The sequence below is a fragment of the Lygodium microphyllum genome, chromosome 7 (genome assembly GCF_053477565.2).
Source record: "Lygodium microphyllum isolate KBCC chromosome 7, Lygodium_microphyllum_v1.1.10, whole genome shotgun sequence".
NCBI lineage: Eukaryota > Viridiplantae > Streptophyta > Polypodiopsida > Schizaeales > Lygodiaceae > Lygodium > Lygodium microphyllum.
This window is the reverse complement of record NC_141141.1, coordinates 84,379,128-84,451,216: the sequence shown is the minus strand read 5'-3', so window position 1 is coordinate 84,451,216 and position 72,089 is coordinate 84,379,128. Positions and strand designations below refer to the sequence as shown.

The 72,089-nt window shown below is 41.8% G+C and overlaps 1 protein-coding gene across 2 annotated transcripts; it reads right to left on the bottom strand.

The window, feature by feature from the left end:
- Nucleotides 1–29,778: 29,778 nt before the first annotated feature.
- On the bottom strand, nucleotides 29,779–60,737 carry LOC148033639 (uncharacterized). Of its 2 annotated transcripts, none has more exons than XM_087681546.1 (2): nucleotides 59,380–60,737; nucleotides 29,779–30,086 (listed from the first exon to the last, which is right to left on the bottom strand). In XM_087681546.1, coding segments are annotated over exons 1-2 (528 nt in total). In that variant the 5' UTR covers nucleotides 59,907–60,737; the 3' UTR covers nucleotides 29,779–30,085. The 2 variants fall into 2 exon arrangements, with proteins under 2 accessions (XP_087537672.1, XP_087537671.1); XM_087681545.1 differs by having other exon boundaries at nucleotides 29,779–30,106; nucleotides 59,380–60,729.
- Between the last annotated feature and the right edge of the window lie 11,352 nt (nucleotides 60,738–72,089).

Below are 72,089 nucleotides of genomic sequence, written 5' to 3'. Positions count from 1 at the left end.
TAATCATTTTCCATGATGGGATACCTCCACTCTAGTTGTCTTGGCCAAGCTTCTTGTGGCTTCATGTCAAGATAGTGGCTTTTGATTTAGATGGGTGACAAGATTCTCTAAACACATCCATATCCACCTGTGCTGCCCACTTTTTTGCTATGCTAGTGAACGGCTGCTTGAATGAGAATTCTTACAATTTGTGGTGGCAGTGGCTCCCTAAACTTGACTTATTCACTTATTTTGAAATCGAATATTACTGATTCCAGTTGGTATTTCTATAGTACCATCTCAAGATCCTCTTACTCTTCTTCTTCTGTTAGTTCAGGTGGAGGAGGTTGATCTTCCACTCTTTTGGATTGTGCTATCAATTCCTCAATCATGGCTTCATAGGATCCTCTCTACTTGAGGGTCTCATTTGTAGCTTCCTAGGGGGGATCATCTAAGTCAAAGTCCTTCAAATCTAGCAATTCTCTTGGTGGAGTCATTACTAAGAGTAGTTCTAGGGTCACCAGAGATGGAGGGGGGAGGTCCTCTTGTATGAGGCCTATGGCACATAAATCTTGTTCTTCATAGCCTTTCTGCCAGAGCTGGTGTATGAGATATTTTTGAGTGGGCCTAGTTGTTGAGATATCGAGCTCCACTCGTGATACGCCAGGGTGACCGTTGTGTATTTATGTCACCGACTTGTCAGTTGCAGACGCGGTTGGTACACCGCCCATGAATAATAGCTACATGATAGCTATCCTTATCTACTCTAGTTCGTGGCTCAGTTAGTATGCCACCTTAGTTAGTTGAGTTTGGTTTGAGACCCATATTTAGGGTTCTTCTATTTTCTTTGTAAGAGAGTTCTTTTGGCTTACACAACTAAGAAGAGGAAAACTGTTTTTCAGCCTCCACCCTTGTGTGTCTTCCCCCATTGTGCAAGCAAGAAAGCTTCAAGCGAGACTCCTTCCTTCTCTCCCACAATCTTGACATGGTATCAGAGCCTTGTTCATGGTAAGGAGCTCAAGAAAGCAAGCCAAGCTCGCGGTGGTCTGGTAAGAGGAGCAGTGTTGCTTTCATTTTCTGTTTTGGGAGCAGATCTCTGCAGGTAGCACAGCCGGAAATTGCAGGAGTGCATTGTCTCAGGTTGAGACGCCCTTCGCGGTGAAGCAAGAGGGCAGTATATGCTGCGGGAGAGGCCTTTAGCCCTCGGCGACCTTGTTTTTTTGATTTGAGGCCATTTCGGGGCCTGTTTTGCAGACGGAAGTTTTCTGCACGCACTCAGGAAAAGCCTCAGTTTTATGCTGTGCAGCCACTGTTCTACAGGTCGGTGAAAAGTTACTGTAGAAATTGCATCGTATGCTTGTGCGCAGAGACATTGGGAGTTTCAGAATCATCCGTGGTTCCTGTTTATGCAAAATCGTCACTAGGAAGTGACTGTGTGGTCAAATACCACTTTCGCCAGTTTTGCAGATTTGCCCTTGTGAGGGTGAAGCTGTGTTTTTTGCAGTGACAGAATTTCTTGCAGTATTCTGTAATGGCGTCTGATTCTCTTTCACAGATTGTCACTGAAAAGCTTGACAAGAACAACTTCCAGGCATGGAAGTTTAGAATGACGAATTTCCTTATGGGAAAAGGATATTGGGAATTTGTTGCAGGAAATGAAGAAGAACCAGTTCTTCCTGATGTTCCCAATCAACAACAAATGCAGGCATTTAAAACATGGCATGAGAGAGCCAGGAAAGTTATGTATTGGCTGTCTATCAGTATTTCAGACTCTATGATTGTGCATATTCAGGATGCAAGTACGCCAAAGGAGGCATGGGATACTTTGTCAAAAATGTATAGCACAAATACGCAAGCCAGGAAAATGCAGCTCAAGCAAGAGTTGCACAATGTGCAAAGAGAAAATATGAGCATCAACGACTACCACATGAAGGTGAAGAAGATTGCAGATGCACTTGCTTCCATTGGGTCGCCAGTGGAAGATGATGATTTAGTTTCCGTGACCTTGAATGGTCTAGGAAAGGATTATGCACAGTTTCGGACATCCATTTCAGTTCGTGAAAGATTTCCTGATTTTGAGGAGTTGATTGCTCTTCTAATTTCTGAGGAGCAGAGAAATGGTGGTGCATCTTCTTCAGGAGGAACTTCAAAAGAAGCTGTCTTCTACTCAAATGCTGGAAGAGGTAGAGGCAGAGGTAGAGGAGGCCGATTTGGAGGCCGTGGCAGAAATCAGAATATGCAGCAAACTCAAGAAAACCAGTCCTATGGAGGAGGACGTGGTAACTCTAGAGGCAGGGGGAGCCAAAGAGGTCGTGGTGGATGGCAAAGAGGTCAAAATGCAAACAGTAATGTTGAATGCTACTATTGTGGTAAAATGGGTCATATGGCTAAAGACTGCTATAAAAAGCAGAATGACATCATGAATGGAAAACTGCAACAAGGGAATTATGCATCTTCTAACAGACAGGGTGATGACAGAAATGAGCATTTGTTCATGGTGCAGCACATGAACAATTCTGTGACAAGTGCAGAAGAAAGCAATGATGTATGGTATGTTGACTCAGGTGCATCAAACCACATGACAGGTCATGCAGAATGGATGGAGGATGCAAGGAAAATGGAAAAACCAGGATTTGTGGAGACTGGTGATGATACTGCACATCCTATTGTGCAGATTGGAAAAATTCCTTTGTCTATGCAAGATGGGAAAAAGAAATACCTGTCCGATGTATTTCATGTCCCGAATATCACCAAGAATCTGGTTTCAGTTGGTCAAATGGTTGAACAGGGCTTGCAGGTCAGATTTAATCCTCATGGATGCTTTGTTGAGGATATGAAAAATAAAGGTCGCTTGATAGCAAAAGGAAAGAAGAAGGGCAGAATGTTTACGTTGGATGCAGACATGTCTGAATTGAGTGCAGCAATGTTTGCACATGGGACCGGTGTAGTTGCAGATATTGATATCTGGCATAAACGCATTGGTCATGTTAATGTACAGCGACTTAAATCAATGCAGGCCCAAAATATTGTTGCAGGTTTGCCGAAATTCAAGGTTGCAGAAATGCATAAGGTATGTGAAGCCTGTCAGTTTGGAAAGCAGGCAAGGAAACCATTTCCTAGACATGTTCAAGAGAGTGAGAAGCCATTGGAATTAATCCACTCTGATGTGTGGACTACTAAAGCTGCATCTCTTGGAGGCTGTCATTATTTTGTCACTTTTATTGATGACTATAGCAGAAAAGTTTGGGTGTATTTTATGAAAAAGAAAAGTGAAGTTTTTGGGCATTTCAAAACTCTTAAAGCTATGGCTGAAAAAGAAACAGGTCTGCAAATAAAATGCCTAAGGTCAGATGGAGGGGGAGAGTACCTCTCAAATGAGTTTGCAAGGTTCCTGCAGGAGCATGGCATAAAGCAGCAATATTCATGCAGTTATACCCCACAACAGAATGGAATTGCAGAAAGGAAAAACAGGCATATTGGAGAGGTATCTCGTGCCATGCTCAATGAAAAAGACTTGCCAGATTTTTATTGGGCTGAAGCAGTTGCTACAGCAGTCTACATAATGAACAGGACTCCCACTGCAGCAATACATGGAATGACTCCAGAGGAGAGGTATACAGGTAGGAAACCAGATATTTCTCATTTGAAAATTTTTGGTTGCATTGCCTATGTACATGTGCCAGATGAGCTGAGATCCAAGTTGGATCCAAAAGCTGATAAGTGCATCTTTATTGGTTACTCTCTGCAGCAAAAAGGGTATAGATGTTATAACCCTTCTACTCGTAAGTTTACAGTGAGCAGAGATGTTGTTTTTGATGAGATGAGTAGCTGGTATAAACCAGTAAATGTGATTGATGATGAAGATGCACAAAATGGTAATGCTGCACAAAATTCACAGCAGCAGTCACAAAATATTAGTGGACCTGGAGCGTCCTCTAGTAGTGGTTCACATTCTTCGCCATGGACAGGCAGATTGAGATCAGGAGAATCTTCTCAAAGTAATGCAGATAGTGGTATGCAGGTATCACGAAAAGGAAAAGAGAAGGTTGATCAGCCCATGTTTGATGTGAATGCAGGTCACTCTTATGTGGATGGTGAATCCAGTGGCTCAGAACAGAGCATTGATGATGAGTTGGGTATTCCTTCTATTGTTACACCTGGAGTAAGGAAGACCAGGGATGTTTTGAGAGCACCTGGGAGTGAACCTACTTTGCGCAGGTCTACGAGAGCTAGGTATCCTGTGGATAGGCTGAAATATGATGGATTTACAGCCATTCACTATGCATATATGGTCAAAGTGATACAGGAACCAGAACCCACATCTTTTGAGCAAGCCATGGGAAAAGAAAAATGGGAGAAAGCCATGGATGAAGAAATGGATGCCTTGGAAGCAAATGCTACATGGGAGTTAGTACCTTTGCCTAAAGGTAAGAATGCAATTGGCTGTAAGTGGGTTTATAAGGTGAAGCACAATGCTGATGGTTCTGTGAACAGATACAAGGCAAGATTAGTAGTCAAGGGGTATGCACAAACATATGGCATTGACTATGAAGAAACATTTAGTCCGGTTGCAAGGATGGCAACCGTAAGAGCAGTCATTGCTATGGCTGCATCAAAGGGATGGTCTTTACATCAGATGGATGTAAAGAATGCCTTCTTGCATGGTGATTTGCAAGAAGAGGTATATATGGAGCAGCCACCAGGTTATGTGCATGCTGTTCATCCTGAGTTTGTTTGCAGGTTGAAGAAAGCCTTGTATGGCTTGAAGCAGGCACCTAGAGCATGGTCTGACAAGATAGGACAGTATCTTGTCACTATTGGCTTTCAGATTTCCAAGGCAGATTTCTCACTTTATGTGAGAAAAACAGAGAAAGGTATTATGCTACTTGTCATTTATGTTGATGATTTGATTATGACAGGTGACAGTGATGAAGATATCCTTCATGTGAAAATGCTATTGAAGCAGAAGTTTGAGATGAAGGATTTGGGAGAGCTGCGTTATTTCTTGGGCATTGAGGTGATTAGATCACCAAGTGGGATACAGCTCTTGCAGAGGCAGTATGGATTGGACATGCTGTCCAAATATGGGATGACAGGCTGTAAGCCTATTTCAGTTCCTTTGGAGCAGAATGTGAAGCTGAGCACAGATGCAGGTGAGCTTCTGGAAGACCCTACTATGTACAGACGCATAGTAGGAAGCTTGATTTATATGACTATTACCAGGCCAGATTTGAGCTATGCTGTTGGATTGGTAAGTCAGTTTATGCAGGCTCCAAGGAAACCACATTTGGATGCGGCTAGACGCATACTCAGGTATGTGAAGTCCACATTGCAGTATGGACTATTTTATGAGACTGGGGTTCAGATACAGTTGCATGGATACACTGATGCTGATTGGGCTGGTAGTATTTCTGATAGACGATCTACCAGTGGATATGTGTTCTCTTTTGGGAGTGCTGCAGTCACTTGGAGCAGCAAGAAACAGCCTACAGTTGCCTTGTCGAGCACAGAGGCTGAGTACAGGGGTGCAGCAATGGCTGCATGTGAGGTAGCTTGGTTGCATAAGCTACTTTATGATATGCATCAGTCTACAGATGGGCCAGTTGTCATTTATTGTGACAACATGAGTAGTATACACTTGGCAAATAACCCAGTCTATCATGCTAGAACAAAGCACATTGAGGTGCATTATCACTATGTGCGAGAGAGGGTTTTACTAGGTCTTATTGATCTAGTTTATGTCAGCACAGAGGATCAGGTAGCTGACATATTCACGAAGGCATTGGGCGCAGAGAAGCTGCGCAAGTTCAGAGACCTGCTTGGTGTGCAGGAATTGGGATTGAGCTCGAGGGGGAGTGTTGAGATATCGAGCTCCACTCGTGATACGCCAGGGTGACCGTTGTGTATTTATGTCACCGACTTGTCAGTTGCAGACGCGGTTGGTACACCGCCCATGAATAATAGCTACATGATAGCTATCCTTATCTACTCTAGTTCGTGGCTCAGTTAGTATGCCACCTTAGTTAGTTGAGTTTGGTTTGAGACCCATATTTAGGGTTCTTCTATTTTCTTTGTAAGAGAGTTCTTTTGGCTTACACAACTAAGAAGAGGAAAATTGTTTTTCAGCCTCCACCCTTGTGTGTCTTCCCCCATTGTGCAAGCAAGAAAGCTTCAAGCGAGACTCCTTCCTTCTCTCCCACAATCTTGACACTAGTGCTTATCAGACTGACTTCCTTAGCTTTCTTCATGCCTTTTAGCATGCTCAAAGCTGCCCCGAGTTGAATATTAAGCTCAGCTGGATCATCTATTTGTGGTACTCTGATTCGGAGTGCTACTTCCTTGTATAGTTTCTACCACTTACTAAAGGTAATTTTTTAGGCATCCATCTTGAGTCGAGAGTTCAGCTTCTCGTATAATGCAATGGCTAGGTCGATGGACATTTTCATCATTCGAGGCGGACCGTTGGACTTTTTGTGCATCCTCTTGTACTGAGGCAACTGCTTGGTTCATCCTAGTAGCCATAGTCTCTTGTAGCTCTTTATAGGCAATCCTCCATCGCGCTCTCTCTCTCTCTTGCAGTAGCAGCTACAATTTTCCTTTTTCTTGAGAGAGCTCCACCTTAAGTGTTAGGACTATGCTTTCAGGTCAACCAGTTGTTGCCCTAAACTAATTATTATTTTCTCATCTCTTTAGCGGGCTTCCTTGTGCGGCTCAATTTCTTTTGCTTAGTCTTGCAAGTTGCATCCTTCTCGTGTATTTGTTGTTGCAGCTCCTCCCATAATGGTTGTCTTTCTTGCTCATCTCTTAAAGGGATTCCTCCTTCTTTTGGGATTCTTTCTTGAACTCTTCTTACCACTCCTAGAGAGCTTGCTCATTCTCTCATAGGCATCCCTGGAGGTCTAGCTTCTATTTTTTGGCTTGGAGAATGAAGCTCCGGTAGCTCTCATTAACCTCTTCGAGCTTCGCTTTTGCTTTTTTCTTTTCTTATAGTGCCCTATTTCTACTGCTCTTGAGTTCCATTGCACATCCTTTCCACAATTTCTATGCCACCCATAGAGCCTAGTTGCGTGTAGAGTGCTTATACATTCTCACATTGGCGCTCTTGTTGTTGTGGTGTGGGTCTTTGTTCTACTAGCTTGACCATATAAGCTTGTAAGCTTTGTAGTTGTTTCCCTTGTTGTTCCATCTGATTCTGCAAGTTGAGGAGGAGAGTTGACTCAGTGTTGGGGTGACTTCATCAAGCCTCTCCTTTCCTTTCCTGGAATTGCCTTATGTTATTAGCTCATCAAAATGCATGCAAAGTGAATCTTCTATGGAGTTTTGCACCGCCTATTGGTAGTCCTCCATATACTTCTTTTGTTCCTCCTCTTGCATGTCCTACTCTTTCCTTTCATATTCTTCTTGCAGGATTCTAAGAACATTTTCTATCAGTGCATCATTATCCTCACTATCTTTCGATCTTTGTTGTTTTCTCTATTCTATTTCCTTGTCTTTGTCCTACTCTTCTCTTTTAAGTTGTGGTATCCTAGAAGGTGGAATTGGCCTAACCACCCTTCCATCGTGGATCCCGATTTGATGTGCTTGTTGATAAGCCATGACAATGCATCACCCCAATCTATGGTGGTGTTTTTGACTTGCACATGATGGGTCTTCAAGGACTAGACCTTTTGAACCCTAGTGAGTGACTTCGTGATCCATTCAATCCATAATGCATTTAAGTCCTATTTGACCAAATTATTGGTCAGTATGTCCTCCATGAGCCATTTTCATATTCTACTCTGTAACATGGAAGATTTATAGTTTGAGAAGAGATTGTGGAATACTTCAGCAATGATCTTCAGTTCTTCCTCCTTAATGCTATTAAATTGTACTCCCTTTTGAGATAGGACTGGATCATTCTAGTATTTCATCACTTCCAACAATCTTGCAATTTTGATGTATCTTCCTATTTTCTCTTTGATTCCTAGCACCTTCTCGATCGCTTCAGGAGTGATTTGAACGAGGGCCTCTTTCTTCTTCCATTGGTCACTATCTTGCCAATGATACTTTAGTGTGAAAGCTTCTCTTTCTGACTGATAATTGCATATGGCTGATGCACATGCTATGTAATACACTAGGGTTGCAGTGCATCTTATGTATTTCCTTAGCCCACATTTGATTAGGAGCCAAACAACCAGGGATATTGGGCTATCGATCCTTCCACACAACTTGTTGTGTGGTAATGCAAATAGACCACCTTGTGCATCTCCACTTTGATGCCAAAGTCAGCACATTGTTGAGCGATAAAGATGGTTTTATCCTCATTAAGTACATCTTTTATCAAGATTGGTCTACAAGCTTCCATTTCTTAAAAAAGATCAAGATGGTATACATGAGTTATTTTTTCCTTATGCTTTTCTTACAATAACCAAATGTTTTGATTTGTAACTTGTACACGTGCATTTGTTGATGATTAAACCCCACAACTCACCCATATCTTACCATCTTATTACAAAAGGGATTACTTGTTTTGTAGTTCATGGTTGGTAAGTTGGTTGTCCATTAGAACTGGTCATAGTCATTGGCTTGAATTAGTCTTTGGTCATGATTTGGTCATGATCATCAGCCTCGACTTTCCCTCCCTCCTATAAAACTGAGTCAAGCTTCCCATCTTGGGAGAGAGGGTTAAGTGTGTGCTAAAATTTTGTTTTAGGAGTGTAGGGCCATTGAAACGACTAGTGATATGGAGCTCTTCTTTTGTCAGCAATTTGTAAAGGAAGGGGATGGTGCAACAGCTTTTTAGGTGGAGTTAATGCTTACGCTTCAAGGATTGGTCGGAGAGAGAAATTGATTCATAGTATGTTGGGTCATTTTGAAGAAGCTAACCATTCTTCGATGCTCCATGGTGGTGACCACTTTACTACCCGTGTAGTAGCTTTATGGTGCATTATGGTGCATTGTGAACCATTTCTATAGGAAAGTGATTGGAAGAGTTGGATAGCTATTGAAGATTATTAGTAACACAAGGATTGGTAAGAATTGTTGCATTCAAATGAGATGGAAGTATTCGAGGCTTCTTTAATTGGTCCTACGAGATCTCCTATGCAAGTTGTTCCATAATAAGAATGCTATTCTGGAAGAGATGTTCATGTTTTCCCAGATAGGACTCCATTGAGAGGCTAATGTAACCATATCAACATCACCGTTCCTAACCATATTCTGGAAGAGATGTTCATGTTTTCCCAGATAGGACTCCATTGAGAGGCTAATGTAACCATATCAACATCACCGTTCCTAAGTCCATCATGGTAAATAATTTAGCAAATGTGATGAAAGTGGTGTCTAAGAGTGTAAAACACTCCGCAATAGGTTTGTGGGTTTGGTTTGCTAAGTCCTCCACCATCTGATAGATTGAACGGCATGGGGGTGACATTTTGAGGTGGTCAGGGATAGCATGTTGATATAATAAGAGGTGATCTTATAAGGGATTGAGATATAGGTATTTGTGAGGAGAGTCCCTTTCATTAGCAACAGACTTTCATGGAGATTCGTAGGTATAGAGCTAATTGGATGGATTCAAGTAATGGGGATTTAGGAGAATCGACATGGGGGTTGAGGGTGGCTAGTGCATTACTCAAAAGGTTGGACAACTTGGGTAATCATAGCTTGCAAACTCCTTGATAGTAGCCCTGGATTCTCTTGGGGACCAACACTGTGAAGGGCATGGGTTGTGGCGATTTTGCTAATGGTAGCAAAAGGATCGTGACTTTTGGGGGACTGGAGTAGGGGAGGGGTATTTTGGTTGCCATTGTTGTTGCATTGTGGAGCTAATAGGGCACTTTTTACGAGCTTGATCACGAAGGAGTTTGACTAATAATGTTGTGGCCTTTGTTGCTTGCTTGGATGGAGCAAAGCAGTTGACAATGGTGGAATCAGGTTGTCCTTGTTTGGATGCAAAGGTGGTGATGATATGGGTGTCAGCTAGGTGTGTATAGCTAAATCCTTTTGTCAACAAAGCTGACATTGCATTGGGTAAGATATTTGAAAGTATGTCCCAGGAGGATCTCTTTCCCTACACCTTTGATGTGACTGTGAGCTTGCATCAACCCAGTAATGTTTATGGTTGTCCTCCATAAGGGTTGAGTTTGGTAGTGGTTGGTTGTAATAAAAGTTTCCCCACTTGCATCCAGTAGCAATATGGTAATATGTTATAGCTAGATCCCTCATCGATGAGACCATTGGCTAACACGAATTTGGCTTCTATAAGACAGATGCAAAGATATGTAGCTGGGATTAAAGGTTCATCATCAAGTTTCGTGTTGTTGATGGTTACAACATGTACATTCACAGATGTGGGCACGCATTGGTTCTGTTCGAATTGTTCATAGAACATTTGTTCGATATGTAGTACAAGGCTTTCTGCAGGCACCATAGGTGGATCTCTTGCAATACCACAATGTGCCTCTTGCAAATCGTCTTCAATTTCATATTCACACACACATCGTCTGAGAAGACTATCATGTCCTAATCAATATAGTTGGCTGTTGGTATGGCATGTTCTTAATTAAGAGGCGCATAATCCAAGTCTTCTCAATTGGTCAATTTTGTAGACCTTTCTTGAGTATGTGCACAATGTCATTAGCCCGATGGGGTGTGAGATCAACCAAAGAGATGGGCTTATTACTCTAATCAGAACAAATAAGCATCAAGAAGTTGATCATCAATTGCTATGGGTTTCTCTCCACTGGTTACTTGTGAAAGATGATCAGCAATGAAGTGTTGTTTCCCTTTCCTCACCACTATTAAAAAGTCAAATTCTAACAATAGAAGGAGCCATCTAGTGATGCGTCTGGTTGAGCAAGTCTTTTTACAAGATACAGCAAGGCTTGATGGTCTACAAAAAATGTGAAAGGCGTAGTCACTAAATAATGGAAAATTTTCTTAACATCGTATACCATAGCTAAGCCTTCCCTTTCCATAGTGGAATAATTCATTTCTACCTCAATGAGTTGGCAGTTAGCAAAACTCATGGGAAAATCTATTCTTGTGTTCACCATGTTGGCATAGTATTGCTTCAATCGCAATTATGGATGAATCTATATGCACATGGAAAGTGATTGACTAGTCTAAGGCTCACAGAATGGGTGCAGTGATAGAGGCTATTTTAGTGCCTCATTAGCCCACTCCCAAACCACTAATAGCTTGTACAAGGGTCGAGCGATAGTGGCATATTTAAGCACAAAATGGTGATAATACCCAGTGTGTCCAAGGAAACATTGTACACCTTTAATGTTTAAGAGTGGTGGCAAGTTCATACAACATGGCCCAAAATGATGCCATGCTTAACACAAAGTTGGGATTTAAGGGGATTTAGGGACTATTGGTATTGTCTGCATCTTTCAAAAACCTGTCAAAGTTTCTCGAGGTGTTCTTTCCAACTAGAATGAATGCATAAGTCATCAATGAACACCTCAAGTCACTTTTAAAGCATGTCCTTGAAGATTGTGTACATGAGTCTTTGAATGTAGCTGGTGTGTTGGTCAATCTGATAATGGCATAACTATGTAGGCAAAGACTCCCCAGTTTGTTGCAAAAGTAGCTTTTGGACTATCATCAAGATGAAGCTAGACCTAATTGTACCATGAAAATCCATCTAAGAAGCTATAAGTTACCTACCCTACTACCCTCTCAATCATATGCTAAGGGTATGGCAGGGGATAGTGATCTCGCATTGTTGTTGCATTTAGCTTATTATAGTTAATTCATACTTGAATCTTGTCGCTTTTCTTGAGCACAACAACAATTGGAGAGAGCTAGTCCGTATGTTCAATCTCATAAATGAATCCTGCTTTCTGGAGTTTCTCAATTTCCTCCTTTATGTGATGTGCGTAGTGAGGATTCATAGGATATGGCCTCTGTTTCATGGGTTTCGTATCTAATTTGAGTGGAATTGTGTGAGTAAGGACTGCAGTGGAACTCCCTTTACGTCCGAGTACTTCCATGCAAACACATCTTGATATTCCTTGAGCAACTCCATAAGCTATGCTTCATCCTCCTTAGTGAGGTCTTTATTAGCAATGTACACAAGCTTAGGTGTTTCTCCTACCTCAAAAATGTCTACCTCTTTTACCCTTGTTGGTCCCTCAAATAGGCTCATTGGATGTGCCATCTCGCTTGGCTCTAAGCAATATCACTACTCTATCACTTTTCTTAAACTTGGCGAAGCAAGGTGGGAGATCCTATGGTTTCTTCTAACTTTGAGTGTCTAATGCATCTTTGAGTGCATCTTTCTTTAAGTGCCTCCTCCATAGATGGATTGGAAATTTGTCTTTGGCACTTTTGGATTGGGATGGTGGAACTATTTCTGGGTCAAAATCCTTGTCATCATATTCCTCAAAGTCAAAACTGGTCATAATGTCACAGACATGATCATGGTCAGATGGTGGTCAGCTAGTAAGATCATTGAGTCCATACTTGCACCATGAGGCTGAGGCTTAGCTTGATAGAACCTTGAGGTAATCCAACCCACATCCAACCACTCCAACTCAGATGCAACCCTTACAACTCTTGCATCAGTAAGAAATGTTTTAGGCTGTGATGGCTTAGGGTCCAAGAAAATATGTTCAATGGTATGGTCATCAGTGTCATAGTCAACTGAATTAGAGTCTGAATCTTCCTCACAATCTTTGTCTAAGTCACTAGCCTCTTCAATGCCTATGTCTTGCTTCCACGTTAGCATGACAAAAAGATTGTTGTGGAAATCAAACAGGACTTGGTGTAGTTTAGTCCATTGCCAATGGATGCAAACCAAAAGCTCAGTAAATATCATTAGATTCACATCTAGATGTCCATAGAAGCATGATCTCCACTAACTCAAGATCTTCCTTGGATAGCCCTGGAAGAATTTAGGTGCAGAGTTAGGGATCATCATGTAGATAGGCGCTGAGGGAATTTCTATGGAGGGTTCAAGTGTAAGGATGGTAGCCTTAAGTGCATCTTTCTAGCTCATATATTCATGAAGTGGATTGATACTCTAATTCCTCCAAGAGCTATAGCTCTAATGTGGTGAGAATGTATATCCAGTCTTGCTCATCCTTAGGGGAGGGAATATATCTTGTCAAGGGTTGGGTGGTTGGGGAATTTATAGAGTCTTCTTTTAGCAATGCCAAAATGGCATTGAGATCAATTGGGGTTTTCTTCCAAGATCCCATTTAAATTGAGATTTCCTCTTTGCAATTTCCTAACAAGACTAGACCCTTGCCCCATTCTTCGATTAGTCATGCATTATGCATCCATAGTCAACCAAGCAAAAAGTCATAGTTTACTCCTTTCATTACAATAAAGTTAACCAAGAAACAAGTCACGAAGAACTCCTAAGGGACAAACTTTATATCCATCTACAATCATTAGCTTAAAGTGGATTGGTTCTATGGGTGGATTGCCCCAAGCTTGAAGTACACTCTAGTTAACTATACTCACACTAGTGCCGATACCCACAATTCCACGATGCATAGTATCTCCAAGGGTCTCCATGAGGAATATTGCATGCCTCTTGGCACCTTCCTAGAATGTGTTGACTCCCAGTGCACTCAAGCTTTGTTATATATCCTTGGTGAAGTTCAAAGCACGGTGTGACTGGTTAATATTCAAGCTTTCAATCCTTGCCAAATTGTTGGGCTAGCCTTGTAGATGCTAATTATTGGATTGCAAATGCCAAGGATTTATCAAAAGTCAAGCTTATTTGTGCCCACCATTGTGCAATCTCTTGCAGATTTGGAAGCTCTATCTCAGATTCAAAAACACTTGGTGAACATCATTAAGCTCATAAGAAAGCCGACTTGTAAACATATACTATGATATGAGTGCTTGTAAGCACTAATGCTACATTTAATATTAATTATCCTATTTTTAATCAATATGTGAAAGATGTTTTACACTAAATCTCAGTCTTTAGGAGATTAGTCTCTATCTTAAGCATATTTATTAAGTGCTTAACTATCATTGTGAGGCTATATGTAGGTTATAAACGCATAGACCATCGTCCTCATCCCTAATCTCATCTTGTAACACATCACATTTGAGCCTACTACGTACCAATCATCTCTTTTGCCTCTGCACTTATTGGCCATTTTGAATAGGACTACACACTGCCATTTCCTAGAGCAATCAGTAAGACCTTCCTATCATGGCCATGGCCTATGCCAATGTTAGACCTCAAATCCATAAGTTTGATGGAAAAGACTTTCATCCATGGTAGGTATTAGTGAAGTATAAAATGATGAAATCGGGCTACTAGCCCTTCATCAAAGGGACCAAGGTTATTAATCCATCAAACCCACTCGATATTGAAGATGATAAAAGAGCCCAAGCCATAATCATGCTTCATCTAGATGTGAATCCTTTATTCATCACATTGACCAACTCTCCACTACTGCCAAGGAGAAATGGGATGAGCTTGAAAGTCTTTATGGTGCTAAAGGAAATAACTCTAAAATTTTCCTTAAGATTGAAATTTTTAGCTTAGAATATAAACAAGGAGAAGACCTAGGTAAGTTCATTTCTCACATGAAGGGGCTCTGGCATAGCTATCCTTATTTCAAGCTCTAATTCATGATGAAGATGCCATTTCAATTCTCTTGAAAGCTATAAAAAGAAGGTATTCCCAACTCTTGTAACTACTCTTACAAATATCCCAAACCCAACCTTGAAAAGCACCATCCAATCTTGTTTGGATGAGGAGAAAAGAAATCAGAAAGAAGGTAGCACCAGTCAAGCATCTATTTCAATAGCCCCTAAAACTCCTAGTTCATACTATCTCCACCAAATGCTCTTTTTGCAATAAGGCAGGACATCTTGTTAGCAATGGTTGGAAAAAATATCATGACAAAATGAAGTTGCCATAAATGTAAGAAGACAGGGCATATTACTAGTAAATATCCTACCATCCCTAAAGTGCCAAAAGAATTGGAGGCCAACTCAAAGCACCTGATGATCGACTTTTCTAAATCTAAAAATCCTCTACTTATAAGCACTCTTGTAGCCTGATATATAAAGACATCCCATTTTTTTTGAGGGGGGATATTAACATGTCTTGTAGTTCAATGCCACTCTGGCATTGAGGGGATTGTTGAGAGATAGGCATGTGAACCCTATGTATGCAAGGATGGATAAGGGTAACTAGGTGTGAATGAACTAGAGGGCAGGGAAAAAACCTAACCCTAACCATCCAGAGGCTATTTGAATAGCCTAGAGGTCACTCTCAATGTAGAGGAGAGTGCACCAGTTGTACTTGTGAACAACTCATTAAGCAAGATATTCTTCTTGTACTTGAGCTCTCTCTCTCTCCCACTTGTGCACACTCTCTCTTGCTCTCACTCTAATATTGCAACAAAGGAGCCCCTTATAGCGATCACACATAATGAACATCCCAAGAATATGTGAGGCATGTCCCATGTCCTTCATCTCAAAACTCTTCTTGAGCTGATCTTTCAAGGCATCCAGCTCATCATGAGTACTCCCAACAATCAACATATTATCCACATAAAGGATCAAAATCATAATGATGCCATCACAAGCCTTCTTTGTGTATAAACACGAATCCATATCACTACGGGAATATCCCTGTGAATACATAAAAGCATCAAACTTATGGTACTATTCCATAGGTGCTTGCTTAAGGCCATAAACGCACTTTCTCAATCTACACATTAGGTGGCCCCTGCCATATTCTACAAAGCCCTAGGCTACTCCATGTAAATCTCATCATGCAAGTCCCCATGAAGAAAAACCCTCTTGACATCCATTAGATAAAGCTTCAAGTCAAGATGAGAAACCAAAGCTAGTACCAAATGTAGGGTAGTCATCTTCACCTCTGCACATGGCCTTATCATAAGTACAAGGCCATGTGCTCATCAACATCTATCACCATAACATAATACATGGAGGGCTCAAACCGTGTAGGCTATTGTCTATCTTTGTATACCACCTCAAAGAAAGTTGGAGGGACTAGATATCCTATGGAGCATTAGGGACTTGGGTCACTAGAGCATTAACTATTACAACAGGCTGTCTAGCTAGTTGTGTAGTAGTAAGAGGCTCCTCCTGAAAGATCGCCCTGCGTACCTCAATGACATGCTCATGTTGCTTATGCATTTTCTTCTCATGGAAAACAATACCATGGCTCTAAATAACCTTTCAAATAGCTTGCAAATCCCATAAGCAATAGCCCATCTCACCTACATCTCCATAACCAAGAAAGAAGCATTTCTTAGACTTGGGATCTAGCTTATTATGTTTGTCCTTGGATACATGGCAGAAAGCCTCAAAACAACCAAAGACACACAAATGAGCATATAAGAGAGGTTTTCCAAACCATACCTCCTCTGCAACCTGATAGTTAAGAGCAATACATGGGGAATGATTTGTTAAGTTTATGGTAGTAGTAACTTCCTGGATCCAAAAATGTTGTGGTGAGCCTGCCTAGCTAAGCATATTGTGAACTCGCTCTTGAATTGCCCTATTCATCCGCTTGCCTATAGCATTTTTTGGTGGGCTATATGGGATAGTCTACTGATGCTTAATACCCCTATTGTCACAAAACTACTCAAAGACTTTAGAGAGATACTCACTCCCATTATTTGACCTTTCTAGTCTATGTCCTAACTGGTTCTCAACCAAAGCAAGCCAACGCTGAAATATAGCCAAGAGTTCAAATTTTTGCTTAATAGGATATGCCCAAACCTTATGCATATAGTCATCAATGAAGATAACGAAATACTTTGCACCACCTCTAATGACTTGCAGGGCATGGGATGACATGCATCCAAGTGAACAAGAGCCAATGGCTTGCCCATATGTATCATACTAGACTTTTATGTGTATTACGTGTCTACTAGCCATATAAGCAATGATCACAAGACTTAAAGCACTTATAGTCAAGGGGCAAAAGATATTGCAAATGGGTAAGCATTTTCATTCCTTTCAAGGATATATGTCCAAGGCAACGATGCCAAAGAGATACATGTGGAATTGTATCCACTCCCAAAATATGGTCAACTAACCTAGATACAAGCAAGATATAGAGAGTATTGAACTTAGCACCAATGCAATGATAAGATTCCGATAGGTAATCTTCTATGAGGAATCACCAAAAGAAACTATATAACCTACATCACCCAAAGTGCTAGCAGAGATAAGGCTCTTTGTGAAAGCCAAAATATGACGTATATCGTGAAGAGTAAATATGCAACCTAAACAAATTGCAACTGGACATCACCAATACAAACTATCTCTAATGCAAGGTCATTACCCAAACGAACAGATCATGAACAAATCTTATGGTCTAAAATGTTAATTTATGAAGCTGATTTTATATATTCAAACATAAACGTGATAGGTAATTATTTAATTAAAGATGACCGATTGAGGAAAACACAAGAATGAGATCTTGACAGATCCATCCTAAGGCAAGGTGGTCTCAATGATCCAAGAGTTTCTTCACAATTCAACACCTTCAGTTAGAGGCAAAATGTTGACCAAGTAGTAGTTAGCTAGAACCTTGACTCTGTATTGTTTTAGGGGGCCAGAGTAAGAATATATGCTCCCCCTCATTTCTCATTCTCCTTGAACCAAGTGCGACATGAATCGACTTTGATTTAAGTGATCTAGCATAAGTAGATGCTCAATACTCAACATGTTGGGGATAAAGGTGCCTATGCCTAGCTGCCGGTGTATTAGTTACATTGATAGTACCTACACTGTGTATTAGTTAACCACACACCTATACACTGCAAGTGGTGGGTGCCCATTATTGTCACTTTATTTCTTATTCTTTCAATGACATTTGAATAAGGGAAAGGCCGGTTGCACATTGTGACTGTTGGAGTTTCCACATCATGTGTCTCTCTCTCTTACTCTTGCTCCTTTCACCATAGTTCTTATTTATACTATGTGCTTCCACTTCAGAGCTCACCCCCTTCAACTAATATTAGAGCCATCTTTCCTAAGAGCTCAAGCCCAACCCAGCAACTTGTGGAGCATACCTTCAACTCATATTTTCAATGGTAGCCATTGATTCTTCACCCCGAAGTATGCATTGAACTCCATCTTCTTCCCGGCTTCTTCCCCCCCTCTTGAGGACCAATCTAGGGCCTTGGTAGAGACCATTGAGAATTGCAACAAGGCCTTTTATGGCCAGCACTTGAGGCAACCCCTTTAGTAGTAGCCCACATGATTGTACCTTTTTGGGCAGCCCTTCTCCTTGCAATATTTAAAACCTCTCCCACCTCGTGTGTGGCATTTGGCATTTGGGGCAATCATCTCAGGTACTCCTTGCCATTTACATTGGCCTTGACATTGGCTTTAGCCCTTGGCATTGAGATTGGGTAGCTTATATTTAGTTCATTAACTATGTATTCAACATACAGTCTATAATAATAGGGCAACCCCCTATCATTGATGCCTCTTACTGAGTGTGGTGATGCATTAATGATGCCCATTCATGCTTGATTGATGTGCCCATACATTCAAGGATGCTTATCCATTGCTTGAAGATCATTTTGGAGATGATTTAAGCATTGTTCTTGCTCAGTTTGTTGGCTGCTAATAACCAAGGCTGAAGCTTATTTGGTTTGTGGAATACATATATATTGCTTCTCGGGTGCCTATTGACTACTTGGACCGATAAACCAATGCTTATGGTTCATGTTACATGCTTCAAGATTGCTTTTGAGCTCAGATTGGAGCTTGGAATCTTGACATTGGCTATCATTCCATGTCATATATGGCTATTTGATACTCTAGTAAGAGCTTGGCAAGTTACTTGGGTCAAATGCTTTTGGATACATGCTACTTGGATCTTGGATGTATGGATGCCTTCCAAATAGTTCTCAGTGCCTACCTCATCTTCTCTACTAGCTCTTCGACTCATTGGTATGCTTGGTTGTGTATACAAAGGAGCGATGGCATTGGATCGTGTTGATCATGGTCATGGAACCATCTTCGAGCCTTCAAGTCATCAAATGCAAGAAGGTAAGTTAGGCGAGTTCAGCTAGTCTTGTGTTCTTGCTTTCTTGGATTGGAGAGGAGGATGCTTGCTTAGTTAGACTAAACAATAGAAGTCATCCAAAGTCCCGAATGTTAGTGAATTTGGCTCAATAATAAGGCTTCGTGATTCTTGATTTTTCTTGATTTTATATCTGCATATAACTATCATCATCATCCAATGTATACTACTAGATACATACCAACTACTCATTTCATCATAAATAACATTCTTGTTCACTCTGAACTCACCTATAACAAGGTTATAACAGCGATACCCTTTCTACTCTTAAGAGTATCCAATGGAAATACATTTTCTAGCCTTTGGATCAAGCTTCTTTTGTAGCTCATCTGGCATATGAACATATGAAATATAACCAAACACTTTGAAGTGTGGTACATACAGGCTTCTTGCCTATAAAGCATTCTTCAGGGGTCATTCCATGAATACAGTTATGGGTGTTATGTTCATAATATAAACAATAGTATGAATAGCTTCAAACCAAAGGTATTTTGGCAAAAAAAAATTAGCTATCAATGCCCCTATAACTTTTGCAACATGCCTATTTTCCCTTTTTTCAACACTATTTTACTATGGCATATACCTACAAGTAAAGTTTCTCTTTATCCCATGGGACCTCAAGAAGTCATTGAACTCATTAGAGAGGTACTCTTGCCCTCCAATTGATCTCAAGCACTTAACTTTCAAGCCTATTTTTTTTTCAACAATAGCCTTGAAAGTTTTTAAGTGCTCAAATATATCACTCTTTTTCTTCATGAAATTCATCCATAGCTTTCTTGAACAATCATCAATAAATGTGACAAAATATTTGCTACCACCAAGAGATATGTTTTGCATTGGCCCCCAAATATTTATATGCACAACATCAAGTATAGTCCTACTCACATCTCTATCATGCAAAAAGAGTTGTGTTGTGTGCTTACCAAACTGACATGCTTTACATGCTTTATGAAATTTTGTAACTCTAAAGGTAGGCAATCCTGTAACCAACCCTTTGAACTGCAGTAATTTCAACCTTTGCACATTTGCATATCGATTATATTTGCACCATATTTCAATTTCTACAACCACTCCTTTGTCTTTAGCATACATAGCACTATTCATAGCAGCATTTCTAACATCTAAAGTGAACATGCAACCAACTTTATTTTCTTTTGCAACCAACCTACACTTACAATTAAAGTCTTCCACAAACCTTTGACCATCATGCAAGGATAAGGAAACTTTTTCAAAGTGTAAAATTGAGTGGCATGAATCATCACGTTTCTATATATAATCTAGATTTTGTAAATCTCGCATCTCTCCAAACCATTTAGCATGGCTAGTCATATGATTAAATACACATGAATCAGCATATCATACATCATCATGTATCCTCTTTCGTGTAATAACATTCATCATATGTTGCATAACAAACAAACACTCATTTTTATCTTTATTCTCTCATAAAGACGATGTATAGTTTTCTTGTTGCAATTTACCATTGCGTATATCATCCTTTTTAGCATAACACTGGGCTGTAATATAATCTATTTTGCCACAATAATGACAAACACTACCAGAATTGCTAGAACCTCTATTCTACTATCCATCTCTTTCTCTAGAGCTCCCTCTACCTCTAAATTTTCCATGGACTCTTGAAACTTACATTTTATTGAACTGTCGATTTAATCTATTTTGTTGGTTATCACTAGCACGTCCCATACCATGGCCTCTTGAAGAGCATCTACCATGTTCCCTTTCTAGACTTGAGTAAAATGCTTGGATCTATTCACCACTTCTTTTAGATGATTCACCTTGCATTTTGATTTATTTAGTGCTTATGAGAGAGACCAACTCATCAAAAATTGAAAAATGGCTTCTATACACATATGGAAGTAACAAATAATTTCTACACCTTCTCATTATTAATGCCATTCAAAGTAGATAAAACCAAATTATCATCATCAAGCATGGCATCAATAGTTGCTAAGGTATTTGCAATGCTTCTCACTTTCAAAACATATTCATTTGCAAACATCTTTCCTTTCTTTAAACTATAGAACTCTTGCTTGAGTCGAATCTTTCATACCTTTGTGTTTACTAAAAACATATTCTTGAAGATCATCCAAGTGACATGTGAAGTTTTTGCATTTTTTAAATACCCCAACATAGTGTTATTAATGAGTGCAGACAACAAATATATTACCTTTTTTTCTTTTGTATCCCATTCTTTCCATGCCTTTAATTCTTTTGTAGTCGTAACATTACTTTGCTCTATCTCATTTTCTTCACCTAAAACAAACTCATAGATGCTTTTTTCAATAAGAAAGTTTGTCATACGAAACTTCCATGATGGTGGTGTTCAAGAGGATCATAAAGGGATGTTTATTTATTTTGCACTAGAAAAAGGGAGCGCAAAAGTATATCGGGCATGGTTTTGGCTGCACTTCATGAATTCACAAAGCAGTATGATCCTAATTTTTCCTTCAACACACTAGTCTTATAAGGAAAAAAAAGGCTATATTGTCTCCTAATTCTAGGGATGTCTCTAATAGTTCTAAACAAGAGGATGAGTCTAGATTGAATGTATCGAATTCTCGCATTGCCATTTATTATATTTTAGTGGCTTTTGGTTATGATGAGAAAATATACCAACAAGCCATTCAATCTATGAAGTGCATGGAGTTCTTATATCTTGATAGACACATAATCAATAGTAATGTGGAGCCACTAAATTCAAGAAAATCTTGCCTTAGGAAAGTGGTGTTAAAAATTGGATACGAAAAACTTTGATTTTATATTTACTACAGTTGGTTCAACGTCAACAAGAGGAATTACTATTATGCAATTGACAAAGACAAAGGATTAATCAATCTAGAGTTTCTAAGATTTTAGGATCAATCTAAGCAATTGTAGACTCTGGAGGCACCTTTAGGAGTGCTAAATTGGAGAAGCTCATGGAATTATTGAGAAATCCACCTATTCAGTCACATGTGGATATTACTATGCATGAAGATCTTAAGTAATGCTATGATTGTGAGGTTTCCTAATGCTATGATTGTGAGGTTTCCAATGAGCTTTTTGCTTGTCTAAAACAATGTAATCAAGAACATGCAAAAGAAAAGGAACATATGTAGTGAAAGCTTGAAGATATTTACTTCACACACCATGACCACACACATGTACATTGCAAGTGGTGAGCATCCATCACTGTTAATTTATTCTTTATTATTTCAGTGATTATTAAATAAGAAAAGGTCAGTCACATATTGTGACTATTGGAGTTTCCACATACAATGTCTCTCGCTCTTGCTCTCTTTCTCCATCCACCATAACTCTTGCTTTGCTATTTCTTCCACATATGTGTTTCCACTCATACTCTACCTTTCAGTATAAACTCAATGTCTTTCAATGGCAACTTATCCTAAAGAAGCTCCCTCTTCGAACAAGGTTAACTAAGTAGATACAAATATAATTCCTATTTTCCTTTTGTGGAAGGACAAAGAAAACTGAAAAGAACTTATTTTGGGATTTCATACATGTTATGTCAATATGGAGGAATGTTAAGAGATGGCTTTGGGACACAACCTTAAAGACGATTTCAGAATGATAGTGGCCTTATTTGCTAATCAAGCACAACTGGATGAAGAAAGCTGGAGGCTAATCTAATGTTGTTTTTATAGTCGCCATCAAATTTATTTACACATGAGTAGAGAGATTATGATCTAAAAGAGAAAGAAAGGAGAAGGTGTGGTATAATATGAAGCAAATAAATGAATATACTAATGTTTAGGGTTACAGCCCAACCTAAAATGGTGGAGGAAACAAGTATGGCTCACCTCCTAATCTATCCAAGCCCAATGATAAAATTATTGTAGATAAATATTCCCAAAGAGGATTACTTTTAGAAATTAATTTCCTAAGAAAAAGTAAATCACTCTTATTTGGTAGAAATGTGCAAGCTTTTATAAACATTGGTTCCTATATAAGGCTTAAACTACGCACCCAAAAGCTATGTACACCTTGCATGATTCTAAGAGGAGCTTCACATTGAAAAATAAAGGGTTATGAAATGCACCTATCATATTTAGCCCTCCTCTCAAGCTAGAGATATTCATGCCTCTAACGTCACCTTCATGTTTATGTCAATATCAATAGGTTTAAAAGGTCTTCTTCCCAAGAAAAAAAACCATGGTGGAAGACCCTACAATGATATGGTTTCAACTTCCAATCATTCACTCGAATTTTATGCATCTTGACCGAGATGTCCTATAACTGATAGATGCCATTGGAGTACCTCACTAGTACAACAAAAGGTCCTTCCCATTTGGCTTGAAACTTACCATCCTTTCCTATTGTCAAACATGTTATCATACCTAAGCATAGGAGACCCTTTCATAATCTCCTTATTTGAGAGCTTATCATTGAACTTCTTTCTTCTTTTTCCTGCTTGGATAGCATAATATTGGATTTTCTTTTCTTTGTCCAATTGCAATCTTTCAAGGTCTAGAATGCATTATCTAATCTTCTTCTTAGGTCCAAGATTGTTTTTCTCACACCCACAAGCTAGCTAGCTCTCTCTCAATGGGCAAGAGTGTCTCTTAGCCATAGACCAAATAAAATGGAGTGAACCCTAAAGATTCTCGAATGAGGTGCGGTAGGCCCATAAGGCTACATTCAAATGCTTACCCCAAGTCTTAGGCTTATTATAAACCTATTTAGTAATAATTTTATAAATCATTCCATCAATCTTCTCTACACTACAAGTCCACTGCATTGGGGATAATAAGGAGTAAAATGCCTATGTTTGATGCCTAGCCCCCCCCCATGAGATTCTTTACAAGTTCTCCACGAAATTCCGGTTCCCTATCTGAGATAATTTCTAGTGGAGTTCTAAATCTACAAACAAATGGATTCAAAAATAAAAGTTTCTACTTCTTTGGCAATGATTCTACTTATGGTAATAGCTTTTGTCCATCTAGTCATATAGTCCACTCCCACTATGGTATATTCCTTTTGAGCATTAGCACATGGAAGAGAACCAATGCATCAATCTTCCACTTTTCAAATGGCCCGATATGATTTAATAGGGGTTTGAGGTTCATGAGTGAGCTTCCTTGGGCCTGTTATTTGGCATCCATCACAAGCCTTGTACTAAAATTGCACATCCCCGATGTAGACTTAGCAAAACGTACCCTGCTATCCTATTAATGATATCATGGGCAAAATGGCCACCACATACTCCATCATGGCAAGCTTCCAAAATATCACTAATTTCATAGTAAGATGGGACCTTGTGAAGAACTTGATCTTTTCATTGTTGACAATAGAGTTCATTGTTGATAAGTCGATATTTAACTGCCTTCTTTGTTTCTCCTTGGTTAAGTGATCTGGATGCTCTCCTGTCTCTAAAAAACAAGTAATGTCCTGTAGATATTCACTACCTTAAAACTTAGAATCTTGTAGCTCTATAACTCCCACCATCTGATCTCCCATTTTTTCACTGGCCAAGATATCTACAATCTAATTCTTGTCTCTTGGAACAAAGTGTACATGTATATCTTTAAATTTCTTCATAAGACTTTTCACCTCTCTTAATCTAGTGACCAAATTTTCACTCTTACAAGTCCAAGTTTCTTGAATCTATTTGATCAATAGCATGGAATCACTAAAAACATTCAATCTATGAATCCAATAATCTAGATACCATTCTAACCCCTTAAGAAGAGCTATATACTCTGCCTCATTATTTGATCTCACCCCTTGGAGGGAAACTCCTCTTTTCATTACCTTCTCTTCCATAGGGTTAAAAACCACTATACCTATTGCTGCTTTTCCTTCCTTCCTCTTATATGTTCCATCAAAGTAGAGTGCAAAGGCTTCATCTAGTACCTTGGTTGGCTCCATTTGTGGTTGCAGCATGAGCTTATTGTTGGTTTTTACCTTCTTCTCATGGTATCTTTGAGCTAGCACATTAGCAAGGCATGCTCAGTTTGAATTTTCCACCATTATTGTAAAGTCAAATTCTTGTATGCAGCTAGATTGCCCACTTAGAATCATAGCAAATGCACCGAATTTTTGAATACTTTTAATGTCCTAAAGAACAGTGGCACGTTGACAATCAGACAGGGAGATACCACTAGGAGGGTGGAAGTTAAACTTAGTTAGGAGATCCTGGAGAAGACCTTGGGGTTAGTGAACAAGCCGAAAAAGAGGCTAAAGAGAGATATATATGGGATGTTGGAAATGCATAAGAAGAAAGTTTACACAAATGATGGAATCAGCTCAGCTGATATCCTTGAGCCCACCATTAGACTATAAGCGAAGATGGTCCACACTCTCTTCTCGAGTCAAAGATATAACGCCCTTATGAATAGAATAGGAGTGCCCTTGCTTGAAAGCCTTGCAATAAATGCATTGGATGAGATGAACTGGAATGCTTATGTTCGAAAAACAATCCAGGCATCGACAAAGGTGCTAGCAATAGCTCCAAGGGTAACAGGAGGAGAGTTTCCAGCTACAACAATGGAATCAAAGAAGAAAAAACATGCATCCAAGGCATCGACCATAGGATTCGGAGGGGTGCTGAACAGCCATTATATAGGAAGGCGTAGGAAAGATGAAAAGAGAACAAGTAGTGGAGGAGACCCCTAAACGATCACCAACCCAAGAAGAGCATTTCTCTCCCACTCTAATGTGCCCTCTTGCTTCATTCTCAACAAGTAATTCGGGGGAAGAATAATTCAATAGAGTTCACACCCAACCAAGAGGAGGCAAAACAAGCTGCTAAGAAGAGAGAAGTCGACCGCAACACTAAACAGCAAGAAACTTCAAGCGAGAGGACGATTAGTGAATAAGGGAAGCAGGGTTTTGCGCCATCAAGCCAAGGAGAAAGAAGAAAAATCATGTTGAGAATCCCAATCAAAAAGATCGAAGCCAGAGTAGAAGGGAGCAGAGACCTAGAAGCCGTCCAAGTAGAATCACTGGAAGAACGCAAAAAGAAATGGGAGGAAGAAGATGAGCACTTGCAGAGAGCGGAAGAGGAGTCCAAAATATCTTAAAAAGAACGTAAAAAGAAATAGGAGGAAGAGGAAGAGAGACTAAGACGAGTGGAGGAGGAGCAAGTGGCCATGGCTATCAGAAGATTGGTGGAGTAACCCTCTCGATCTTAGGAGCTAGCCATGATAAGCCCTACACATGAGGATGTGCCTAGCATAAGTGCTACTGCACAGAAGGCTAAGCAAAGACTAGTGGTGGAAGGGAAGGAAAAGGCCCCCATGCATGCAATCCCACCAATCATGGCCCTGACAATCACCCCAGCACAAGAAGCCACAAAAGTAGTGGTTAATGAAAGTAGCGTCATGGCTTGGATGTAGTATCTCATAAGTAAAGTGCAAGAGCTCGCACCTACACCAAGCGAAGGAGATCCACTTGCAAGAACCAAAAGGCTAGCAACAACTGATGCGGAATCATGCCAAGGGGCAAAGGTACCCCGCCTTGAAGTATCTACTCTCTTCACCTTGCCTTGCCTTTAAGGCCTTTCTTAATGCCATCACTTCCCTAGTTACTATGGTCATCCACCTTGTTTTTTCTAGCCAGTAGTTTGCAAAGGCATTCCTTTCTTCCTCTAGCTTAATAAGTGTGGCCTTTCTTTCTTCATTCATCTTGTCATGTTGACTTTGAAGAAGTTCTTTCACCATCTCATCATACTCTTCTATGTTGCATATTGTTGAGGGTACCAAAGAAAGGGAGAGCTACATTGTCCTAGAAGCACAATGCGCTCTCGCATCTCAAGACAGGAGACACCTTGAGAAAGAGGTCAGTAGTTTGAAGCAAGAAAGAGAACATCTATCCAAAGAACTACAAGAAGCAAAGGCACAAGGTGAGCAAGAAGCAAGGAGAAAGATGGCTTTGCTACATAATCAACTTCACATAGCACTCCATGAGCAAGCCATCCTCCTAAGGGAACAAGTAGAGCATCGGAACCAAGAGAAGGAACAAATGAGTATATCATGGCAAGAGTAAGAGCAAGTAATCACTACCCTTCCATAATACCAGAACTAAGGATTGGAGCAAATGAAAGGGAAGGTAAAAGAATGGGCAATTAAAAATGATGACAAGAGCCTGGCACATTTAGAGAACGAATGCATTATGGCGTGTTACAATATAGGCATGGGAATTCACCCTAAGGGTCTATAAGGGCAGATAGATGTGAATGGCCTTAAGGGGCAAGGAAAACCCTAACCCTAGCTTGGAAGAGGCTATATAAACAACCTATGGGTCCTATCAACTGTGAGATAGAGTGTACCCAAGTTGTACTCTAAGCAACTTAGTAAGCAAGATTTTATTCTTATACCTTGAGCTCTCATCTCCCTCTTGTGCATATTCTTCTTGCTGCAAACTCTAATTTTCCACATGGTATCAGAGCCTCCTCTGATCCTTTTAGCTTCCTCTATCCTCAACTTCACTAAGTGCACCTAACTTTCCATCATCTTTATCATTTCGTGCAAATCGCGAAAACGGCGCAAATCTGCAGGCGTCATCTCCCAGAGCTCAGCGCGGCCTATAGAAAGAGCAATCCTCCCAACCACCATAGGGCTTCCAAAGCCCCCCCAATGTGCTATCTCCCTCTAAGAGGGTTTGGAGAAACTCCTCCTGTGGTGGTTGCAATCAGTCAAACCCTAACTGCCTGTTTCCTGGCAGCCATAGCCAAAAAGCTTCAAGCTTTTCCATTCTTCAAATTTTTCAATTTCTAAGCACTAACAGTGATTCTAATCACTGATTGATCTTCTCCAAAGTTAGTTGAATATTTAAAAGCTCTATTTCAAAGTTTATTACCCTCAGTGGACCTCTTTAGTTCATCAAACAATCCGCATGTCACATCTCAAGTGGCATAAAACTTTGAGATGAGTGCTTATAAGCACTAATGTGGCATTTCACAATCATGTTGCTAGCTGGATGTTGACTCAATCTGGTGATTTTTAGCAAAAAAATTAAATCCATCAAGTGTTTTGTGTCATTAACCTCTTCTTGCTTAGTTGTAAGGCTATGTGTACAACTATAAACACATAGACCATATCCCAATATCAGTTTGTTGCTGGTACATGAGAGATATGAGTGTTACTATACTCTCCTCTAATTCATCCAAGAGCATAGAGTTGATCGATAAGCCGTGCTCCACCAAGAACTCCTCAAATAGGCCACATTATCAAGAAGAGTCTGAAGTCCAATCAAAGCTCACCTCGTTGAAACCTAGGAAAACACTAAAGCCTAAATCAAGGGTTGTTCAAAGAACAAGACCTCCTAAATCCTATCTTGAGATCAAGTATCTAACATGATTTAGATATCTACCCTCTCCTATGGATACCATCATGCTTCATCAACAACCCATTGCGCTTGTAGGAGCAATTCATATCGCTTCTATATAATGCCATTGTGTAGAGAACCCTTGCTCACATTATTGAGCGGTTTCCTAGGTTACCATATTCAAATCCATCAATGCATGCTTTTGTAGATGTATAATACTAGGAAACCCCATCTCCAATCGTCAACGAGGAAGGGACATCTAGAAAGATGGCAACCCCCACATGCAACCATTCTTTTCTAAATGAATGCACAGTGAGAGAGTTCTCTTCCAAGGAACCTCCATGCAAGGCTCCTCTTCTCAATCACATGCAGGTGACCACATGCATCTAGCTAGCTCCACGCAAGATCACCACCTCAAGTACTTCTTTACTCCCTTTCCCACCACTCATTCCATCCCCTTCTCTTTCCTTGCATAGGACAAAAAGTAGCTACCTCATCCACTTAACTACTCCTCTTTACCATTTTTAACCTTAGTTCTAAAGTATATCACCATTCGCCTATCATGAATTGGATAGGAACCTCTTTATGGACAATTGGTCATTGAGATTACCCTCCAAGGAGAAAGTCTTCCACTAGCAAGTAATGGTGGGGGTATTTCTCACAGGCAAGCAATTAAACAAAAGTGAAGTCACTGATGGCAACTACTAGAGTGGGGAAAAGAAATCCCTATCCCGCCTCTTCAAGGATGGTTGTATAGCAAGAGGCCTCTAGCAAGAAGTAAATGACCATTTGCAAATTCAAGGTGATGGGCAATCCTTGATGACGATTTGTATATCTGGTGTAGTAAGCAAGTTCGAAATGAGGGAAGAGATTAGGTTTCATAACATCGGGTCACCGACTTTGCAAGCGATCCTAAAAACTAGAGTCAAGGTTGTTTTTGAAGGGGTTAGTGAGCAACCAACTTGGGAAGACTTATTTTTTAATACTGTTAGTTTTGGAACTTAGTACATCTAAATACAAAGGGAAGCTACGCTAACCTATTTCCACTCCTTTGGAAGTCAATGTTTTATAATGTTTTGCTATTTATCTCCTAGTCATGTTAGTTATTCTAACTTCTCAATATAGGACTAAATTACTTGTTCCTCAACTAAGAAATGGTCCTTCAAAACCAATGTAAACATTGATATTCTTTTTTTCATTAATAGATATTTGTTCACCTAAAAGAATTCCATAAAGCAGATACAACAAACTCAACAAATACCCTCTCTCTCTCTCTCTCTCTCTCTCTCTCTCTCTCTCTCTCTCTCATTCCTTGAAGATAGAGAACCGCCCCTTTGAAACCAATCAAAACAGAGAAACTGATCCAAATACATTGCAGATTGATCTGACAAGGACAGAAATAAAGGCATTACATGTCTGAATATCCTCATTTACAGTTTTCTCACTGAAAGAATGTGACAACTGAGAAATGGTAGTAATAAGCAAGTGCTGATGCATTCATTATATCTAGTATACAAGAGTTACATAACACTATATCTAGCATACAAGAGTTTACAACAGATTTTTCAACTGCAGTACCTTAGTGCACGATAACTGCAGGGTCTACATTTACATCCTCAACCGTAAGTACATTCCAAAACATGAATTAGTATATACATTCCGCATGACATCCCAAGCTGCAATGTAGAAACTGGACACCACCGGCCAATGCAACTGCATCTCTAGAACTTGCCAAAAGTATACTGATAATGGGCATATCCCTCATGTAAAGCAGCATCTACCAGGAAAAAAAGGTTTCTGCAGAAATTAGGAGCTTGCATTAATGAAAATATTCAAAACTCAAAATAGCTAATGATATTAACTTCACAACTTGGTTCCAACATAGTAAGAACTTAGAAGCTTTCGAAAAAACAGACTAAAGAAGTATCATACTGGTCATGTAAGAAATTCAGTTTTAGAAAAGCCAGGAAAGGAACTGGAGCTACAGTTGTGAAGATATGCTAGGGTTTGCAGAGATACCACAGAGATCTTACAAACATAACCAACACGCTATGAACTTGACAAGATTGCAAGAGGAGGAGAAACTGATGAATGAATGACTGATAAAAACAATGAGAATATAGATATGGGAGGCTGGAGCTCAAGGAGTGGAGACTATCCAACAGCCAGAGTCTCTTAAGACTTGTGGGACGGGATTAAGGAAGAGTGTCAAAGAGTGTCGTCCTCTGAAAATAGATCCCGAGTGCAGCAGACCACCAATGTCGGATAAGAAATCTGATCCAAAGGGCTGACGACAGCAAGGAAGCAGGCTGAATGTCGAAATGCAGCACTTCGAAGGCTGACAATGACAGAACACAGTAATGTGCCACCTAGCAACAGTCTCTGATGGATATGCAACAGCTGGCAGCCACAACACAGCCACGTGAGAGGGCTGCAAGTGCAGGTAACTGCACCAGCAGGTGTGGAAGACAATGGGCAGTAACCACACGACAAAGATGCAACTTGGAGAGAGCAGAAGGCAGGGTAGCAGTTGTAGCTGATGGAAGAGGGGCCTGGACTGCAAAACACAGCCAGAAAAGGGTCCTTCAAAGTTTAAGGACAAATCACCACGAAAGAGTAGACAGAACCAACAGCAGCAAGGATAGCAGCAGATGGTGGGGTGGCAGCTCCAAAGCAGGGGATAACTCCAAGGGAAGGGTGGCAGCCTACTATTGAAGGGTGGGTGCAGCCGTTGGAGAGGGAGAATGATGATGATGGAGTGCTCACTGGATGTGAGAATAAGGGAATGGATGGATGCCAACATGTCCTTATATAGGGGGTTTTGGGGTAGTCCTACTGTCAGAATTAAAATGTCTTCATCATGAATAATTCCTTTAGAGTTGTTTTTTGGAGTTAAACTATGCTGAAACACATGACAATTTATTTTTGGTTGGTCAACATCCATCTCAGGCACAAAAAGGTGCCCAAGGGAAAAGAGACAACTCACCCTCTCTTACCCAAAAGGTCCTACCCCAAAGAGACCAAGACATCGAATCAAGGGTGTCACAATGGACTACCCAAGGCTCAACCAGGATTGCCGAGGCAATGGATATCTTCTTTTGAGTAGCCCAAGTGAATGGGTCTTATGAAAAAAAAAATTCGAGGCAAGAAATTTGTTAGGAGGAACCCACATAAAGAACAATCATGTGACAAGGGTGCCGATGTAGAAGTAAGACAAGATAAAGTGAAAACTCGTGAAGAGTGTGGCAACTGCTCAAGATCCTAGGTGAGTAAGGAGTGCTCAAGAATGCTCCGCTCGATGAGGTAAAACTTTGCCATGCTATCCTATGCATGGGTTTTCATTTTGGAGGGATCCCTACAATCATATGTTTTCATCCGTACCAAACAGCCAATATATACACAATTCAAAAGCTAAGGGGTAATGCAATTGGGTCATGCTCATGCAACAAGAGGCCAGTTGGGTTTTACAACAAGTTGCCAATGTCAACGACAAGAAAGCAAAGTTGAAACTTGAATCTACCATTGTGGGAAATCAACCCCCTCTCAAACCATGGATGTCAATGCCGAAGGAGAAGTTGGAGTCAACTCATGATGCCTAACATGAGACTAGAAGCTACATACCAATACTTCATGTTCAAATGCTTGCTAAGCTAAGAAAGAAAACAAAGCTAAGCTAGAATGCAACTAAACAAAAAAAAAATTAAATAAGTGAGAATCCCCAAGGTACTATTAGAATTTGTCAATTCTATGGGCAATACCCAACGTTTTAGTTAGTTGGTTTGTAGTGTGAACACAACTACATCATAAGTTGTGTCACCACTTCTAGAGTTAGTTCTAGAGTTAAATTAGCTCTAGTTGAGTTAGGGATAGGTCTAGCTTACTTAAGGCCTATTGTACTTTTCTTCTGTCATTCTGGCGCTTGTATCTTTTGACTGTGAAACTACTGCACACTCTTGCTCATTCTCTTCTCTCTCTCTCTCTCTCTCTCTCTCTCTCTCTCTCTCTCTCTCTCTCTCTCTCTCTTTTTTTTCGTAAAAGGTAATTGTATTAATTACGAAGAAAGTACAAGATTACATGATTACACGAGTACAAGAGGCACGAGGGCCATAGGCCAACGTGTGGGAAATCCCCGGACTAGGGTACTAAAAAGTTACACCAATCATGGCAAGGACCCAAAGGCAATTGCCAAATGCCAGGAATACAAATCCTCCCGAGGGAGCAAGTCAGAGTGCCTGATGAGATCTAGCTGCCAATGCAAGAGCCCTTTAAGCCTTGCAATATGTCGCGGTACATTAGAAGCCGAATCAAAGAGAAAAGCATTTCGGGTGGTCCAAATGTGCCAGCATCCCCAGTATCTGAAAAAATGGAATAAGATCTTCATATGTAACGGTGGTGGTGTGGGATACTTCGGGCACACAAAAACCCAATCGAAGGGAGTCAGTGAAGACCCCACCACCGCGTGCCAGATTCGTGACAAGAGTGACCAGATATTCTTGGCGAGCGGGCAAGAAAGAAAACGATGTCGGGCCGATTCCGCCGAAGTGGTGCAGAAGAAGCAAGTGCCATTCGAGATTCGACGCTTGGAAAGGGCCGAGGCAAGAGGAAGACCACCAATCATTACCCGCCACAGAAAGACCTTGCATTTGAAAGGTGTCTTGTTCTGCCATCCCTCCATCAGCGTTGCCTGCCACCATGACAGTGATTTCCGCAGGCCCCAAACAGCATTAACTTTCACGCCCAACCATTGGTGATCTTTAATGAGAAGATGATACACCTGATTAGTAGAGGCCTTTTCCAGACTCAACCGGCCTGCAAGGTCCCAGTCCTGCCAAGGGCGATCCATAGCCAGGGCAGGAAAGGGTTGCCTACCCTGAAGTTCCGAGGAAAGCTTCCCCCATAAATCACGGTATCCGCGCGGGATCCTGAAAAGTCTCCTAGCAGTCCGAAATGATGCAAGGACATTGCGAGTGGCAAGGGTAGCATCCGCAATCGAAGTCACACCCAAACGGGCCATGCGGTTAAATCTCGGTCTGAGCTGATGTTTATCTTCCCATGAAAGTAATGTGGATACCGCCAACAATTCCAGCTGAAAAGAATTTGTCTGCACGCGGTCCCCTACAGGATGCCAACGGGCCTTTTGGAGCACCACTTTCCAAGAGCCGACCAAATGCACTAACAAAGAGGAAGAGGGACTGGAGAAACGAGCGTCAGCATTAAGGACATGCCACCATGAGGCTCGAAGCCGTGTGTTACCCTGGCGGAGGCCGCTGTCCTCAAGAAAATAACGGGCTATGATGGTCCACGGGTGATGATCCACACACATGGCACGAAACAGAGACCAACGAAGAGCCAGCATATGAGTTTCTGCATCCAAAATAGCTCCACCACCCATGCGCTTAGGGGTACATGCATGTGACCATGAAATCCAAGAAATGCCTGCCTGCAGTGAATCTTTCTTCCATAGCATGAAACGAATGGGATGAGTAAGAGCCTTCAAAGTACTGGGCGTCCATGGCAGTAATGGCAGGAAATACGTCAGCATTGGTAGCATAATTGTCTGAGCCACTTTGAGGCGGACATGGAACGGCCAGGCTTGCGACTTCCAATACATAAACTTCACGGCCAGTTTGTGTGAAATCCACTCCAGCAGGGCCTTTGGCCGTACATCCACCCCCAATGGGTATCCAAGATGCCTGACAATCGCGCCACGAGAAACCACCTGGCCCTGCCAGCCTAATGACTCTAAATCAGGCTCCGTGCAACTGAGAATGGCTGACTTGAAGGCATTGATGCGAAGACCAGAAGCTTGACCAAAGAGCGTCCAAACATCTAATGCCTTGCGAATGTTATCCCTGTCCGCCTGCAAAATCATAAAGGAGTCATCAGCCAAGGATTGGCTAATGAAGTGCTGCCCCAAAGGAAGAGATAACCCTGCCAGCTGGGCAGAAGCCGCCATGGAGGATAACATTGAAAGGACCGGGTGAGTCGCCAAGGCAAAGAAGAGAGGACTCAAAGGGCAGCCTTGTCTGAGCGAGCGTGCAAGGAGAAATGGCTCTGTGACCCCACCATTAAGCATGACTCTTAAAGAAGCCTCAGTACTAATGGTGTAGATCAATCGGGACATGCGGATCCCAAAGCCCATAGCAGACATAAGCTCTGCAAGGAAAGACCAGTCCACACAGTCAAACGCCTTTTCCAGGTCCAGTTGAATCAAGACCACTTGCTGATTGGAGTGCCTCGCATAATCAATAGCCATTTGCACATTCAAGATATTGTGCAAAATGTTGCGTCCCTTAATGAAACCATATTGGAGGGGGTGCACAAGAGCTGGAAGGTGCTTGTGAAGCCGATTTGCCAGCACTTTGGAAAAGATTTTATACATCACGCCCATCAACGAAATTGGTCTCCAGTGTTGCAGCTTTGACGGCGAAGGAACCTTGGGGATCAGTTTGATGAGGCCTTCTTTCCATGAAGAAGGCATGACCCCTGTTTCCCAAACCTGCTGGAACATGACCACCAAAGGCTTTACCAACTGCGTGGCTGAGTGCTCAAAAAATTCATTAGTGAGACCATCCCAACCAGGACTTTTATCCTTAGGCAGGTGCAACAACACATCCATAACCTCCTCTTCGCAAATATCCGCCTCCAAAGAGGCTTGCATATCAAGCGGAACCTGCTGGTGGACCAGCTGATAGAAGACCGAGCGGGCATGTGTAACCTGGCTAGACGGCAAGGATGAAGAACCAAAAAGATCCATAAACGACGGCGGCGACAAAGAGAGGCAGTGTGAATCCCATACTGCCGAGCAACCCGCTGCACATTAGAGAGCAGGCGTGCAAACGAAGCCAAGCCCTCAGAGGCGAAGTCCAATAAGAACCTCTCAATCAGTTGCTGCATATAATCCTGAAAAATTGGATGCTTCAAATAAGAGGAGTTGAAGCGTAAAGGGAGCTTATCCAGGAACTGCATAAAAGGTGCCACAGATTGTGCCCGCATCTCAAGCTGGAGGGGAAAATGATCCGACAACGTATATTGCTGCAAGACCTTCATCTCCAGCATCTCGGGAAGAAAATCATCCCCCTGCATGATATACATTCTGTCCAATCGCGACCAAGTGGTTGCATATTGCGCAGAATGAAAAGTAAAACCTGAAACAGAAGGGTGAAGCCACGACCAAAGATCTTGCTTAAGTATGTGCAAAGCAAAGGAGTTCCACACCCGGCTTTCTGGCGTATCCATTACCGAATGCCCTGAGGTGGACTGCGAAGAGTCAACACACATATTGAAATCTCCCATCAAAAACCCTCTGCGGCCAAGTGCCATGGAGCCCTGCAAAGTCAACCATAGATCCCGTCGGGATGTGGGATCATTGGGAGCATAAAGTCCCAGCAGCCATAAAATCTCACCTTCAAATAGGACTTCGATTACCAGAAAGCGGCCGTGCACATCATTTTTAACAAGAACAGGCTGGTATTTCTCATGAACAATCATCAGCACGCCCGAATAATGCTTAGCATGTGTCCCTGCATAAAACAGACGAAATCCACGACAATCCACAACCTTTCCTGCCTCACCATGACTTTTGTGCTCCACTGCACATAATACATCCCACTGATTTTCATGCAAGACAGACCACATGGTATGCTGCTTATGGCGAGAGCAAATGCCTCGCACGTTCCACGTGGCAATCTTCATATATTTTCAAACAAAGGAAGTCAGGAACGAGGCGCCTGTTGCCTCGATTGCATCTTTTCCGCGAGGGCATCCAGGACACCCTCATCCAGAAAATCAGCCAATACTGCAAATGAATTCGGGCGACCTGCTTTAGAGGTAGAAGGGAAATCCACTACCTTGGGAGCAGGGCGGGGATAATGCCTATCCCAAGGAGTAATCACATTGCCTTTCGCATCAAACGCCAGCTTAGCAGGTGGGCCCTTGGGGCCCTCGGAATAGACTTTCCTTGAAGACGGATTGCGGGGGGCTGACGGGGCCATGGTACGCACAACCTGCTGTGGGGTGACCATGTCTTTCCTGCGCGTGTACGTGCGCACGGAATCCGGGGAAACATGAGGCCCAGGATCTGCCAGGCCTGCGTCCAACTTTTTACCTTTTTTTTGTCGTGCCTCAATCCAATCAGAGCTAGGAGAATCCAAAGCTCGGACCTGTTGTTTACCTTTTTCCATGACAGTAGGGGGCTGAAGGGTCTCCTGTGTCTGGGCATCAAGCACCATGTCATCCTTGGGCTGCACAACCTGCGCCTCCTCAGAAGACAGTTGCCGTTCCGGGCATTCAGCTACAAAATGCCAAAATTTACCACATGAAAAGCAGTGACCGGCAAAATTGCCCCATTTCAGGCGAAAATGCAAAGGATGCATGCCAGCGCAATTGAGGCGAAGCCACGCAGGCCTTTTCCTGGCCGTATCCCATAACATGCATAGACGGTTTCGGTTCATAGCCCTGAGGCTGGGGGGAACCAGCACTGTGCCCACAACCGCCATCGCGTCTTTCAACAATGGCCAATATACCGCTGGACAATTTTCCACTTCCACCCACACCGGGCATTCGCGTTGAAGCAGACGCTGGAAGTCAGCCATAGGGCGCCATGGCACCACATGGACCAAGCGGCGGTCAAAAAATAGTGGCAACTTGGACAGTAGCTCAGCTCGATGCGATTCGGATTTCAACAGCACCTCATAAAAGCCACGAGGGCCAAGGAAGATCTCCTCAACATACTCCCCTTGCAATAAGTGGTGCATCCACTGGCGAATATGTGAGAGCACTGGGATCCTGCCGGTGAAAAAAAGTATAATTGCACGGTCATAGAACACCGAGAAGGACCGCAAGACTGATTTTGGGTCCACTGTCGCTTCCAGCACATCATCCGCAGCCGCAGCAGAGAAAGTTTCATTATTATGCTGGACATAATCGCCAAGCAGAGTATTGGCAAAGTCCAGCAAATGCTCCCAGTCTATTTCCTGCGAATCCACAGGTTCGGAGGCAACCTGCGCATAGGAACGGTCCTGAGGACCCATTGGCTCGTCTGAAGTGTGCTTAGAGCGTTTGCCTGCCGGCAGCAGTTCAGAACCCGGAGGCGGCTCCTCCGTGCATGGCACCATATCCCCCGGCTCCTCGGTATCGGAATCAGGGCCAAGGGCTGCCACCGTCCGGTCGAGAAAATCCATATCCAGGCCAGCCATACCGCTGTCTTCTCTCTTTCGCTCGCTCCCTCACTGCAGCAGCAGGATGCACTGTCTACAGTCTCTGCTCTTCAATAATCTGCTGCCTCCTCGACACAGATCTGTCCTTGTAAAATGTCTATCTGCCTGTCCCTTCCTCTCTCTCTCTCTCTCTCTCTCTCGCTCTCTGTCTCTCTCTCTTGCTCGCTCCGCAAGTCCCGCAAACCGGCACAATCAGGGAACCACCTGGCTGCAGCAACAGGACTGCAACGGGGCACCTGTGCAGAACAGGACAGACGCGCGCCGGTGAACCCCTGACGAATAGGGCGTGTGAAGGCAGGCGAGCAGCTGAGGGCACAGATCCAGGTGAGTGTGCAACGTCCGAGGGGAGACGTCAAGCAGAACTCCTTGCAGTGGGCCACAGTCGCACAGCAGAGGGCGAGCGGGTTTGGACCTGATGGCCACGGCAGAGGACGGATGCGACGGCAAGAAAAGAGGCAGGGACGATGCAGACCTGTGAAGTGCGGGTGTCGTCGGCGAAACTTGAGCCTCCACAGGTAGGCGGGCGCGTGCAGGCGGACGTTCGGCGGCAGGAAACGACAACTTGCAGGCAGGAAACGACGAACGAGGCGATTTAGGGTTTCTGCTGGCGGCACAGGAGCCGGACGCGAATGACGGCCATCTCCACGCTCGCCTCTCTCTCTCTCTCTCTCTCTCTCTCTCTCTCTCTCTCTCTCTCTCTCTCTCTCTCTCTCTCTCTCTCTCCTCACTGCCTCTCTCTCTCTCTCTCTCTCTCTCTCTCTCTCTCTCTCTCTCTCTCTCTCTCTCTCTCTCTCTCTCTCTCTCTCTCTCTCTCTCTCTCTCTCTCTCTCTCTCTCTCTCTCTCTCTCTCTCTCTCTCTCTCTCTCTCTCTCTCTCGCCATTTCCAACATGTGGTATCAGAGCTGCTTCCACACGCGGATTCCGAATAGCCATCGTCAATGGTGTTGCTCCACCAAGGTCCTGCTACAACCAACGTCCAGCCCAAGGAAGAGAAGTTACTGTTTTGGAGAAGCTACTGCTACTATTTTCAACTTGCACTTAGTCCTGTACAAAGTCTTACATACAAATCTATACACATAGCCTCTCTTAGCCTTGTTCGTAATATTCTCAAACCTACTTGCCATTTTCTCAACCTTCCTCGCCATTTTCTCAATCCTGCCCTACCATTTTTTGCAGATCTGAGAAAAAACATAAAAGCCCTAATTTTCCAAATTTGGGGGTTTTCGAAAACTTCTGCCATTTCTCATTCATCTTGCTCATTGCATATCTAATTTCGAAGAAATTTCAATTTCTCACACTGCGTGCCAAGAAATTTTGAGATTTTCAATCAACTTTTCCAATTTCTCAAATTTTCTCCAGGAAAGTTGGGGCTTTTGCCCGATTCACATTCACGTGCATGAATCTCCACTGAATTTGCCAACATTGCACTTCTTCGACATTGGTGTGAGAAATTTGAGGCTTTTCTCTTTTTTGGCTTTGGCACGCATCATGAGGTGGCTCCCAGGTGTTGTTGGATATTGTTGGCATGCATCAGGAGGCGACATTTCTGCGAAAATTCGGATTGTAAGATATAAATATCTTCAATTTCTTTGAAATTTTGCGAAGAAATTTGGGGCTTTTGCATGATACACATTGCAAGGCAAATAACAAGTGGTACGGCAGCATTAATTTGTTGTGCCAGTCAGATTTGGTAACAAAATTTGGGGAGATTCAAAGGTGAGACTCAACATTAAGTTGCTGTAATTTGTACTTTTGAGGGCACGCATTTTGAGGCAGGTGTGGTACAGCAATGCATTGCTGTTATTTCTAGGCTGAGTGCTCATTTGTGTGACATTATGCACACTTTGGCATTTGTGTGACAATTTGGTGCTTGTTTCTAAATCTCGTGGGGATTTTTTGTCCTCCGAGGAGTACACACCATACTTCAGCACTAAAGTGTTTGGCTGCAGATTTTTGTTCATTACTAACGACTTGGGGCGTCAAGGGAATAATGATCAGAGCAACATTCTTGGTGTCCTCACTCAAGAGGAGAAGCTTAATGGCTCCAACTACCTGCTGTGGAGTTTTCTGGTCCGCAACCTTCTTGTTGCAAAGAACTTGTGGATCTATGTTACAGGTGACTTGCAGCGACTAGGAGGTCTCGCATCTTAGACACCTCAGTGTCATGCTTGAGGACACATTGCTAGTGCTGGTGCTACTACCCCTCCTACGGAGAATCAAAGGAAATGGGATTCGAAGGATACTCAAGCACTTTCCTTGATAGCATTGTTAGTAAAAAGGGCCATCACTCCACATATTTGGTCTTGCAAGACCTCAAAATCAACATGGGACATACTTAAGTGTTTGTTTGCTGCCCGCAATAAGGCCAAGATCTCCTATCTTCACAGAGAGTTGATGAATGTAAACATAGATGAGGGTGATAGCATGACAAATCACCTTACTCATATACAGGATTGGAATGAGCAACTGCTCAATGTTGATGAGATTATTCAAGATGCTAAATTGATGAACATCACAATGAACTCTCTTCCAAAGTCATGTCTTGGTTTTCACACCTCTTTGATGTTGGCAACCCCTTACTTTTGTGGAATTGGAAAGCCTCTTGTTGCAAAAGGAATAGACTCGAAAGAATGTTGCATTGCGTTCAAGTGATGTGGCTATGCTTTCCAAGTTTAAAGACAAGGGAAGATCTAGGCCACGTCCTCATTGTGGGAAGACCTCGCACCTTGAGGAGAAGTGTTGGAATATATACCATTCGTCACTGCAGCCTTCCTAGACTCAAGATCCACGTTGTCTTCACCGAGCCGACTATCTTTGTTGAGGATTCTTCAACATGAGCCACTTTTATGACAGGTTGGCAAGAGGGGGCTATCTATGCTCCATTCCCCTTCCATTGTGCAAGGCCCTCCAAGGCAGTTTTCTATTGCCACACCTATTCCTAATTGTGCACCATTTATCCCACAAGTTCCATCCCATCCCCCACCATCTCCTCTGGCGGTTCCCTCATACCTCCCATCCCTTTCAAAGGGAAACGATATTGGTGATGAGGTTGTGGATTTCTTGGTCCTTTGTGTTTTAGGGAGGGCTTCCTAGGATCGTGAGGAGTTTCTTCAGGGTTTCAATCTACTTTGGACCTTTCTTTTATACAGCTCCCCCTTTCTTCGCCATCGAGCCACCATTCCCTACCGCTTGGCCCTTGGTCCCTAGTATTTCTATGCAACTTATGGTGCCTTCAATAGTTCCTCGCTATCATCTCATAGTTGGGTTAGAGGCTTGGCTCACCCATCCCCAACTAGAGTTTTCTGGAGCGATTTGTTCGAGACCTCTTTGTTTTCATTGCCCTTTGGTAGCCTTCCATTTGATCGGATGTTTCTATGGAAGTCTTGCTACTTGGCTGGCTAACTACATCGACATTGACACTCTTCCTGCCACCCTCCAATCTGCATCTCCTTTGGCCTTCCGCCACATCCAAGATCTGAGAGGGGAAGTTAGAACTAGAGAAATTTTCTTGTTGCCCTGTTTAGATAGCCATGGAAGCTATCATAGACTGCCAAGACCTCCCAAAACTGTTGTTACCTAGAGCTAAATGCTACCCCTACATCCATAGGGCCTTGGGCTGCAGTCACCTAGTCCAAAAGCCTCCCCTAATGGCTGCAAATGGTCTCCAACAGCACATTACCTGATCACACAGCCTATCTCAAACCGGTGCACCACAGAATGACTCTCTCTCTCTCTCCAAAACCATTTTTCCTACTTGCACGTGCAAGTTTTGGTTTGTGGCAATCTTCCAAAAACAATTTCTAGTATTATCCAACTTTATCAAATTAATTTTTAGAATTTTTATTTTTAAAAATTAATTTAATAATTATTTATGACTCAAAAAAAAATCTAACTAGCCAATAATTAAATTGGCAAGGCCAATTTATCTTTCAAGTGATCCTGAGGACTCATTAGCCCCGAACTCACATTCATTAATTGACTAATGCCAATTCTCTAGTGTCACTCAACTAAATCATTTAGGCCAAATTTTGACACCAAATACCACCTAGTACCTATCCAATATAGCTTATTACAACTTTTACCTTTGGCAATCACTAATATTTTGGGGTCCTAGGTTCCACACTGTGGAACCAACCTGCACCTCACATGTGCAAGTCACATTTGCACATTTGATGAGCTCTTTAATAAAATGATAAGCAAAGCATCAAAATTTCACATCCTCGACATAGTATAGGACATTGCTAGCGAAAGGGGCATGCACGGGGGACATTGTTACAGGTGATGGGTATGAAAAGGTAAGTTTCTTGTCCATTACTCATGTTTGGATTTTGTATTTAGGAGATACTTGTGCACAAGGGTTTTCAAGGGTACTGATGATTGGAGTCCAAGAAAGCTACCACTCCACAGCTATGGCAAGCCATCGTTAGTAGCTGAACTCTTGTGGCCCATATAGGTATCAACATTTTTGTTTTTATAGTGATATGTGATTTTTAATATGATCATTAAATTTAATGGCAATATCACATTTAATGTTAATTGTTACATTAACAATTAACCTTGACGCATATATGCATATCCCTAAGCCTCAGCGAGACAAATTCGAAGCGGCTTCCCGAAGACACGATTTTTGTTGGCTACAGCTCCCAGTCCCAAGGATATCGCCTGTATGATCCCGTGAAGTGGAATGTCTACATGACCCGAGATATGCAGTTCGTGTCGGCCATAACAAGGGGTGAGGAGCACCCCGTACTTGGAGATCCGAGGGACAGTTAGGTTCCCGAGATAGTCCCTTTGGAGCCAGAGCCTCTTGATGAAGATTCTACTTCAGATGCAGAGTGTTCTCTTCCACCGGCCATCCCAATGGAGCTTCCGCCGATGGATGTACCTGAGTCTTCAGCAGATGCAGAGCGACGCAAGGAAAGCCTCCTTCTCGTTGGGCCCGTGACACACTCCGAGATTCAAGGATCAAGGGGATTCTTGAGGAGTGGAAACCGCAGGATGGACCGCGGAGGTCACGGAGGCACCAAGCACATTCTACGGAGCTTGTTTGCTCTAACTATTGTTTGATGATCCGTGCTATGCAAGATCAAGAACCCACCTCCATAAAAGAGGCTTTGCAGTCCGACCATTGGCGGAAATCTATGGAAGCCCAGTTGGAGGCTATTGAGAGGAATGGCACTTGGTACCTCGTGCCTCATCCCTCTCACAAGAAAGTGATTGGCGTCAAGTGGGTCTTCAAGACCAAGCACAAGGCCCGCCTTGTTGCTAAAAGTTTTGCTCAGTGCCCAAGCATTGACTTCCATGATACTTTTGCCCCCACTGCTCGTATAGCGACTATTAGAGCTGTTCTTGCCTTGGCTGGCCATAGGAGATGGTCTATCTACCAGTTGGATGTGAAGTCAGCCTTCCTCAATGGTGACTTGAAGGAGGAGATCTATGTGGAGCAACCTCCTAGCTTTGGATCCCTATATGGGAAAGTATACAGGTTGAAGAAGGCCTTGTATGGCCTACAGCAAGCTCCGCATGCATGGAACGAGAAGATTAACTCGTTCCTTTAGTCAAAGTTGGGTTATCGGCACTCCCAGGCCGATCCGCAACTTTATGTACACACTTCGGAGACTAGTCATGTGTTGTTTGTGTTGTATATTGATGATTTGATTATTACAAGTGACCATGCACAGAATAGACAAAGACAGCTTTACATCAAACGTTCGACATGACGGACTTGGGGCTTATTCATTTCTTCTTGGGTCACGAGATTTATCAATCTCAAAGGGGGATTTTCATCTCTCAACATAGATACGTTCAAGAGCTCTTGGTGACTTTTGAGATGGAGACTTGTCGGACTATTTCTACTCCTATGGATCCGAACTGGAAGGCCACTTTACACTCAGATTCTCCCTTGATGGATGCTTCCCACTACCATCAGCTAATTGGATCATTGATTTGGCTCCTCAACACTCGTGTTGATCTTTGTTTTGTTGTAGATCTCTTGGCGGGGTTCATGAGTGAACCAAAACAGGTGCATTGGCAAGCTGCCCTGAGGATTCTTCAGTATTTGAGGGGGACCTTTGACTTAGGGATTTCTTATCCAACAGGTACAGGTGCTTCAGATCTTGCTCTTGCAGGTTGGGGCGACTCGAATTGGGCTAGTGATGTGGACCACCGGCGGTCTACTACAAGCTATTGTTTTACCTTCGATGTAGGTGTTATCTCATGGAACAGCAAGAAGCAACCCACGGTAGTGTTAGCAAATATGTCAGCTCATGTGTGAGTTTGAGCCGTAGAGGCTTGGGCACATTATTTAGGTTATTTAGGCATTTTTATTGTGTCATTTTATGGTCATATTGGGCATTTATTGCTGGCCGACCTGACATATTTTATGGCATTATTTATGCCTATTTATTCTCGGCTCCTCCTTAGTTGGCTAGTTCACCACCTGGAGTTCTTGTGGAGAGAGGAGCCGATGTCGGTGCCCACACAGCCAGTGACTCACTGTTGTATGCGACAGTCTCGTGTCTGATATATGGATTCCATTTCCCGAGTATACATTTGAGTTCTCATCTATATTGTGTTCTTTCTTTCCCTTTCTCTTTTGTCTTGTGTTTCAGTAATTTATTACAGCTTATGCTTACGCTTCCATTGCTGCACCACTTCTAACATGGTATTAGAGCTCAGGATTTGTGCTCCTGCTGTGTTTTCTTGCTCATTTCAGGACTGTTTTCACCCTTGCTAATCAGGTGACTGCTGCTCCATACAGGCGACCTGCTTTACCTGCGTTTTCTGCAGATTTGCAATCGCCTGCTGTCTACAGCCCCTCTGCTGCCTGCATTTTCAGTTTTCAGGCTGCTGCGACAGTCTTCCAGCCTGTTTGTGGCAGTATCCAGCCTGCATTTTGGTGTTCCTGCCTCCTTCCTGGAGGGGCGACTATACCTTCAGGTCGTTTTTGCTGTTTTTGGCAGTTTTTGATTGATTTTTTGACTTTTTGCAGCAGTTTTTGTCTTCTTATGGTCAGATTTTGGGTTATACTGTATGTGAACTCTTGTTTTTTGCAGTCTGTGCTCGTGTTTTGGCCGTGTTTCCTCTCCAAATATCTTCTCTTCTCTACTTCTCTTCTAAATCCTGGAGCTAGGATTGATATCCAAGTCCATGATGGGCTGGTTCTTTGACAGAGAACGGGTGGCTTTCGTCTGGAGCTCACATGAGGGGACACTTTAGCAATCTGGCCAAAGGCAGGGAATTCATGGTCACATATGTTCCAAATGTATTTTTGACAGGATGGTCATGTATGCTATTGAGAGACATTGGGACAGACATAGAGATATACTATGATCTTCTCTATTTTCCGGAGCTAGTACGATCAACATGGACATTAGGTTCTCTCCGAGGCACCTTGGTGGTGGCTTGATCACCCACTGCTTGGGTATCCATGGTTCTACTGGGTGGTTCTATGTTGTATGGTTTATGATTCATTCTCATTGCACCATTGTATTGTATCAGATTTGAGATCACCCATGATCTGAGAGAGGGTGTTAGCAGATATGTCAACTCATGTGTGAGTCTGAGCTGCAAAGGCTTGGGCACATTATTTAGGTTATTTAGGCATTTTTTATTGTGTCATTTTATGGTCATATTGGGCATTTATAGCTGGCTGGCCTAACATATTTTATGGCATTATTTATGCCTATTCTTCTGGGCTCCTCCTTAGTTGGCCAGTTCACCACTTGGAGTTCTCATGGAGAGAGGAGCCGGTGTCAATGCCCACACAGCCAGTAACTCACTGTTGTATGTGACAGTCTCGTATCTGATATATGGATTCCATTTCCCGAGTATACATCTAAGTTCTCATCTATATTGTGTTCTTTCTTTCCCTCTCTTTTGTCTTTTGTTTCAGCAATTTATTACAGCTTATGTTTGTTGCACCACTTCTGACAGGTAGCCCTTTCTTCTACTGAGGCAGTGTATCGGGCTGCTTCTTCCACCACAAGTGAGGTTGTGTGGCTTTGGAGATTGTTGCAGGAGCTTGGCTGCCCTCAAACTCGTCCTACTCTTCTACAATGCAACAACGAGAGTTGCATTGCCGCCTTGGTCCAGAATCCTGTATTCCATGCCTGGACGAAGCACATCGAGATCCAGTACCACTTCATTAGGAAGAAGCTTCTGGATGTGACCATTCATATGGAGTACTGCAAGACGGAGGATAATCTTGCAAATTTGTTTACGAAGGCACTTCCTAGGCTCTTCTTCGGAGACATGCCAAATCCCTTAGCCTTATGCCTCGTCCAAGATCTGAGAGGGGGTGTTAGAGATCATCCCTTGGACATAGGCATTTTTCTCTTTCAGGTAGTGTACGGAGCAGTTCAAAGTCAGTCTGAGTGCCACGTCAGCAGCAGGTGCCATGTCATCATTTTTACCAAGTCAGTAGTCACACGTGTGGGGGGAGATGTCGCAGATGCCACATGGCAAAGGATTGTCCAGTCGGACAAAGGACTCTACAGTCGGACAGTTTTTGGCATTTTTTATGCAGTCAGTGCAACCGACCTGATGCTGGACATTGTTCTTTTTCAGGCTATACATAGCCAGTCTTTTGGCACACTCTCAATTATTCGCAGGCACTCTCAGCAGTTTGTGGAGATCAAATCGTGATCAAGCCTTGCTGTCCTCGAGTTGTGCGCGTGTAGTGACATCAACGAGGAGGAGATACGTAGACATACGCACTGCTCCTGTGTACAAACTTGCATTCCTTTGTATTCAGCATACTTCCTATAGCAAATCTTGTTCTACTATCTCTCTCTCTCTCTCTTCTCTCAATGTTCACTCTCTCTCTCAGTCTTGGTCCCACGCTTCCGCATCACTGCACTCTGACAGGTTCAAACCAATTTTCGTCCTATTGAGTATCCATGCTCCAAACGGGAGAATGATAAGGATGGTCGACCCAAGACCTTCACAAAACAAGCACATTATCCCTACCATTACTGGGTGTTGATGAAGAAGGAAAATGGCTATGGGTATAGCAAATATATGAAGCAAGCAAGAAAAGCAAAGCAGGCAAGCAAGCTAAGGAAAAACTGCCTTGGAGACTGCCATGGGCAATGCCACGAATATGGTGGATCCAGAGTCAACTACTCCAAAAGACCGAAAAGGGATAAATGCGCACAGATGTATATTTACATGAACAGAATGCCAATGCATGGGGTAATGCAAAGGGCGATACAAGATGTCATGCTCACGCAAGATGAAATGCAACGGTGCCACTTGGACAATGCCCTCGCAAGGGAATTGTTCACTTGCCCAAGCGCTCTTTTACAATCAGGTCATCCTGACAGTGCGGATGAAGTTACAAAGGTCCATAATACAATACAGGAATGAATGTCTAAAAATGGTAAGCATCATCACTATCACTATCAAGACCCCTCTCAAACTGAAAGGGAAAGCAAGAGGGAAGCACCCTCTCCCCGTCAAGCTGAAGAAGTAGGGGAGGGAGTACCCAAACCGATCCTAGATAATAGGTACTGAAGAACCGGCCGGTTGACCGCTTTGGTCAAAATATCTGCAAACTTCTACGATGTAGGCACAAACTCTAGACGGATAGTGCCTAGCTCAACCTGCTCTCTGGAAAAATGGAGGTGGACTCCCACATGCCGCGTCCGTGGTGTAATATTCGGATTGCCCGCAAGGGCAATGGTACTCTGGTTGTCGCAATAAACAACGGTGGGAGAGTCGCATGGGAAATGAAGTGCCGCTAATGAACTCCTTAAGTAGATGGCCTCGGTGGTGCCATCGAAGAGAGCCCGGTACTCAACCTCGACCGTAGAAGCCGCCACAATCTCCTGCTTACAGCTTGACCAAGAAATGGGAGCTGTGCCCAAGATAAAGAGGTAGCCGCCATGGAAACGTGGAGTGTCGGGATCTCCTATCCGATCAGAATCAATGTGCCCTTGCAAACAGAAACCAAAACCATATGTCAGGCCATAAGAATAAGTACACCGTAAATAACACAACGCACGAAGACATGCAATCCAATGTGACATCCTAGGTGCAATGAAATACTGACTGAGTATGCTAATTGAGTAAGCTAAATCTGGCCTAGTGTGAATTAACCAAAGTAGTTTTTCTACAACAGAGCAATAGATATGTGCATCGAAGGGCTATTCTAGGCTATCCTTCGACAAGTGGACAGTAGGATCAAGAGGCATGGCCACAGTTTGTGTCTAATCCAAAGTGTGTTGTTCCACTAGCTGAAGTGCGTACTTCTGCTTTGACAAAAAAATGCATCCCCCAGAACGACACCCGAAGACTCTGAAGTGGGAAATGACTGGCTGAGAGCCAAAAAATGCCTCATACAGGGTCTTCTGAAGAAGCGCCGCAGTCGGGTACCGATTGAGGATGTACACCGAAGTGTTAACAGCCTCATCCCAAAGGCGCTCAGGAAGCTCTGCTGTGAACAGCATAAAGCGTGCCAATTCCATGATTGTCCGGTTCCTACACTCTACGACTCTAATCTGAGAGGGAAAGTTAGTAAAGGTGAGCTGGCGAGGGATGCCATGCTTCAGTAGAAACTCGGAAAACTCGTAGGAGATAAACTCACCACCGCTATCACTCCTCATACAACCAACACAACGTCTAGTCTGGTTACGAACCAATAGCACCCAAGCAGAAAAATAAGTAAAAGCATCGGACTTATGCTTGAGAAAGTATACCCACATGTATCTAGAATGATCATCCACTATCTAAAAGAAGTACAGTGTGCCATTTAAGGCGGCAGTGGATGTCGACCCACAAAGATCAACATGAAACAATCTAAGAGGCTCCTCAACACGATGTGTTACTGCTAAGGGAATGGGGTACAGTGCTGCTTTCCGAGCTGACAAGCTTTATAGACATCGCGAGCTAGTTTTAGGCGGTGAAGGCCCTCATCAAGTTGACGGCGGGATAACTCATAAAGAGAGTCATAACCAAGATGCCCTAAGCAAAAGTCCCAAAGACGCTCATTGTTTGTATGCTCCCGAGATGTGGCTAATGCCTCGAAGTTATGAAACACAGAGCCCTCGGCTGTCGGCTCGGTCAGAAAGTGTGTCGTGTGGTAAAGGCCATTAGGCTGTGCCTCACTACGAGCAATAACTAAACTAATCTGAGAGTCAAGGATCTCGACTATGGTCGCTGTAAAGAAAACCACTCGCCCCAATTACCAAAGCTGCTGAACAGATAACAAGTTCACCCCAAGCTGGGAGACATGGCATACATTGTCCAGTGAAACCAGATCCAAAACCTTGTCAATGGCAAAACTGACGCTACCTTGAGCTTGAATCTTGACCGAGGAGTTGTTTCCTACGCAAACTCGCCCGGCTGCAGGGGCTCAGGTACGGAAAATGTCCACTATAGGAGTCATATGATGTGTAGCTCCATTGTCCACAATCCAAACTGGAGTTGAAGTGCTTGACTGTGACGAGTGGACTTCTGCGGTAACCTCGTCAAGAGGCAACTCACAAATGTGGACGAGACTCGCATTTGATGTCTCTATGGAGACGATATGGCCCTCAGCAGACCAGTCAGACAAGCCCTCTGGAGTTGAGAACGTTGTCGCGACTGAGATGGCTGAGCGGTGGCAATATGAGTCTGACCTTCAAACTGCCCCTTGCTATCACCCTGCCTCCCCTGCTGGGGTTTGTCCCACTAAGGGGCAAGGGTCTAAGACATAGATTTGGGTGTTGTGCCTCTGGCCTTTGATCCACACTCGTCGTCAAAATGACGAGCCTTTTGACAATGTTGATAATACCTATTCTTTTTCGGCTACATTCTGCCACCCTTGTTTGAGTTGTGAGACTAGGAGTTTCCTTGTGATTCCCCAAATTGATTTTGTTTTTTATTTTAAGTAGAGGTTTGATTTTGTTTACCCTTCCCTTGTTGCCCCTTCTCAGAATGAGCAAAAAGAAACCCTCTGAGGAAGAGTTCATATGAAATTGATCGAACAATTATGCGTAACACAACAGCTGACACTCAAATTCATAGAAAGTAGGTATGCTTTGAAACTATATCTTCCACAAAATTGAAGTATTTCCTGGGGAATTTGTTCAGAAACAATGTGACTTGATCGTTAGAGGACTTGGCGGTCCCTGAATTCAGCAAGAAGTCACTGATATACTCAATCAACTTGACTTTCAAGTCATCCGGGTCAGTGATTTTAAAGAGTTGGAGCTCATGGTCAAGATTTATACGACGGATCCTATCCCGAGCCGCATAGCGGTAAGTCAAATGTGCCCATCATTCTGACACTAAGTCAAAATGCTGAAGCCAATAATGAAACTCAGGCAATAAGCCCTACATCAGGTTGACAATAGCGGAGATACTCCTAGCCTTCCATGAGCGGACAACCTCATATGAACAAATGCGGAATCGGGTTGGGGTTTCAACCCCTGCACAAGATCCCATAGGTTCTTGGAGTCAAAGACATGTCTCATCAAGTTCGATCAAGTGGTAAATTTTAACCCATTAAAACGAGTCTTATCATTGAAAGCATGCTTGGCAAAAGATGAGTTGGAATCAAGAGGTGTCAAGAAAGTGGGATAAGATGGAGGTGGAGGATAAGACGATGGTGGCGGGTGTGTCTGATAGGAAGAATGAGGGGGAAAAGATGGGCAGGCAAAAATAGGCTGGGAGTGTCCAATGAGTGCCAATTGATACGGAGGCACTAGAACATGAATATTTTTATAAGGTATCGATGGAGGTGGAGGCACTGGGACATGAAAGCCCTGTCCAAAGCTTGGCTAGGGCACAGTAGAATGACCGGGAGGTCCACTAGGTCATGCTATAAAGGTAAGTTGTGATACCAACTGATACATACTCCAGAGAGACTGGGGGGGATACCCACGTTGCAATGACTCCGAAAGTGTGTGAGAAGTAGATGGAATACCACCCGATGGAGGAAAGGATGAGGTCCTAAAGGCGGTGCCTATATGATGAAGGAAAGAATGAGATCCTAAAGGCAGTGTCTATATTTCCATAGCCCCCCGGTGCGGTGTAATATGCAACATGAGGTGTTTGATAGGGGGATATAAATGGTGTAAAAGGAAGTGGAGAAGCAGGGAAAAAATGTGGTGGGAAGGGTGGGTTTTGAATTTGTGGTGTGAAAGGTGCAGATGCATTTTGTTCATTTTTACCATTTAATGATTAAAAATTAAATGATGATGATGATGATGATGCACCATACAATGTAGAAATAAAAACACCAAATTCATTCTTATTTTGAGAAGTAAACTGAAATGAAGGGTAGAAGAAGAGGTACCTAGCTTTTTCTTATAATCCCTACGATGTGTGTTAACATACAAGAATTGGTCCTCAAGAGAACATTTTCCATAGTCAATTGATTATACTCTATCTTCCTCATGATTTCTACCAATATATTGCAAAGTAGAAGAGGTAAAAGACAAAGGAACAAAAGACGAATCTAAAGTACCTTGCACCGGAGTAGACGGAAGAGGATGAAAGAATGGAACATACTCCGGATCTCTTTCTCTAACAGGGGGCCCATCCTTGAGGGAGGTCTCAACGGTCTTATAATATCATCAAATTTATGCACAACATCTGAAGAGAGAAATTCATTGAGTAGCTTCTCTTGAAGGGCAATCCTTCGATCGAGCTCCTCAATCTTCTTTTGTCTAAAGTCCATGATCACATGATATTCTTCAATGGAAAGCTCGTATAGCCTTTCTTCCGTGTTGTCAGAAGTGTCTTCCACCATGTCGGAACTTTGCGGAGCAAGCTGTTCTGTCCACTCTTGCTCGGTTCTCGGCATAGGTTGTTCTGGAAACTGAATTGGTGTTGATATGTTCGAAGTCATTTAAACCTACCGTTGTTCTTGCTTCTTGCGAAGAGCTTTCAGATCAAAGGCCTACGTTTCTCAGAGAGTACCAGGCTCTTATACCATGTAAAGAAATACTTTGGCACAAAAACACAAATAACAATCGTATGACAAAGCACAGACTGATAAAAGAACACAGTTAGGGTTAGGATAACTCAACGACAATGAACACAGAAAATAACTGAAGTGATATAACTACTGAATATACAATGCTCGTGCAACAAACACACTATGCACTGAATGAATACTAAACCTTAAACTCCTATATCTCAAGGATTAGGGCAGGCGTAATGAACTAGAGAGTGTATCGTACTCTGAACGGATCCCGAATCGCAACAAGGCAGCCTTTGGATGTCGAACACTAGCAAATGCAGCAGTGAGAAGCTGGATCTAATGCAGACAGCAATGAGAAGAGAGAGAGACTAAAAACACAAGCAATAGGAGAGAGAAAGACTAGAAACGCAGGCAAGAAAGCCTGCAAGAGAGAGAAAGACTAAAAATGCAAGCAGGACAACCTACAGGAAAGAAAAAACTACCAAACGCAGGTAGAACGGCCGGGCGACAGCCTATAGGAGCTGGTGACTGCTAGAGGAGAGAGAAAACTACCAGTTGACAGACAAGACAGCTAGGCAACAACCTGTAGGAAGCAAACGCAAGGTTGTGATTATGTGGCAGGCTGTACAGCAACAGGTCTGCACAGGAACAGCAATCGCCTGGTTGGAATCAGCTCCAAACTACATAAAGAGAGCTGGAGATCAGGCGCCAACTAATGGAGACAGCAATGGACAGCTTTGGTTGAAATGTCCTCCGTAAAAGGAGTGTGGGCAACAAGCTGAAAACACCTGAAATCTGCAAAAACAAGATTGTAGGCTAAATGAAGAGCAGCATACGTATTTATAGAAAGTTTGGGCCCTCCCAAGTGGGTTTGTGCTTATGGGACACAGAAACTCTCTAGGATTACGTTTCTTTTAAATAAACTAGGTTTCTTCATTAATTAAGCAAGTTTTAGGGTCGTTTAAGTAAAGCTAATGCATTTTTAGCTCAACAGGCCATGCATTCACTTGTTGTCCCACGGGTATCAATTGTTTGCCCTCATCAAGCTTTTTGGGCTCTTCCAAAGAAGGTTAGGCATCTCCTTCGATACTTCCGACTGTCCCGAAGCTTTAGAAGAGGTCTTCTTCTCTTTGGCTTTGCTATCCTTCCTTGGAGCATTCAAGAATCAAGTAAACTAGGGATCCTTTCCCAATTCAGCAAATAGTTTTGCTGCTATACATCCAATCCTTGAAGCTATCATCGAATTCTTCAGCCTCTCGCTGGTCATCAGCCTCTTGATGCATAGAAGTGCCAATATTTGGGTCATTTCCCACATTTTCAGCTTGCTGTCCATGCTGAGAACCATGTCCAACATCAGTCATTGCATTCCCCCCTTCACCACGTGAATGACCAAGGAGTGATGCAGGCCTCCACTTGATCCCATATCATCGTGTGGAGATATGCTTGCTGTAATTCACTGCTGAGAACAATTTCAGCAAGATTGCAATAAGCCCAAGTTGCAATCAAGTGCCACTCACCCACCAATTCAAAGAATTTGATGGTATCTCGGCAATGGAACCATATAACTAGACTTCCTTCAATGGATGGTGGTAATTCCCTAATTACAACTTAATTACAGCACTAAGCACTTATTGCGAAACTAAAAATACAACTTTACCTATCAATCTTTGGACAATGGACACTCAGTTGGTCCCAGAATTGGCACCCCTTTCGGTTTTTCTTTAGCTTTATTGAAGTAGAATTTGATTTACAATGGGATTCTCCCAATCCCGTTCGCAATCCAAACTCCCCTTGCTGTCCCAAGTGACCAGCAAGTCTTCAATCTAGTTTGCCCCTTGATTTCGGCAGTCAATTGGGCTTCACCCACTTCAAGAAGAGTGGAAATGCACCCAAATTTTATGGTTGGCTAGTCCTCCACCTAATTGCAACTGAAAATCACATTCAGCCCTGAATAATTCAGATCTTGGGGTCTTCAATGTCTGGCACACTTCCCAAGGCAAATGTTAAAGAAAATTAGGATTTACAGCTAAGAAATTTGAAATTCCTCAACTTCCAAAGGTCAAAATGCTGAGATCTTTGAAGCAAGGCTATGAAATGGCTAGGGAATGAGAGAGAATGCTGAGGAGAGAGAAAATTCAAAGTTTTGTCGCAAGAAATGACTGAAAATCAGTCAAATGCAGCTGCTGCCCTATCCCAACAGCAATGAATGCTGTCATCTACACCTAGAGACCCAAATTCTGCTCACGCCTTCAGCTTGGCACCGTCACCCAACTACCTAGGATCTTGTGCAGTTGTCGACTACTCCAAATCTACAAACAAGCTATTGGTAGTTGCTGAAACTCAGCTCATGATGGCTGCTCCAGCTCCACCATGTGTTTCCAACAAGAATGAATGATTCTCTCTCTCTCTAAGCCCTTGTTTTTGCTCTCCCAACCTTCCCCACATTTTTCCTAACCTTCCCTGTCAAAAGATGATGTACCAGCGAAACAATAGGGTTTGTGAAGGGAACATGGAGTGAACTCGGCAAACATGGAGAAGAGAAGAGAAGAGAGAAGTAACTTTGATGAATGGAATGATGAAGTTATGAATCATAGAGTGAATGTGATACGAGGGAACAAGAGTGCCGTAGCACAAGGAAGATGATGAAAATAGCCACGAATCAAGAACCGCAATGTCCTCCTGAAGGGGTGTGAGGGTGGTGGAGCGGCTAGAGAGAAGAGGTGACGGACTGAATGAATCAACAGTGAGGAATGAATGAGAGAGTGGCCTATAAATAAGCACAGTCAGTCTAAGGTGGCGCCCCTTTTTGGGGCTGCAAACCACCCTAAACACAAAACGCAGAAACGCAAACTGCGAGTGAAGGGTGAAGGATTTCTCAACACCCCCTCTCAGACCCAAAAAGGGGAAGAAGAAAGGAGAGAGGTGGAGGTGAAATGCTACCTGCTGAAGAATGCTCATGCAGCAAGTGCCACTTGGACAGTGTCCCTCGTGGGAAAATTGTTTACTTGCCCAAGCGCCCTAGTGCAAAGATGATGAAAACATGCAATGCAGAGGAGGAATGTCAAACTTTGTGTGGTGCCGAGAACCATAAGGATATGCCCATACTCCATCTCGGGAGTTGGCTCCATGCTAACCAAGTGACCAAGGCAAGAAGAAGAGGAGGAAGAAGATGTAGAAGATCCCTAAGATCCAAGATTTCCACCTGAAAGGTAACCTACAATAGAGAACAATAGACAGAGTGAACTGGAGAACCTGAAACTCAACCTCGGGAAAGAAGCCACTAGATCCATGCATCCATACAAGAAGGAATATAAAGGCCTCGTCACCAAGTCGCGGCTGAATCTTCAAGGCCCCGACCTAGATAAATCCTCGAGATCCTGGGTATCAATAAGTAAGATGACCGCTGGAAGGAAGCCACCCCATCCAAGGGTAGAAGAAGGTAAAAGGCTTGTACCACGGTGTGCGAAGGATTGAGCGGTGGGTGGAGACCCCCTTTGAAACTGGAGGAATAGGAGCCCCCTCTGAAGTCGTAGTAGATGTAAATGCCCCCTCAGAGGGCAAAGAAAGATCATCCCCCTCTGAATCCCTCTCTAAGGTAGATAGGGTATCCAAAAACTCATGGATCACGAACTCCGAAATGTCTAAGGATAAAGAAAGTGCCGCTCGTCGTGCTGAAAAAGGTATCTGGGGTGGTAACGAACTCCCAGAGGTGGCCTCTTGAACTTGAGTAGGCGAGGGTGAAGGGTGGGGCTCAAACTGAGGAATAAGTAGACAACAATTGTTGCTTCTCAATGGAGCGGACCGGAAAACCGAAGAAGAGGAAGGGGTCAAGCTACCACTGTCTCTCAAAGGAGCGGACAATCACTGTCTCTCAATGGAGTAGACTGCAAAACCGCGAGCCATGGTAGCCACTGTACCCGAAAATAGATAGGAGAAGACTGCCGCTGGCATTGCAACAATCTTTAGGAGGTCGTAGTATCGATCGATCCTCCATGTGCTCGAAAGGACTTAGTGCGTATCGGATGCGTCTTACTGCCTTGAGCATAGTACTCTGATAGCCGATGAAGAACGATTTTGTGGCCCAGAAAGGAGAGGTGGCACAAGGAGTGCCCGATGGAAGACGCATATACTCTGAGGGGGTGGGGAGCAAAGGTCAAAGTCGGCAAGCATCAATGGTGTGTCCGGTGATGCCACAGTAGGAGCACCCAGTAGTCTAGTCATCTGTTGGTAAAGAAGCTATGGCACTGGTGTGGCAAACTGGAGAAGGAAGGGTGGGAAGGAGAAAAAGGATATCTCCCAATGCACACGGAAATGATAGAGAAATCAAAAATTAATGTCGAACCCGCCACCAATCTTTGTCTTCTCTAATAAGAAGGATCTTTGTGGGCAAATGCAGCCAAGAAAGGTTGGATCTGATGCAGGCGACAGTGCAAGAGAAAGAAAGACTAAAAACGCAGGTGAGGAGAGAGAAAGACTAAAAACGTAGGAAAAACCAACAATAGCAATCAGTATGCTGAAATCAGCTCCGAACAGTGTGTGGTAGGCTGGAAACAGGCACCAGACTGTTATAGACAGTAATGACCAACTTGAACCACGATGTCCTCTACATCTAGGGTGTGGGCAGCAAGCTGAAATACCTCAAATCTGCAAAAACGAGATTATTTTCTGAATGGAAAGTGGTCGGCAATAGTCACTCTGCTATAAACAGCTGCAAACAGCAGGTGGCAGGCTGGAAACATGTGCCAGACTGTAGATGACAGCAAGGGGCAGCTGAGAGTGCGATGTCCTCCGCGAAAGGGGTGTGGGCAGCAATCTGAAAACACTTGAAACCTGCAAAACCGAGATATTGATGCAGTGGAAGAAGAAGAGAAGTGGATGCTGAACCTGCCACCCACCGATCTTTGCTATCACTAGAGTGGAGAATCTTTGCCATTGTTTGAGCAGATCCAGCTCTGATACCATGTCAAAAGGCGACGTACCAACGAGACATTAGGGTTTGTGGGGAGGAACACGGAGTGAACTCGGCAAACATGGAGAAGAGAAGAGAAGAGAGAAGAAACTCTGATGAATGGAATGATGAAGTTCTAAATTATGGAGTGAATGTGCTACAAGGAAACAAGGGTGTTGTAGCACAAGGAAGATGATGAAGATAGCCATGAACCAAGAACCGCAATGTCCTCCTGAAGGGGTGTGAGGGTAGTGGAGAGGTTGGAGAGAAGAGGTGATAGACTAAATGAATCAGCCATGAGGAATGAATGAGAGTGTGGCCTATAAATAGGCACATTCAATCTAGGATGGCACCCCTTTTTGGGGCTGCAAACCCTAAACGCAAAACGCAAAAATGCAAACAGCGGGTGAAGGGTGAAGGATTTCTCAATATTCCCCACGTTTTTCCCATTATCCCTTTGGAAAATTTAACAAGTGGCAACCTTTCCAAGTGAATTTCCAACATTATCCACATTATTATATCAATTTTCAGTCTAAAATTACTGAAAATTAATGCAATAATTATTAAATTGGCTAGGCCACTTCATCTCCCAAGTGTCTTTGTGCCATTTTTGACCATCACATTGGCGTTAAGTATCATTAGACGCCACATCTCTAGTCTCATCAACTGACACTTATGCCAAATAAATGACTTAGGCCACTAGCTGGCACTAGATACCACCTAGTATCTGTGCAACGTAACAAACAACAACTTTTGCCCTTGACATCCACTGATTCCCTTGGGACCCAAGCTCATTAATTTGCACTAACCTCAGTTGCACCTCACATGTGCAACATTTACTTAAACGTGTGATTAAAAATTAATCTACATGTTACATGAGGCTTACAGAAATACATGCCCTCATGACAACTAATGACTTATTTATACAACTCCATTGACTTGTCAAAAGTTCATGTTTTTTCATGTAGAGAAGTTAGCATACATCCTAGTAATGGGTAATCTAACTTGAATGTCATTATTTGTAGAATAGTGTAACAAAAAGCTAGAATGAGAAGCCATGGATTACGTGAAGAAATGAATCAAGTTGAAATTACGTTACAAGGCTTTCATATGCCTATCTTGAAGAGGAAATCCTTCAATCATCTCAAGATCTTAGAGAAGAGGATTTAGGAACCTTCAGCCTAGCTTGTTAGGCTAAGGTCCTCCTAGCAAGATACAATGGGTAGACTTTCTTTTATTAAGACCCCAATCAAGTTAGATTCAATCCCACCCTCTCTAGGAAACCTAAGAATGGGTTCTAATAAGAAACGCAAGAGTTATGATTAGCAACAGCAGCACCGGCAGCATTGCCACAAAAGGTTTCAAACCTGAAACATTTCATCTCAAGAACATAGTTTTTCAGCCTTGATTAGGCACACAATAAAATATAAAAATATATGTCAAGAAAAGTCACATGTTTCATGGGGTTGTTTCAAAGGAACATTGAAAGATTTCAGGCATTTCCAGTATTTCATATTTCAGACCTTCTGAAACACAGTACGAAGTTACCTTGTACTCTACTAACACAAGGTACCAATAGTCACCATCCTTGGGTTTGCACAAAAGGTGCCCATTATCCAGGGAGAAAACTATAAAATATCATTTTGTCATTACTTAACATCATATTTTATGTCATCTGGTTTGTAAAGCTATTGGGATCTATTTTTCTTAATACAGGCCACACATGCACAAAATGGATCATCAACCCATTTTCTTTAAATGACTCATAAGAAATCACTAGTGAATGTCATGAAACCATGTTCATTACCTTCTAGAATTTTGTGTGGAAGATGCAACTTCAATGCCTGCCTCAAGGCACCAGCAATGACATTGTAGTGACCCTTTCTACATCTAAGGTGAAAATCAAAGTCTTAAAGCAACTCATATATCAAGTGTTTCTTCCTTTTAAATAATTTTGACTAGGTACCCATTTGATACTCTCATGATCCAAAATAAGCTGAATAATTTTGCTGCATCCTGACAACTTTTTCAAAAGACACCAGTCTTACATTCAGAGTTGAAATAATCCATATACATCTGTTCTGTCTCAATTTAATGACAACAATAGATAACAAACGACTATACTGCATGTTGCATTGGAGTAATAAAAGATTGGTCAATTAGTGTTAACTCCCAGCTTTGTTCCTTAGCAACATGACATCATGTGCTAAAATTTTTACCAATTTCAGGCACCCATAGGACCTCTGTTCATCTACTTCTGCTTCTGCAACATGCCTGCATTTAGCTCATTTCTCTTGAGTGCAGTTATTTTCTGCAATCTAACAGCAACCTCCCAGAGAAAGGAGGGATAAGAGCCAAAGGAAGTCTGGAACCAGTAATGTCAGCACTGGACAACAGAAGCTTTCACAATATTTCTATAGAGCTGGCAGCTAATCTGCATTGTTGCCTCCATTTCTTTAAATCAAGTGGATGTCTAGTTCAAGTTTAATATACAGCTGGAAGATCCATTCAAATGCATGAGTCAAACATAGTGCTGAATCTGCTCGTTTCTATCATATCTCAGTGAACAGAAGGGAGGTTTATGTGCCTACAGCTGGCTTTAGCTAGAAAATATAATTAAAGCCAAAGAGAGGACGACAATGTGTAAACTTCCTACGAGTGTAATGGCTCTAAGTTCCATGGTCCTAAATAAATTGTGTGTAGGGGCATTTGATCGCAAGCTTCATCCTTGCAGACCAATTTGTTAGCATCAAAATTTGTTGTTGCCCATGTTTTTACATGTTCTAATGAGCTGAAGCATGCAAACAGAGGTGCATCATCAGCAGACTTCCAATATTGTTGGACTACTTTAAATTATCATAGCCAAAACACAGGTCATAAAGAAACAGGCAAATAATCAAATTCATCCACCTTAGCATCCAGGGTCAACTACTCTTGTTAAATCATACATACACACAAGAGACTTCTTCCCTGCAAGTAAGAAGAGACGCACCAGTCGTCCACGGAATGATCTTCATTATGCACATCTATCTTCATTGTCACCACTTCAACCTCCTGCTTGCTTATAGTAACACTTGCCATGGAAGGAGACTCCTCCACATCATGCTTGTCTTTAAACAAGGCATCTGTTGGAGGTAAAAAGGTATGTACTGGAGGACCACGAGATGAAGGTGGAAGAACAAAAGGAGACTTGGAATCTGATGCAGTCAAATGGAGAGGTTTGTGCTCGGGAGGAAGTAGAAGGTGAGGAGAGGAGGTGTCTCTAGGGCTCCCCAGCTTTGGATGCTCCTCTCGCAACCGAATAGGATGAGGTGCAGGGCTGCGGGGGCTGACAGGGGAGGCACGCACATGCAGGGGCTGTGTACGGCTGGCAAAATGCAGCACATCAGGGGGAGCTAGGGGTATCTCGTCAGTCACGTTGTTTGGCAGGTAGCGGAACTGCGATGAGACATCCGAATGTGGGAACTCAACACCTTCAGGGCCGACGAGGCGGGGGAGACCAGTCGGATGCATATCCATGGCTGAAAGACCTTAATTGAGAAGACAGTGGACAAGTGCTAAGGTTGCAACTGTAGGCAGGTTTGATGCTTGGTTTTCTAGCAAACCTCGAGTGCCTTGATCTAATGACTCGATATCCGGGCTTTCACACTGGCATTGCTTTGCTACTCTCAATGAGGAGAGGGGCACTTCTGCTGTATGACTTCAGCTTGATGACTCTAAAAATAAACCTTTGATACGGGCACTTCTGTCACATGAATTCTCCTTAATGCTTCTGTATGAAAATCCTCTTTGACAGGCACTTCTGCTACATGGTTCCACCTTGAATGATGCTTCCGAATGAGAAACCTTAGACAGACACTTCTGCTGTCTGATATCACCTGGATGAAAAATCTTTGACAGACACCTGTGCTAATATGATGATTTCACCTCGATGATGCTTCCGAATCTAAAATCTTGGACAGGCAATTCTGAATGGAAAATCCTGTCTGCTTGCCAGACAGAAAGCACCAGTGCTCACTAATGAAAAATCACTAGGCAGGCACTTCTGCTACCTGACTCGACCTTAGATGATGATTCTGAATATAAGGAACGGTTTTTGCTTGTCTGCCTGAGAAGCAGTACACTGCACAGAACAAATTCTAGAAACTCCCTGCGTACTTTCGTGGACCGACATTCAAAATCCAGTAGCTCTCCGACATACTATGCATTCAGCTTCTAACTTCTAGTCTCCACCTCGGATTATTCAAGAAAACCATCATCTATCTATTTTACATAATGTGGAAAACCATCATCATCTATACATCAATAGGATGGATTCATCATTATTCACGGATCCATCCATCCATCATCAATGATCATTCAAAAAAACCATCATTTATCTATTGGCATCATACGGAAAACCTAGTAGAAGTACTATTAGTGAAAAACCCCTATAAAATTCAAAAAAAGAACATTGACTTTCGAGTACTTTAGTTGCAATATGTCAATTGCATTATTACATTCATAAAATTTTGAGGTTCGAGTACTTTATGTCTAATATGACCAAAACATTTGAAAAATGAAGGAAGAATTTACACTAGTCTACATTGAAGGTTATCATATAGTTCTAACCAGCGTTCCTTCCACACTTTGCATGTGAGAAATCAATCTTAGTACCTAAATTAGCAAAGAAAGTAGTCCAAAAGTTGTTACAAAATCTAAAATCACGATCAGAAATAATAACTTTTGGCAAACCATGGTTAGTGAAAACAATCTTCAAAAACAATTGTGCAGCTTGAGATGCAGTTAATGTTTTCTTGCATAGTAGAAAATATGCTTGTTTTCTAAATCGATCTACAACAATCCAAATCATATTATGATTAGCTTGTGTGTTAGGCAAACCAGCTATCAAATCCATTGAAATATGTTCCCATGGTCGTTCAGAAATCGGTAAAGGCATTAACAAACCATATTGCTTACCATGGTGTCGCTTAACTCTTTGACAAATTAAACATTCAGATACAAAGTTAGAAACATCAGATTCTATGTGTGGCTAGTAAAAATCTTCAACCAATATATGTAAAGTAGAAATAATATCTCTATAGCCTTGATATGGGGGACAATGAGTTTCGTGCAACACAAATGATATAAATGGAAAAGCAACACAGAATCTTTTCTCATAAAATATAAATCCATCAGAATAAGACAAAGAATCAATTGGAATCCAATTATTAGCAACTAATTTATTCCAATCAGCTTGAAAATTGGGATCGTGGTCATAGTTATCCTTCATAGGAATAAGGGAATCAAAAGATAGAACGGAAATATTATGGATACTTGGTATTCTACTCAATGTATCGGCAACAACGTTCTCTCTTCCGGGTTGATATTGGATGAGTGGATGGAAACTTTGAATGAAAGCAGCCCATTTAATATGACGGTTAGAGATTTGTGGCTAACTAAGGAGATGTTTGACACTTTGTTAGTCAGTTTTGATCATGAATTCAAATCCCATTAGATAATGTTTCCATTGACGTAAAGCTTGTACTACAACTAACAATTCCTTATCATAGGTAGAATACTTCAATTCAGAGGGTTTAAGCTTGCAACTAGAATAGGCTACGAGATTTGAATCTTGCACGAGGACAGCTCCTATTCCTATTAGTGACTACTAGGAAGAATGGTCAATTAAAATCAAGTAATTGCAAAACATGTGCATGTGTTAAAGCATGTTTCAATAAATCAAAAGACTTTTACTGATTATCAGACCAATGATATACAACACCTTTCTTTAACAATTTCATTAAAGGCAATGCAAGTAATGAAAAATTTCGTACAAATTTTCTATAAAAGCTGGCAAGGCCTAAGAGAGAACGTAACTCATGCACATTTTTAAAGATTGGCCAATTCAAAATTGCCTCTATCTTTTTAGAATAAACACAAATACCATCAAAAGAAACAATATAACCTAAGTATTCAATCTGAGTTTGAAAAAATTCACTCTTATCAGGGTTAGCATACAATTGATTCTCTTTCAACAATTTGAAAACCAAAGATAGATGTTCACAGTGTTCATTCTCATTCTTACTGAAAACCAATATATCACCAAAGAAAACAATTACACAATTCTGATGCTTCAAAAATATTCGATTCATCATACGATTGAATGTAGCTGGTGCATTAGTCAAATTGAAAGGCATAACAAGAAATTCATTATGACCAAATTGAGCTCTAAATGCAGTCTTGAAATGTCAGGTGTATCCAATCGTACTTGATGATATCCAGATTTGAGATCTATCTTGCTAAAAATAATGGCTTCTTGTAGTTTATCCATGAGATCATCTACCCTAGGGATCGGATATTTATTCTTGACATTGATCTGGTTAAGGGAACGATAATCAATGAACATCCTATAGGTATTGTTTTTCTTCTTGAATAATAAGACAGGTGCACCAAAAGGAGAACTACTAGGCCTAATGAGTCCTGAGGTTAACAGTTCTTCAACTTGGGCTTGAATTTCTTTCTGTTCAATTTGATTCTGTCTATAAGGTGCTTTACATGGTGGTTGAGAACCTGGGATTAAGTCTATTTTATAATCTTTGGGTCGTGTAGGTGGTAAACCAGGGGGTAAATCAACAGCAAAACAATCTTTAAATTATGAAAGAAATTGTGCGTGCCTAAGATGCATATGATTTTCCTTAGCTTCAATTTTATTCACCATACTAAGTATGATTTGCTACATTTTCTTAATGCACGTTTAGCTTGTATGTGACTAAGCAATGGAAAATTTTCTAAGGTGTGCGGTCCATGTAATGTGATTTGTTTTTCGTTAGAATAAATTTTCATTGAATGTAAGGAATAATCTATATCGGGATTATATTTGTGACGCTAAGGCATTCCTAAAATAATGTTACTAGCTTGCAAAGGCACAACCAATAAATTTCTATGCTCAACATAATCACCAATTTTAATTTCTAAATCATGAACTTCTTGTGTGCCATTGTATTTAGTGCCTAAGAATGCAACCTTTATGCGATAATGAGTTGGAACAATATGTAAATTTAATTCTTTTACCAACTTTGCAGAAATAAAATCATGTGTGCTCCCATCATCATGTAAAACAATCTTTTCTTTACCATGCACAAGACATTTCATTGTTAATAATGAATGAGGATTTGGCATAGCAAATAAAGTATCTAAAGCATTGCCGATATCACCTTCATCTTCCGTAAAAACTGGCATTGCTCCATGGTCTTCATCTTTAGTTGCTCCTAAGTAGTTGATGTGAACAGTTGGCTTTTTGGATTGACAATTTACTGCTAAGTGTCTAGGTCATTGACACTTGTAGCAAACTATAGGCTTGGCTTTCGAAACATTATTGGTGATGGCTGGAAGTTTGGGTATGTTGGGATTTTGGCTAGAAAGTTGGGTTAGGATTTGAATTTGTGTTTGATGGTAAAGCAAGGGTTAACTCCACAGTTTACAAAAAGAAGAAGGAACAAAGCGATTTTGATTGAATCTTTGGAAGTTAGAATTGAATTACTTTGTATCATAGTTACCATTAATCTAAAATTGTTGTGGTCACTTTTCTCGTCTACGAATTTTATCTTCAACATCATGTGCTAGAGAAATCACATCTTCCAAAGTCTTTGGCTTAAACATATTCACTTTTGCATAGAAGTGACCAAGCAAATTGGACATATACTTGTGCTTGTGGATTACCTTAGGAACATCTTTAAGCATTCGAAGTTGAAATAAGGTATTCCAGAAACGCTTAGTGTATTGTGGTATGGATTCACGATCTTGTTGTTGCAGAAAATCTCATTGTTTGATAGCTTTTTCATGGAATTAAAGTAGAAGAAAATTTTGTAAAATGTTCATTTGAAATGCCTCCCAAGTAGAGGGACAATCAATACTCTTGCGGATGACAGTCCACCATAATGATGCTATGTCTGCTAATTGGTTAGTGACGCATTTAAGTTTATCTTTTTCAGCATATTGCTCTTCATTAAAATAGTCACAAGTTGACTGATAAAAGTGAGAATAATTTTGCAGTCACATTGCCCATTAAAAGTACGAAATTTGAAATTTCTTTTACTTATCTTGGCTTCTTTCCTGAAGACTGTGCTTGGAGTGTCACATCACTCGTATGTCGAATAATGTCTTTGGGTTGCGCTTCGTCTTGATCGACAATGGATCATTGAAGTGTAGCCAGTTGTGCTTGCAAATTTTGACGTGCTCTTCACTCTTCTTGAAGCTGCATCGTGATTAGGTCCAATTTTTGTTCCATAGTTGGCTCAAGCAAATCACCTTTACCCATAAAATCTTCCATGTTTTGATCGAACATCCTGCAAAAATCTCAAACAACCTGACACACTCGAAATCTTGTTAGAAGGATGAGCGTAGCTCAAATTTGGGTTTACAAGGCTTGCTAATTTTTAAAAATGACTTTTTCTTTTATGATCTTGCTTCTTTCGTAGGTACGGCAATTGATGACGGTTTTCTTCCAAGCACGAAATTCTTCTGTATAGACTGCGTGTGACAATCTGCTTGCTAGAAATCAATTCTGCCAAAGTGCAGGTGTGAACAAAGGCTTGTTGGAGTTGCGTAACCGGTTCAGGAGTAGCTCGGTGTGAACACCCACTATAAAGGAGATTAAAGCTTGAATTGAAGCTTTAGTATAAGCGTAAAACTTTAAGCTTTAAAAAGGTTAATTATTTTGAATCAATTGTGGCAGGATGTCAAGACGTTATCAGAATTAGCCATTGAGAACATGCTACCGCCGCCGATTGTTGAACTTTGGAGCTTAAGGTTTATAAGCTTAAACATTAAGCTTTAACAGTTGATATAAAACTTAACAGTTTCTGTCTAAGAGAGGGAAAAAAAATATCTTTACAAAGGAGCTTCCTGAGAGGTCCTTTGCTTCCTGGGTGAGGTCCTTCGCGATCTGATAGCACAACAGGGGGGTTTTCATCGCTAGGAACACGCTAGTATTGATAGTTTGTTGCGAGACAGCCTGTAGAGCCCGTTCATTCCAGAAGCTTTGCCTTTGCGCGAGATGGCAAGTGATTGGAAGCCCTTAATCTCAGCTTCGCTTTGATACCACTGGTGCACAAATCGGATGTTGAATGCGTACGTAGCGAGCGCTGGAAGGTCCCCAAGAACAAAAGAACTCTACTAAAGCTCATAAAATAAAAATAAAGGTTTGCACGACATGAAGAAAATAAACAAATTGGGTACAATCTCCCCCTATGCCTTGTGTGAGTGCTTCACAAGGCATGTATTTATAATTTTATTAATCTCCAAGCTAAAAAATAGCCCAATTTATAATTAGCATGCTTTTGGCTTTTGTGTTTGCTTTTGCCTAAATAAAGAGTAAAGCGTTTGGGCGTCCCAAAAGTCGGGCTATGCCCAAATACAATGTCAAATAATGAAATATTTTAATCGAGCGCCTATGTGCATACAAAATAATAAATGTTTGTCAAGTGCTTTAATAAATAAGCATGCCTAAATAAATATTAGCGCCACGTCTTTAATGATAAAGTGGCACCCATCAAAAATGATAATTTCTTCTCGATAATCTGAATATGCTACTGCCCAGTGCTTCCCAACGCCACTGTTGCTTGCTCTACACAACAATTGAAGTATTCACAATTATTAGAAAACAATAAAATTAAACCAACAAAAGTGAATACCTAGGAGTCTTCAGCTACAAAATAAATAAATAGGTTGGAACTCTGTCCTAACCTTAATTTAATATGAGTGCACTCTAAACTCATAAACGTCCATGAATTTAAATATGTATTTTGTGGAATCACCCACGTGCACATTAAATTAATTTGACACCCAAAAAGGACAAGCGTCCTCCTCAACTTCTCGCACAAGGAATCCACCTTGTGTATGAGCCCTAGTAAATAAATATAGTTTTATGGAATTCACCGTGGAAAAAATAACCTCACGGAATCCACTGTGGAATATGCCTCCTGGCATCAGACACCCATGTAGTTCTAACTTCAAGTTATAAAGTCTACTATCATTGCAACCCTAGCATCCACTAGTGTCATTGTTCCATTAACAACCCTATTTAAAGGAATTCCAATTATTCAAAGGACCTTCAAAATCTACATTGACAAAGTTGAAATAGTTGAAGCAACAATGCAAAAGCCTCAAATGAGTAAAGTGCCTAGCTATCTCCCACTCGAACTCTAGCAAGTTCATCATTCGTCAATAGTGGCACCTACATCTTGCTCCTATTTGCACCAAAGTTAGTAAATATCTCAACTTGTGCAATGTTGTTTAATCGTTTGGAGAAGGGACCCCTTATTTTTAGCTACCACTCATCATTATGGTTGCATATCAAAGCTGTTAATCATCATTGAAATGTATTTCAATCTTGTGTAGTTGCCACCCATCTTACTCAAAGTACATAACTAACTACCACATCATCCTATACACTACAATATAGTCCATTTTCCACCTCTCATAGTAGTTGTCAAGCCTAGGACTACTACAATTTTGCATCAATCTATGTTTTTGGAACTACCACCTAGTACTTTCATTAGCTAGTAGGCCACCCCGCTACCTCCTATACCAATCAACTTGGTCCCCATAGATTGTACTCTAATACGTGTTTACTAATGCTAAACACATTTAGAGAATACTTCCTACATTTTGGGATTGATTCAAGGTATGACACACTCTTCGAGCTATCAAAGAGTCCTCTTCTAGCTCATCTTTTCCTCAATTGAGCTTCACCATACTCATATCAACATTGATTGTTTATTCATTCATTGAATTTGAGTCCTTTGCACCTTTTAGTTCCATTATGTTCATTGGGTTTGTTTTTTTACTGTATACATTGAGTTTTACTTCTTTGTTTGAGTATTCCTTTACATAGTATTAGAGCTAGATACACTTTGAAGATACCTAATCCTTCATCTAAAACTAAGAATGTAAAAGTGAAGATATCTTCAACCAATTCATCACCAAAGTAGTCTCCTTCACACCTCATGAGAAGGGCCAAACAAGAGGAGTGACACTCTCAACTATCTCCTACAAAGCCCATAACATCAAGAAATATACTAGATTGATATGATATAACCATTTGGTGTAGCAATCACTCGAGAAGAGCACAAGATGATTCTACAATATAGGTAAGCCCTTGAAGAAAGCTCTCGTAATCCTAATCTACCTTATATAGCACCATTGGCTCATGTACCAACAAACTAAGTCTAGAAATTGGAGATCCTCTAGGGCCATAAGAGCCTCATATTGATGCATATCTCCTAGCTAGAGAAGGACACACCGAGTGCATATCATTCTTCAATTAAATTCCATCTCAAGTGATGAAAGGTGAACAAGTTCAAGGTAAGTTAATTAAAGACCCCTAGAAGAGGTGATTCTAAGAAAAGATTGGGATAAAGGATGATGTAATGTTTTGATTACTTCTTTCCCCCACCCAATGTGAGTTGGGGCTTGGGAGGGAGGTGAGTTTCAAAGGCTTAAAACTTTAAGTATTATGGTTAATTGAAAGAGAGAAAAAGCAAAAAAAAAAAAAAAACACATGATAACAAGAGTTGCCACCCTCCTTGAACTCATCATAGCCAACCCTGCCTCGATTCTATTGAGCTCCATCCTATTGTGTGATTGTAACCAATCATCAAAATCATTAGTGCTCGAAGGATTCACTCGCTCCTCGTCATCTTCAAGAGCCTCAAAGGTCGCCATGCCACCACACAACCAATTTCGAGATTGTCGAGAAGAATGAGATCAATTGTAGCCTTTTTTAAGTGGACAATATGGAGAAATAAATAGCTTATAGCTAAGGCTTAGTAATGCCCATTTTTACCCTGCACCACTCTACTATATGCTCAGAGAGAGAGAGAGAGAGAGAGAGAGAGAGAGAGAGAGAGAGAGAGAGAGAGAGAGAGAGAGAGAGAGAGAGAGAGAGAGAGAGAGAGAGAGAGAGAGAGAGAGAGAGAGAGAGAGGCGAGTAGAAAGAAGAAGAGGAGGAGAGGAAAAGGAAAGAGAAGAAGAAGAGGAGACAAAGGGAGAAGTAGAAGAAGGCTAGAGGAAAGTAGGAGAAGAGGAAAAGAAAAAAGAGCAAGAAAGGAAAGGATAGAAAAATGGAGAGAAGTAGTAAGAGAAGAAGAAGAAGATAACAAAGTTAAGAAGAGGAAGAGAGAAGAACCGTAAAGAAAAAGAAGGACAAGAAGAGAGTCATCATCTCCCATCAACAAGATCATGTAAAGGAGTATCTCTTTCATCTTATGAAAACTCTATTCACACCCCCTCAGCCTCTAGTACCTGTGGTGGTTGACTCCAATTTTCTATACAAGGTCCCCATCTTACAAAGGCCCTGCCTAGTTGTTCGAGGCTCTTAGTTGTATCCTTCAAGTTGGTTGAAGTTGGGAGTCTAGCATGCAAGAGGTTGTATACACGTGATGGCCTTGAAGAGGCAAAACTCTGGAGTGGGAAGCATTAGAGCCACAAATGAACCCGCAAGCATGGACAACATGCTATCACTTGCAAACCAATCCCAAGTTCTTTCGTAGGATTTAAGATTAATTTAACACAAAAGATGGAAATATTGCAAGGTTTTTTTCAAATTATAAATCAAGTTTTGTAATTTAGGAAATAAATTTTGGCATAAAGGAATGAAGGGATGACATAGAAACTATTAATTTAAAATATTAACTTAGAAAAAGGGAAACATAGAGAAGAATTTAAACACTAGGTTTTCTATCTATCCTAAACAAATAAATTAGGATAGTGTAAAATGATGTAAAAATTAGGAAGAATTTCAAAGGTAGTTGAATTTAATCAACGTGCATCGAGAAATAGGTTAAACACTAGATTTTGGAAAAATCAATTAGAAAATTTATATAATTCCACTTTGACCATGAATAAAAGAATGAATAAATGCATCAAATATATTAAGGGCATTCTAAATCATGCAGAGTTAAAAAAAGAATGATTAATGTAACTAGAAATAATTTGTTATTTTGTTATAAAAATAAGTTAGAGGTATAAAAAAAACTTTCCTTTGATAGAATAAGTTACACATATTATTCAACATTATTAATTAGGATAAAACTCTTGATATGTATTTAGTCTATTGATGAACCTTAGGATCACTAGGATAGATTCACATAAATCCACATAAAGAGGGAGATACTCACAATATTAGGAACCTAAGCTTTAAGAAAATTTTTTCACTTTGATAGATTGCTTAGCATTGATCTCAATACAAGATGCTTATTTAGAAAGGGCCTGAAGTTTTGATTTAGCTTTCATAAGTTAAGACAAGACTTAGCCACTATTTTGGCACATAGAAATCCAACCTCTCAATCAAGGCTCACAATTAGATTGATCTTTCAATCTTAACCAAGGGACTTAGGCCAAAAGGGATTGCAATCAATAACCTAAACAAATTAGATAAGCTTATCATAGCAAGGAAAGAGTCAATGGGGAAAGCTATTAGCTCAAGATTTCAAAAACCCTAGAAACTTCCAAGGAAAAGAGAAACCGAGTTGGAAGGTTAAAAAGATTACCTACTAGGTTAAATCTTGCTTTGATTTGCCATCTTGTTTGTGATTGCAATAATGCTTTGCAAGAGATTTCTTGATACACTTAAAAAGATATGATTGTAGAGTATAGAATCCCAATTGAGCCTAATTTACAACAGAATAAAAAAGTCATGCTAGACCTTCCCCAAGGCTAGTTGTGGAACCCTACACTAAGGGGATTGGCTTTTTACCACCTTAGAGAGCTCGAACTTGGTCTTGATGGAGAGAGGTCTCTCTGTAGATAACCTTTGGGTAGGAGGAGGTGAGGGTGCTAGGAGGGCTCTCGCTAGTAAACCCCTTAGGCTCCTAGGAACCGCTTAACCCTTGTGTGACTCATGATAGGCTTCCTGAGAGCCTTGTTGCTACTTGAGGGAGGAATCTTGGTGGAAACAAAACCTTCGGGTTGATCTTCCATAAGGGTGGAAGGCTGAGCTATATAGGACTCTTCAAGGTAAATAAAACCTATTTTTCAAACAATTGTTTTTCTTTTTTATGTGTCATGGCAGGGGTCTCTGTGGGATCAACAACACACGGTAGCTAATACAATTGTTGGCTTTATGTTGAAGAACCTTGTCCAAATTTCTAATAAGTAAGGATTGATGAAATTGGGTGAATCAAATGAACGGATGAAATGTGCAAGTGAGTTAGGGAGAAAGGTCAACCAAGGCAAGTTAAGACTCCCTAGGTATGTCCTAATGTTGATGTGTCCTAAGTAAGGGTGTAGGGAAAATGGGAAAAGAGCTAGGGGGTTAGAGACAGAGCCATTCGATCAGGGTCACTGGATGTATCCAACCAGCACAAGAAAAGTGGAAAAAGTAGAAAAGCGCAAGTTGGGAGCCAAAACAGGTGGCCTAGAAGGAAATCAGACACAATGGAAGAAGCAAGAAGGGAAATGACTGAAAGCACAAGGGCGGTCTCAAAAGCTAAGGCAAAGGCAAAAGAACATTTTTAAATGCGAGACTTTTTGTAAAAGAGTGCTAGGCTCCCTCATGTGCAAATTGTAAAAGTACATGGGTGGTAGGAAGGAAGCTAGGAAGATAGCAAGACAATGGGAAAGAGGGCCTAGAAGGCCACGGCCAACCATGTAAAGAGGGGATAAGGGGATGACCGTCTAAAAGGGATTTAGGGTTTTATATATAAAGTTAAAAAGTGAATGAGGAGCTCATTCTTTGGTGTGTGGCAAAGTGGACTCATCTTCTTCTCTTCTTCTATTCTCTTCTTGCTTGCTTGTGTGTGCTTGAGAGAGGGAGTGTGAGAGTGTGAGGGACTGAGTGTGTGAGGGTGAGGGATCTTGGAGGTGAAGCTCTCCATCATCTCCTCTCTTCTTGTCTTCTCTTGTATTCTCTTGTCTCGCACGCAACTATGGAAGATGGAGCTTAGAGGTGGAGGCTTGAGGATGCTTGAGCTCCCACTTTGAACGATAGAGCTACCACTATGCTTGAGGGAGGAGGCAACTCGTTTGGGCATCAATGTAAGCTCACTACACCCCGATAGGATCGAAGGTGCATTGGCTAGGTGAGAGATGCCTATAGGTATTCACTTGAAATGCTTGAACAATAAGTGGTCCGTGGGTGTTGGCGGAGCTCAACTCTACATTTTGGTTCCATTGTGAGGACCAATGGATTCAAGCTTGAGCACTTGCACACCTCAAATCGAGCAACAAAGTAAGGGTTTCATCCACAAACCAGAGCTTGAGATAGGTAGGAGGTTTTGGGTTTTTAATATTTGCAATAGTTAAGTTTTTTTTATAAAATGATTAGGCAAGTAGGAGGAACCATTTTAGTAATTTGCTTTGGATTTTTGTTGCATTTAGAGTAGGATGGGACTAAGGATTCAAAGGGAAAAATTTTAGGGTTTTTGCTGTGAAAAAAACCCAAACAGGGAAAAAATGGAGAAAACGAGTGCTTAGAGGTGTTAGAATCGCACGAGGAGTAATCGGAAAGATTAAGGTTGAGTCCAGCAAGACTTTAAGACCCTCAGAAGCAAAGGAAAACCTCACTTTCAGGTTTTGCAATAGAGAGAGAGAGAGAGAGAGAGAGAGAGAGAGAGAGAGAGAGAGAGAGAGAGAGAGAGAGAGAGAGAGAGAGAGAGAGAGAGAGCTTGAGAGCTTGAGAGCTTGTGAAAGACTTGGAGCTTCCAACAAATCAATTGGAAG

Bases quoted from the DNA above. Each gene is read 5' to 3' on its own strand.
- LOC148033639 (XM_087681546.1), bottom strand. From the start codon at position 59,906: ATGGATATGCATCCGACTGGTCTCCCCCGCCTCGTCGGCCCTGAAGGT.